The sequence below is a fragment of the Pristiophorus japonicus genome, chromosome 10, assembly GCF_044704955.1.
Source record: "Pristiophorus japonicus isolate sPriJap1 chromosome 10, sPriJap1.hap1, whole genome shotgun sequence".
NCBI classification, from domain to species: Eukaryota; Metazoa; Chordata; class Chondrichthyes; family Pristiophoridae; genus Pristiophorus; species Pristiophorus japonicus.
The window spans coordinates 186894033-186966121 of NC_091986.1; the positions used below are offsets into that span (position 1 = coordinate 186894033).

The 72089-nt window shown below is 45.2% G+C and overlaps 1 protein-coding gene across 1 annotated transcript; it reads right to left on the bottom strand.

Annotated features, from left to right (window-relative positions):
* Positions 1–20591: 20591 nt before the first annotated feature.
* On the bottom strand, positions 20592–34629 carry p2ry2.1 (purinergic receptor P2Y2, tandem duplicate 1). Its single transcript, XM_070891333.1, has 2 exons — positions 34518–34629; positions 20592–21689 (listed from the first exon to the last, which is right to left on the bottom strand). The coding sequence occupies exons 1-2, from the start codon at positions 34627–34629 to the stop codon at positions 20605–20607; spliced, it is 1197 nt and encodes a 398-aa protein (XP_070747434.1). The 3' UTR covers positions 20592–20604.
* Positions 34630–72089: the final 37460 nt, after the last annotated feature.

The window sequence follows — 72089 nt, forward strand, 5'->3', positions numbered from 1 at the left end:
AATGCCAGCATAGACCAGTTGGGCTGAATAGCCAGTTTATATGCTTTAGATTCTATGTAATGAATAGCCTTGTAGAATGTTTCTATCTATTTCTAGAAAGCACAAGACTATACGGACCTCTTTTACAGACAGAGGAAACCGTTGAGTTTAAGTGCAATATAACATTTCCTCTTCTTGAACAGCCTTGTTTCTAAACCTGTAGAGGAAGTGCTGCAACAAGAATCTTTGTTGTGAAAAATATCCCTCTGCTTTTCAGCTGAGCTGCTTCTTGGCAAAATTCATCAGTAACGGCGAGGAATAATCGATTGGTTAAAGACTATGAGGCCGATTTTCATCAAGGCCTCCGCCTGCCCAAGTGCCGTCCAAAGTGCCGCCGATGGCCGTCGAGGTACCGGACGGCACTTCGGGCGAGATATTCATGGCCGAGGTCCGTCGAAGGTCGGCGGGCAGCAAATGGACGACGTACACCGCCAATCTGGGTGGCAGCGGGCAGGAGGTCTCGTTCTCGGCGGCAGAGGCGCTTGCCGCCCCAAGTGCCGCCGAGGATGGAGTCGGGCCCATGGAGGGTCGAAGACATGAAAATAAAACAACAGCAAAAAAGAAAAAAAGTATTCGAAGACCTTTAGGGAACCACATGCAGGCAAGTCGCTGTTGAAAAAAAAGTATTAAAATGTTCACTTAGCTTTTTGTTCAGGTTCTTCAGACGTACCGTTGGGGACAGACCAGCCTCCAGCCAGTGGTCCACCCCCGTTCTGCCGCCGACTCCCGCTGACTCCCGCCCACAGGAATCTGGGAGCTCGGCGGGCGGGAGCTCAGTTGCGCCACTCGGCCGTCCGCTGACGTCAGTGGGCGGTACCCGGCGGCTCTCCCCTCCTGCCCGCTCCAGGCCACCCCGAATGTGACACTGGGCGGATCTTCAGGAGGAATGTCGGCGAGAGTGGGCGGTGAGTGATGAATTTCAGCCCCTATGATTATTGTCATTTCAAAGAAATTATTTATGTGTCCAGCCAAAGGTAATCCACACAATGAAACTTTAATTTGACTTGTCTATTAGTCTCAACTTCATGGTTTGAAGAAGGGGGTCAGATTTTGTGCAGCTTCTGGTGTCACTGTAGAGCCCTGTTTTTAGGGTGGGAGTGGGGAGGAACAGATCATAATACCTTCCCTTCTCTTGAAGTTTATATCTGTGGGTCAATAATGTATAAGCGTGAAAGATGAAGGAAATTAATGGTGTTAAGCGTAGTGTTTTCTGGTATAACTACGTGGTCAAAGCAGTCACATGCTCCTTCTCACTAATCCACTTGTGTCAGCGCTGACAGCAATTGAAAGCTATTTGTAGGGATCGGGGACTTATTCAGCCAGCAGTCGTTGAACTGCCGCTGACCTTTCATCTGTGTCATCAGACAAACCACAGTGAAGCCCAGAAAAGTGCTGATGACAACATCACACTGTGCTACAACTGTATATTATCATTGTGGACATGAATTATCGTATTGTAAATCGCAGTGGGTTTGTCATACTGTCTGATAATTAACCACGACCCAAGTTTGGTCTTTTTCCCCTTACGATGCACAGACACGATGAGCTGAAAGGCGTCTCACTGTGCCGTAAATATCTATGGACCCAAATTTGATCACCCTACCCCCGGCTGCCGCTGAGTTTTCTCGGCACTCTCTCCTCCGTGCGAGATTGGTGAGGCCCTCACGCCGGTGGTTTGAAAGGACCTCTGGTGTGCAATGCCGAAAAAACTCCTCCCACCTGTCATGTATACGACCAGCGTTGTAACCCATGTATAAATTCAATCGACACTTTCATGGGGACCAAGGTAGTGATTCACATAAACCCGGACGCCAAGCCAGTACACCACAAGGCCAGAGCGGTGCCGTACATGATGCGGGAAAAGATAGAATGCAAATTGGACCGCCTGCTGAGGGAAGGCATCATCTCGCCAGTCGAATTCAGTGACTGGGCGAGCCCAATCGTGCCGGTGCTCAAGACGGATGGTCAGGATATGTGGTGATGACAAGGCCACCATCAATCGGGTGTCACTCCAAGACCAGTACCCGCTACCGAGAGCGGAGGACCTCTTTGCAACGCTATCCGGTGGCAAACTTTTTTCACAATTGGACCTGACCTCAGCTTACATGACCCAGGAGCTGGCGAGTGAGTCGAAGAAGCTGACCACCATCACGACACACAAGGGGTTGTTTGAGTACAACAGATGTCTGTTCGGGATTCGCTCGGCCGCCGCGATCTTCCAACGAAATATGGAAAGCCTCCTCAAGTCGATTCCAGGGATGGTGGCTTTTCAGGACGACGTCCTCATCACGGGTTATGATACTGAAGAACACCTCCACAACCTGGAGGAGGTGCTACGCAGACTGGACTGGGTAGGGCTGCGACTGAAAAAGGCGAAGTGCATCTTCCTAGCTCCAGAGGTAGAATTCCTGGGGATGAGGGTAGCAGCAGACGGGATCAGCCCTACTGCATCCAAGACGGAAGCGATCCAGAGACCACCCAGGCCCTGTAACATGACGGAGCTGCGTTCATTCCTGGGGCTCCTGAATTATTTTGGTAACTTTCTTCCCAAATTGAGCATGCTGCTAGAGCCGCTACATGTGCTCCTATGCAAAGGTCGTGAATGGGTCTGGGGGGACAGCCAGGAAAGGGCTTTTAATAGAGCATGCAATTTGTTATGTTCCAATACTTTGTTAACACTATACGACCCATGTAAGAAACTTGTGTTAACGTGCGATGCGTCGTCCTATGGTGTCGGGTGTGTGTTGCAGCATGTCAATGTCAAGGGTCAGTTACAGCCGGTAGCTTATGCCTCCAGGAGTCTGTCCCAGGCAGAAAGGGGTTACGGGATGGTAGAAAAGGAGGTGCACGCATGTGTATATGCAGTAAAGAAAATGCACCAGTACCTGTTTGGCAGGAAATTTGAGCTGGAGACAGATCACAAACCCCTAACGTCCCTTTTGGCCGACAACAAGGCCATAAATGCAAACGCATCGGCCCGCATACAAAGGTGGGCACTCACGTTAACCGCCTATGACTATACAATTCGGCACAGACTGGGCACTGAAAACTGCGCCGATTCTCCCACTAGCCACCACTGAGGGGGCTACTGAGCATGCTGCTGAGATGGTCATGGCTGTTGAAGCTTTCAGAAGTGAGGGCTCACCCGTGACAGCCCGTCAGATTAAAGTCTGGACAAATAGAGACCCGCTATTGTCTCTAGTCAAGAAATGTGTCCTGAATGGGGACTGGGCAGCCACGTACAGGGCATGCACTGAGGAATTTAAAACATTTCACAGGCGCAGAGATGAACTCTCGATTCAGGCCGATTGCCTACTGTGGGGAAACCGCGTAGTCATGCCCCAGATGGGCAGAGAGGTGTTCATCAGAGAACTCCACAATGAGCACCCGGGCATTGTCATGATGAAGGCAATTGCCAGGTCACACGTTTGGTGGTCAGGGATAGACGCAGATCTGGAACTTTGTGTTCGCAGGTGCAACACGTGTGCCCAGCTGGGCAATGCGCCCAGGGAAGCCCCCCTTAGCCCCTGGCCATGACCCGCCAAGCCTTGGGCATGCATCCATGTGGACTACGCAGGTCCTTTCATGGGAAAAATGTTTTTGGTTGTATTAGACGCTTACTCCAAATGGATCGAGTGTGACATTTTAAATTCAAGCACATCCTCTGCCACGGTAGAAAGTCTACGGGCAATGTTCGCCGCCCACGGTCTACCGGACGTCTTGGTCAGCGACAATGGCCCATGCTTCACAAGCACTGAATTCCAGGACTTCATGGCAGGCAATGGAATTAACCATGTCAGAACGGCTCCTGAAGAGAGCCGACACAGGCTCGATGGGCTGAATGGCCTCCTTTTGTGCTGTAACCATTCTATGGTTCTTTTGCATCCTTGTGTGCTATTTCTTGTGGCGAACCCTTCAACTGACTACCCCGGCACTTTTCATGTTCACATTCTCACACCCACTGTGGGCTGCATTCTGCCACATAAATATCACCTGCTTGTGTTCCTGACAATGTCAAAGTCTCACCTGTTCTAATTTGTAAGTAAAGGCAAGGACCTCCACTCTCCAGCATCTGAATACTGCCCCCCTGCCCATCCCATAGAGGAAGTTGTTGCAGAGATCAAAGGCAGAGAGGCTAAAGAGGAAGCAGGATTTGGGAAAGTTAGAAGCTTGGCCTCAGCTTAGGATTTGTGCAGGTTGAACCTCTTATCCGGCACCCTCGGGACCTGGCCTGTGCCCGATAAGGGATTTTGACAGATGAGGAGAGGTCACGTTAAATTGGATGGTACAGGTAATGAACAAGGGGTTATCGGGGCTGGCTGGCTTGGGACTGGGAGTGCAGCAGATAGATCGTAACGGAGGCGGGGGTGGGGGGGGGGTGGCGATAGATCGCGGGGTCAGGCCAGCGATTGCGGGAGTCAGCAGCGAGGAAGGACTTCAATTTGTTCAATTTGTTCATGTCGGAGTGGCCGGGAATGGTCCCGGATGAGGCGTGGTGCCAGATAAGGGAGTCCCGGATAAGGGAGGTTCAACCTGTACACACCTTCAGCAGCTTTTCTCATCATATTCGGACATTCGCTCAGTGGCACCAGAACATGTGTTAAAGAGCAATTCCCTCACAACTCCACTCTTGTGCCTTTCTCATTCCTTGCACAATGAAAGTCTTGTCAATAAGAAACTGGGTCATATGTTCCTTTTCCCTTTCTCTTGATGATCCACAAAAAAGGCCATTAGGGGGCAGCGACCCAAAGAAACCTTGTACAGTACCTCACAGCACGTACACTGTTCCTCACTCTTGCCCTGCAAATCAATACTCCTGGCATATCCACCCTAGGGGATTTGGAGAGTGAGGTTCGAGAGAGGGTACTAGGTGATGCGCAGAGCACAAATAAGCAGAAGCAGGTAGTGGTGACAGGAGGGACAGGATCCTGTGTCCCTTCCTTAGCCGATGAGAACAGATATCTGGATCTCGGGAGACCTGCTTTTAAAAGAAGGGTGCCTTCTAAATATGAAGAATAACTGTAGCCATTGGAGACTTTGTCAGGCATCCTTCAGCAGATAATGGTTAATGTGGAAGAGTCCATTACTCACCACTATATTGTGATAATGCATGGCATCAAAAAACTATAATCCATTATAGTGCAAGTGGCAACTCCATGCACATATGCAGAAAAGACCTCCCTGGCCAACTGTTCATACGGTAACAGCAATGTAGGCAAAGCTATATTACATAGGATTACTTAGGATATGTGGCACAGAAACAGGCCATTTGGCCCAACCAGTCCATGCCGGCATTTATGCTCAACTTGAGCCTACTCCCGTCTTTCCTCATCTACATCTATCAGCATAACCCTCTATTCCCTTCTCCCTCATATGCTTGTCTAACCTCCTTTAAAATGCATCTATACTATTCATTTCAACCATTCCCTGTGGTAGCAAGTTCCACATTCTCACCACTCTTTGGGTAAATACATTTCTTCTGAATTCCCTGTTGGATTTCTTGGTGACTATCTTATATTGATGGGCCTCTAGTTATGCTCTTCCCCACAAAGGGAGACACTCTTTCTCTGTATCTACTCTATCAAAACCTTTCATACTTTTAAAGACAGCTATTAGGTCACCCCCTCAGCCTTCTATTTTCAAGAGAATAGAGACCCAGCCTGTTCATCCTTTCCTGATATGTATACCCTCACATTTCTAGTATTATCCGTGTAAATCTTCTCTGCACCTTGGAGGCATTTTGATGATGAAGGCAGGACTGTTAATGCACTGAGCGGAGGAGTAATTAGAAGAAGGTATCATCAATGAACCACTTGAGTGGCTGGGAAAGGTGATTCTGTAGCTGCAACTTCAGTCTCGTCAGCTTTGTCTCCTCAATGCTGTTCATTGTTTTTCTCCTTCAGATGCTTTACTGCACTGAAGAATTATGCAGTATGTGGCAGACAACGATTGCATAGGAGACATTGTCTACACTGTATTGTACTGATTAGTCTAGCCATCTGAATCTCAGTATGCCAAAGGTGTGCTTGATGATGACTCTGGTAAATGAATGGATCTCATTGGCAGGTGTGCATGGCTATTGTAGAGGTATCATGAGCCACACCTGCAAGGAGTAGCTTTGATCTCGGAGGAGCCAAGCATGTACTTTTTCCTTCTGGTTCAAATAATGGGTTGCTTAAAATGAAGGATGCCGTTCAACAAAGTAGGCGATCTGAAACTGGAGCAATTCTGTGTTAGCTCTGATATACATCTGAAATTCCAGAAATCAATGTGTGTCATGACACCACAATGTTTTGATAGGATATTGTGAAACTGCCTTCTGTACGACCTCACTGAGTCAATAAACTTGTGTCAGAAACATGATTGAAGCATATGTGGCCGGATGAAGTGGCCCCCCACATGCTGGCTGCACTGGTTTCCTCACAGTCATTGAAAATGTGCAGCCATTATTGGCCCATCACACACGCATTATTGTGTGTGCAAAATAGCAGTCAGAGTTTTGAAGGAAATTGCCATGCTACAGGGCAGAAGGATATCTGTATTACTAACTTAAATACCTACAGGTTTGGAAAGGAGAAAATCAAAATAGTGAGATACTTTTGTATGCAATGGACAAATGCGGTGGATATGAAGGTCTGGATTTTCCTTTTACAGGGTGGAGTAGCAGTAGGGCAGGATGACCACCATTGCAGTCAATGGAACTCAATATCAGGAGGTCCATCTGATAATGCCCACTTTACGCCAGTGCCCGTGACGAATTTCTCCTGAGTTTTGGGTACAGCTATCTATGGCCTAGAAATTTGATATCGGTATAAACCGATAACTGGTGTTGATGACCGCCGAAAATTGTGGCGCTTGCATGATCAGTAAATTTGCGCGAGTGGCTAATCACCAACAGCCCAGCACTAAACTTACTGTGCAATGCAATTCTGGTGGCGTTAGACCCGGCAGGAAGCCCAATGTAGTGTGAATGTAGCATCATTACAGCAAGAACAGCCTACTCTGAAAGCAAAACTGTCATTTCAGATCATTTTCCAATCCTCTCTGGCTTCAGGTGTGGTCAGAGGACTGGAGGACTGCTGTGGTACCTTTGTTTAAGAAGGGAGAAAGGGATAGACCAAGTAATTATAGGCCAGTCCGCCTAACCTCAGTAGTGGGAAAATTATTGGAAAAAATCCATTGGATTAATGAGGGACAGTCAACATGGATTTGTTAAGGGAAAGTTGTGTCTGACTAACTTGATTGAATTTTTCAAGGAGGTAACCAGGAGGGTTGATGACGGTAGTGCGTATGATGTAGTGTATATGGATTTTAGCAAAAACAAACTGGTCATGAAAGTAAAAGACCATGGGATCCAGGGCAAAGTGGCAAGTTGGATCCAAAATTGGCTCAGAGGCAGGAAGCAAAGGGTAATGGTTGATGATGTTTTTGTGACTGGAAGGATGTTTCCAGTGGAGTTTCGCAGGGCTTACTCCTAGGTCCCTTGCTTTTTGTGGTATACATCAATGATCTCGACTTGAATATTGGGGGTATGATTAAGAAGTTTGCAGATGACACTAAAATAGGCTGCGTGGTTGATAATGAAGAAGAAAGCTGCGGACTGCAGGAAGATATCAATCAATTGGTCAGGTGGGTAGAAAAATGGCAAATGGAATTCAATCCAGATAAGTGTGAGGTAATGCATTTCGGGAGGGCTAACAAGGAAAGGGAATGCACATTAAATGGTAGGACACTGAGAATTGTAGAGGAACAAGGCGACCTGGGAGTGCATGTTCACAGATCCCTGAAGGTAGCAGGCCAGGTAGATAAGGTAGTTAAGAAGGCATACGGAATGCTTGCCTTTATTAGCCGAGGCATAGAATGTAAGAGCAGGGGTTATGCTTGAACTGTATAAAACACTAGTTAGGCTACAACTGGAATACTGGGTGCAGTTCTGGTCACCACATTACAGGAAGGACGCGATGGCACTGGAGAGGGTACAGAGGAGATTTACGAGGATGTTGCCAGGAAGACTTGCTTCCGCTCCAAAAGTGAGTTCTCAGGTGATTGAACAGTCCAAATCGGGAATTACAGTCTCTGTCGCCGGTGGGACAGACAATCGTTGGAGGAAGGGGTGGGTGGGGAGTCTGATTTGCCGCCCGCTCCTTCCGCTGCCTGCGCTTGTTTTTTGCATGCTCTCGGCGATGAGACACGAGGTGCTCAGCGCCCTCCCGGATGCTCTTCCTCCACTTAGGGTGGTCTTTGGCCAGGGATGTTGCACTTTATCAAGGAGGTTTAAAGGGTGTCTTTGAAATGTTTCCTCTGTCCACCTGGGGCTCGCGTCCTTCCTGTAATGTGGTGACCAGAACTGCACCCAGTATTCCAGCTGTAGCCTAGCCAGTGTTTTATACAGTTCAAGCATAACCCCTGCTCTTACATTCTATGCCTTGGCTTAAAAAGAATTCCCAAGTGGGAGTCTTCAGCTCAAAGCTGCATTGCCTTCCTCGCCTAAAAAAAATGGGAAATGTGCTGCAGCACACTGCAAGAGAGGTCCTCCACCCACAGGGGCCAGGTGGGCCTCCAGAAAGGACAATGTGGGACCACATCACTGAGGCCATCACTGCCAGCAGTGCCACCCTCGCCACCTGGCTCCAGTGCCCAAAGAAACTTCACCACCTCAGACCAATGGTCAAGGCTAGTGAATGGATCTTTAAAAGCTGTCTCCTACCAACTGCATCACAATCCTCACACACTTCTCAATCCCTCCCTGTAATCACTCACCTATCAACAATATGTACCAATATGAGGCACATCTCCCATTCCCAGCTTCATCTCTCCCCCTTGGAGGAGACTATACTGGCCATTCTTGGCAGGAGCATGGCTGAACCCTTGGCCAGTGGCAGGGCTGAAAGGATACAAGATACTGGTATCTTCATACCTTTTACTCCTTCTCTCATGCCTCTCTTGCTTTCCTCCCCTTACAACTCCACCCTTGTGCCTTCCTCATTTCACATACCCAAGAAATGCAGCCTACCCAGCCAGTGGTTGACCAAGAAGAGGGAGAGGAGAGTGAAGAAGAAGAAAAAGAAACACCATCACTCGATTTCACACTCCCAGCCACCAGCTCCTCAAGGTCATTTGCAGTGTCCCCCATTGAAAGTCAGCAGCCTTCCACCAGTCATGCTGCAACCATTGGGATAGTATTGCATGACATCAGTAGGATAGACAGTCACTAAAGGAATGCATAATGGAGATGAGTTGCTTTATTGATGTCATACTGGATGGATAGATGTATAAAGTTGGATTGGAAAGTTTGCTTTGTGGTGGCTTTTAGCATTGTGGCCAAGAGGACGCTGTGATGGTCAGTACATAGAAACATAGAAAATAGGTGCAGGAGTAGGCCATTCGGCCCTTCGAGCCTGCACCGCCATTCAATAAGTTCATGGCTGAACATGCAACTTCAGTACCCCATTCCTGCTTTCTCGCCATACCCCTTGATCCCCCTAGTAGTAAGGACTATATCTAACTTCTTTTTGAATATATTTAGTGAATTGGCCTCAACAACTTTCTGTGGTAGAGAATTCCACAGGTTCACCACTCTCTGAGTGAAGAAGTTTCTCCTCATCTCGGTCCTAAATGGCTTACCCCTTATCCTTAGACTGTGACCTCTGATTCTGGACTTGCCCAACATTGGGAACATTCTTCCTGCATCTAACCTGTCTAAACCCATCAGAATTTTAAACGTTTCTATGAGATCCCCTCTCATTCTTCTGAACTCCAGTGAATACAAGCCCAGTTGATCCAGTCTTTCTTGATATGTCAGTCCCGCCATCCCGGGAATCAGTACTAGAGGGAAGGGAAGGTGTGGGACTAATGTTGAAAAGGGAATTGGGGTTGTGGTCACTGATACCGCAGACGGATGATTCCATCCCAGAATTCCCGGCCAGAAAGGGGCTGTCTGGGTTGCATCCTTCCTTCTGCATCTTCCTCTGCTGCGTCTTCCTCTACTGCGTCTTTCTCTTCCCTCTGCGAGCGGATGCTGGAAATCTTAAATAAAAGCAGAAAATGCTAGAAATACTCAGCAGGTTAGGCAGCATCTCTCTCCGCGAATGCTGCCTGGCCTGCTGAGTATTTACAGCAATTTCTGTCTTCTCAGAGGCCTTTTTTTTACCATCCGAGGCCTTGCAAGTGTGCAGCAGCACTCCCTGCACAATTAAAAAAACTTTTAACATGTATTGAACCAAGCCACTACTTCAATACAATAAAATAAAATAAAATCCAGTCCAAAAGCTTAAATGCAAAGTTAGCTGAGAGATGTGTGTACCTTTAAGAACTCTGTCAGTCTGCTGCACGTTCGCTTTTCAGAGTGCTAAGGTCGAAGTTCGCAGAACATTAAATCGCCGTTGCACACTGACTGATGTCACGCTCTCCCTATTTGCATCTCCAGGTTCGGTGCTGCTATCGGCAGCGCTAAGCCGTTCACTAAAATGGAGGCTATTGAGTCCCATGCCAGAGAAGAGCGCTAGATGGCGGCCGCCATTTTTCGCCGGAGTCCTGCGCTAACAGGTGGTGTTAAGCAGGGAATTTCTAGGCCTTATAAATTTTTTATTTGTCTGATTTCTATTCAAAAAGCACTAAAATAACAATGTTTTGGTTTAAATAAAATTACTACACATGCAAAACAATATCAATATGTTAAACAATAAGCAATATTTTCACCATTTGGAGCAATTGAAGGTGATATAACTCACAGCAAAATAACCTGCCTTTCTTTATGTTCTATGGTGCCTGATTATATGTAAACAATATCCAATTAGCCTGATCGTCCTGTATACAATAATGTTACTGCAGATTCACTGTGCTCGAGTAAATAACACTTCTGCTGATTCATCATAGGCAGCCCCTTGAAATCGAGGAAGACTTGCTTCCACTCTAAAAGTGTGTTCTCTGAACAGACCAATACAGGAATTACAGTCTTTGTCACAAGTGGGACAAACAGTCGTTGAAGGAAAGAGTGGGTGGGGAGTCTGGTTTGCCGCTCACTCCTTCCACTGCCTGTGCTTGCTTTCTGCAATCGGCGACGAGATTCGAGGTGCTCAGCGCCCTCCCGGATGCTCTTCCTCCACTTAGGGCGGTCTTTGGCCAGGGACTCCCAGATGTCAGTGGGGATGTTGCATTTTATCAAGGAGTCTTTGAGAGTGTCCTTGAAACATTTCCTCTGCCCATCTGGGTCTCGCTTGCCGTGTAGGAGTTCCGAGTTGGGAGTCTTGTGCTTTGGGCGTCTTGTGTCAGGCATACGAACAATGTGGCCCGCCCAACGAGCTGGTCGACTGTGGTCAGTGCTTCGATGCTGGGGATGTTGGCCTGATTGAGGACACTCCACTGGGAAGGTCATCGCTAAAATCCTCCTCAACCGTCTTCTCCCTGTGGCTGAGGAGCTCCTCCTGGAGTCACAGTGCGAATTCTGTCCACTTCGAGGTGCAACGGACATGATCTTCTGCTGATTACCACTATATGGGTAGCGTCTGCAAGAGTAAACCAAGCTCAAATGGAATATGACATATTGACCAAACTCCAATTAAGGCATTTATTGAAAGGGGATGCTACTAGAATAAGTCAGCCTTGTAGTTTGTCTATTTCATGTTACACGTAAGTCAAATTTGCATAGGATTTATTACCTCCTACTCTGTAAATATGTTTTGTGGCAAACATTCCACAATTCTTACTCTAAATTTGAACCTCGTGGAAACTATAAAGGTTACTGACAATCCGATATGTGATGCAGTTAAGATAGCTGTGTTTACGTTGCAGAACTGTTGTACGTAGGAGTGATTCTGTAATATGCCAGGGCTCACAGTGCGGTGAAACCGGCCCCATTTATGCCGTGGAGTGGATTTCACAACAGGAATGTCAACAGGCACACAATGTGGAGGCTGGCACATGCGCAAGTTGTTTGATATAGTCACCATGTTCTATTTATGCCAGTTGGACCTTCATCAATAGCTGTGTTAATTGTGGTCCACAAGGTCCATACAGCCACCAGTTAGAAGACCACATCACTGGCCTACATTGGTGGGATGAGTACTCAGGCCATCTGTGGTCGGGATGAATGGCGGCCACTGTCAAAAGCAGCACCCATTAACATGCTTGTTCTGACATTGCTGCTTCCTAGCAAATCATTTCTTCGAGTAGTTTTTCATGCTTCTGGAGGCAGCAGCTCCTCCTCATTTGTCAATGTTAGGATTGTGAGGGTAGATGTCGTGTAAAAATACAAACTATAATTACAACTGATTTGAAGTGACATCCAAAATTTAGCAAAGTTTTAAGAATATTATTCAACATTTCAAGACCAATAACTTGACACAGGGAAGGCACAGGAAATGGCCTTCTTCTGTGTCGTAAATTTCTGTTTCTATAAAGGCCACTTTCTATATGCATGCATTCAGTAATTCATGAGCCAGAGGATAAAAGAGCACTCCATTAACTCCATATGCTGGATACTAGGTAACCCTGCATGTTTTTCCTTCAAATGATGGAACAATAACTGGCTGCCATTAATGAAAAAGAGAGTTGAATCCGAAATGATTACAAAATGTTTTATTCAACACGTCTTTATAAAATATTTTACAGTCATTTTAACATTGGAACGGAAAAATAATATTAGTGGCTAAACTGCCCTGATATTTTGTACTGGGATGCTTGGTGTCCCCTGCACAGGATCACAAGATGGGTTACATTAATAACAGTTAAGGATCAAAGCTAATATTACTGCAATGCACTGCCTCAGGGCAAGCTAAAATGCACAGTTCTCCAACATGTTTTATCTCAGAATGGTAGGAAGGGTTCTAAATGACCAATTTCTCATTCAGTGATTCCCAGTCTGAAACAAGCACCAAAGAGCAAGTGTCTCCGCACAAAGACTCCTCAAGGCATTTTCATGCTCACTCCAGCAATCACATCAAGAACAGAATTGTAATAAACTTGGGAAAAGGGAAAGAAAACGTGAATATTTGGGTTCTTATCTTTTGCTGTGCACCCAAAACCAAATTTTCCAGAGGGGCCCACCTCCAAATAGCTGTATAAAAGCTCTACTGCTGCAATGCTATTACATTTGGATACATTAAGTATGTTGACTCATACTGGAGAAGGGCTGATACAGTTTGTTGCCTCCAGTATTAACACAATCGCCATTAGTTTCAATGTGGATAATGCCTGCAACATACTACAATTTTTTTAAATTTTCTACAATTTTTTTTTTAATTCTCAAGTGTTTTAAATTAATTTCCGTCCTTCATTTTTAAACAATAAGGCAGGGAGGCTTTTGGGGGGTAATTCTCGACTTCACCATCTGGGCAGTAATGTGGCAGAGCACATCACCCGTCTGTTACAGAACTTAGAATCATAGAATGGTTACAACACAGGAGACCATTCGGCCCATTGAGCCCGTGCCGGTGCTCTGCAAGAGCACTTCAGCTCGTCCCACTCCCCACCCTTTCCCCATAGCACTGCAATTTGTTTCCTTCAGGTACTTATCCAACTCCCTTTTGAAAAGCACAATTGAATCTGCCTCCACCACCCTTTCAGGCAGTGAATTCCAAATCCTAACCACTCGCTGTGTAAAAATGTATTTCCTCACGTCGCCTTTGGTTCTTCTGCCAATCACCTTAAATCTGTGTCCTCTGGTTCTCATCCCTTCTGCCAATGGGAACAGTTTCTCTCTATCTACTCTGTCTAGACCACTCATGATTTTGAACACCTCCATCAAATCTCCTCTCAACCTTCTCTGCTCCAAGGAGAACAACCCAAGCTTCTCCAGTCTATCCATGTAACTGAAGTCCCTCATTCCTGGAACCATTCTTGTAAATGTTTTCTGCGCCATCTCTAAGGCCTTCAAATTGTGGTGCCCAGAATTGGACACAATATTCCAGATGAGGCCGAACCAGTGTTTTATAAAGGTTCATCATAACCTCCTTGCTTTTGTATTCTATGCCTCTATTAATGAAGCCCAGGATCCCGTAGGCCTTTTTAACCACTTTCTCAACCTGCGTTGCCACCATCAACGATTTGTGTACATATGCCCCCAGTTCTCTCTGTTCCTGCACCCCCTTTAGAATTGTATCCTTTAGTTTATATTGCCTCATTCTTCCCACCACATTTTCTGCATTAAATTTCATTTGCCACGTGTCCGCCCATTCCACCAGCCTGTCTATGTCTTCTTGAAGTCAATCACGATCCTCCTCACTGTTCACTATACTTCCAAGTTTTGTGTCATCTGCAAATTTTGAAACTATGCTCTGCACTCCCAAGTCTAAGTCATTAATATATTTCAAGAAAAGCAGTGACCCCTGGGAAAAACCACTGTATATCTTCCTCCAGTCCGAAAAACAACCATTCACCACTACTCTCTGTTTCCTGTCGCTAAGCCAATTTCGCATCCATGCTGCCACAGTCCTTTTTATTCCATGGGGTTCAACTTTGCTGGCAAGCCTATTATGTGGCACTTTATCAAATGTCTTTTGGAAGTCCATGTACACCACATCAACCACATTGCCTTCATCAACCCTCCCTGTTACATCATCAAAAAACTCAATCAAGTTAGTTAAACACGATTTGCCTTTAACAAATCAATGTTGGCTTTCCTTAATGAATCCATACGTCTAAGTGACTGTTAATTTTATCCAGAAGTATCTTTTCTAAAAGCTTCCCCACAACCGATGCTAACCTGACTGGCTTGTAGTAGCTGAGTTTCGCCTTACACACTTTTTTGAACAAAGGTGTAACATTTGCAATTCTCCAGTTCTCCGGCACCAGTCCCATATCCAAGGAGCATTGGAAAAATATGGCCAGTACCTCCGCAATTTCCACCTATTCTTCCCTCAGCATCCTAGGGTGCATCCCATCCGTTCCTGGTGACTTATCTACTTTATGTACAACCAGCCTTTCTAGTACCTTCTACTTATCAATTTTTATCCCATCCAGTATCTCAATTACCTCCTCTTTCACTTTGACTTTGGCAGCATCTTCTTCCTTGGTAAAGAGAGATGCAAAGTACTCATTTAATACCTCAGCCATGCCATCTGCTTCCATGTGTCTGTCTCCATTTAGGTCCCTAATTGGCCCCACCCCTCATTTACTATTTATATGCCTATAGAAGACTTTTGGATTCTCTTTTATGTTAGCTGCCAATCTATTCTCATTCTCTCTCTTTGCTCCCCTTATTTCATTTTTCACTTTCTCTTTGAACTTTCTATATTCAGCCTGGTTCTCACTCGTATTTTCAACCTGACATCTGTCATACGGCCCCTTTTCCTGCTTCATCTTACTCTCTTTCGTCATCCAAGGATCTCTGGTTTTGGTTGCCCTACTTTTCCCCCTCGTGGGAATGTACCTCAACTGTACCTAAACCATCTCCTCTTTAAAGGCAGCCCATTGTTCCACTACAGCTTTGTCTGCAAATCTTTGATTCCAATTTCCCCGAGCCAGATCCATTATCAACCCACTGAAAATGGCCTTCCTCCAATTAAGTATTTTTACTCTAGATTGCTCCCTATCTTTTTCCATAGCTCGTCTAAACCTTATGATACTGTGAGCGCTGTTCCCGAAATGTTCCCTTACTGACACTTGCTCTACTTGACCCACCTCATTCCCCAGAACCAGATCCTGCAATGCCTCCTTCCTCATTGGGCCAGAAACATGCTGAGCAAGAAGGTTCTCCTGAACATGCTTCAGAAATTCTTCTCCCTCTCTGCTCTTTACACTATTACTACCCCAGTCTATATTAGGATAGTTGAAGTCCCCCATGAGCATTACTCTATAGTTCCTGCACCTTTCTGTAATTTCCCAGCAAATTTGCTCCTCTATATCTTTCCTACTAGTTGGTGGCCTATAGAATACACCTAGTAGTGTAATGGCATCTCTATCTTCTCAACTCTAACCAAATAGATTCTGTCCTTGACCCCTCCAGGACATCCTCTCTCTCCAGCACTGTAATTTTCTCCTTAATCGATATTGCCACCCACCTCCTTTCTTTCCTTCCCTATCTTTCCTGAACACCTATCCAGGCATATTTAGTACCCAATCCTGCCCTTTTTTGAGCCGATGATACCTGGAGAAGGACCATGTCACATGACATAGAGCTGTGCCCCTGAATGATAGGATGTGGATCATGGAGTTACTCCAATTGTGGTGGCCGATTGTTTACAATGCTACTGGACAGAATTCTGGTATCAGTGCACAATGGTATCATTTTAAGATGGTATTTAGTATTGTACTAATAACACTTGTCATTTATGAAAACATGACCCTTTTTTGTCCGATTTCGATGGGATGAAAAGTGGACAAGTTCTATAATGGGCAGGTGAAGCACTCCATCACATTACGGCCCAGGCAGTAAGATTGAAAATTACCCCCTGGTTTTGGCTCGCTTCCAATAGCACTTGGTCACCATTTGTTGGGTGAAGACTGCAGACTGTTTTACTACCTCCTCTCCGAGAAGTGCCTCCATCTGATGAAATGGCCAAGACTGAAACCTCACTACGTGGGACATTGAGTTACAAATCCACATCCTATCATTCAGGGCACAGCTCTATGTCATGTGACTTAGACCACATCTTCTAAGTTATCTGTCTTTAGATCAATAATAGCACCAATAATTTGCTGGGTGGTACAATAGGCAAACAAATAATTGATTTTTGCTTGAAAAAAAAATGACCATCAATGGATACTTGTTCCAATAGGACAAGAGTACTGGACATTGAACAATCTTTTCTGTTTCGTAGATGATACCTGGAGAATGAGCATGGAGTTACTCTGATTGTGGCGGCCGGTCCTTTACAGTGCTACTGGTCAGAATTCTGGTATCAGCGCACAATGGTATCATTTTAAGATGGTATTTAACATTGGTACTAACATCACATCATTTATGAAAACATGCCTCTTTATTATTCCAGTGTTAGTTCCACATCAAATTACAGCAATGTTACTGAAATACAGAGAAATCACATTTTCACTTAAAATCTTTCAGTAATCACTTGCCACCATTTTCACATATGAAACGCCAATCCTATGTTTAAGTAATTGAAGGGTGGAAGATGCTTGTGCATGAGTTCTTTTAACGTGGGGTGGCCATTGCACACTGGCTAACACACGTTTCAAGGACACCCTCAAAGTCTCCTTGATAAAATGCAACATCCCCACTGACACCTGGGAGTCCCTGGCCAAAGAGTGCCCTAAGTGGAGGAAGAGCATCCGGGAAGGTGCTGAGCACCTCGAGTCTTGTCGCCAAGAGCATGCAGAAAACAAGCGCAGACAGCGGAAGGAGCGTGCGGCAAACCAGTCCCACCCACCCGTTCCTTCAATGACTGTCTGTCCCACCTGTGACAGGGACTGTAATTCCCGTATTGGACTGTTCAGTCACCGAAGAACTCACTTTTAGAGTGTAAGCAAGTCTTCCTCGATTTTGAGGGACTGCCTATGATGATGATGTTTAAGTAATGGAGGTCAATGGTCTCCGCTACACTGGGGATTGAAGGTTAGGCAGGTCAATCTGAAGGGTGAAGCTTCAAATGACCTAATGTCCTCCATTCCCATTTCAGGACAAAATCCATTATTACTATTCAAGCCCAGATTGAAGCATTGCCTTGATTTTCTTGTTCTTTTCAGTTTTTTAAAATCACTGCCTGGGGTCAAATACACTAGCCACTGCTGCTGACTCACTGATTGGCTGATCCCTGCCACATGATACTGTATTACCGAAGAATATCCCTACAGGCCTGACTATCCTGCTGAATTTTCCATAGCTGACTAACACTGCAAAAGGAGTGTGTATAAAGAACTTAAGCACCAACACTAAATACAATTGGGATTAATTTACATCTCTGGTCTTGAAACACTCAGAAATCCTCAAGACAGACATAAAACCAGATATTAAATATTTTGACATCCTGATACAATATACTGGTAAATTCTGTGTTAAAATGTATATTTGTAAAAAAAAATGTTTGACCTACTGTTCACTATTTTCTACTTAACATTGCAATATGTGATGATTCACAAATATTGCCTGTATGACTATTTATTAGACCGATGAGAAAGTAGTCACAACATAGGTCCCCTCCTTCAGTGGAATCTATTCATTTTATAATGTAGAAACATAGATAACGAGCCACAGCCTGTATTGTTGGACAAAGGCTGGAAGGAGAAATGAAGTTGAAGTAACTCAAAGGTAGTGATGAGGTTGAGTTTTAATGGCCTGTCGATTGTAGAAGGAACAGAGGAGATAACGAACTCTTCAGTTTTAAGCAAAAACAGAAAATGCTGGAAATTCTCAGCAGGTTAGGCAGCATCTGTGGAGAGAGAAACAGAATTAATGTTTCAGGCGAGTTCTGACGAACAGTCATCGACCTGAAATGTTAACTTTGTTTCTCTCTCCACAGATGCTGACTGACCTGTTGAGTATTTCCAGCATTTTCTGTTTTTATTTCAGATTCCAGCATTTGCGGTATTTTGCTTTTGTCTCCAGTTTTAAGGTTCTGTGCAAGAAGGAGTTAGTGTAAAAACTGCAATGTGTCTTTGGTTTAGAAAGGGGAAGCTAGATAAGCACACGAGGGAGAAAGGAATAGAAGGACATACTTAAATTAAAGTCAAAATTAAGCTTAGATAATTAAAAACATAGGAATGTATGAGGAAAATCAGAGAATGAGGAAAAGTATCGAGAGGGTCAGCAGAAATAACATTATTTTAAAATTATTTTTAAGCAAAATTGATAGGAGCATAGTTAATATTACAGAAACAAAGCTATTCATAACATTACATATTACTGTAATATTAGTGTCTGTTCAGCATCACAGTGTTTGAGCTGGTTTTATTTTTAAATGGCCATTCCAAGGAGATAGGAATTCTCCAGTTACCAGCTGCTTTTAAAGCTCTCGGATTAAAATTATGCCATGAGATACAAATATACTTGTATGAAATTCTCTCCTCAACTATTGTAACAGAGGTGTTAACCCATTTAAAATATAATTGAATAGAATAGAAAGAAGTGTCATACGAATGCTTTAATATATCTCTCACTAAATGGGAATAGTATGCTAAATAATGCAAATTCTGATCTCAATACCAGAATGAAATGATTTCACAAATTCTGTACGTCAATCAATTGTGTGCAGATTGATTCAAGAAAGACAAGTGAGACCCAGGGACAGTGCAGTAAAGTCTGTTCAATATGAAGTTGTTTTTGTTTTTTCAACCAAAATTTGAATTAAATTAGATTTCTTGAAGGTGTAATCAGTCTCGGAAGTACCTTTATGTGCTATTTGTTGCATCACCCTCGCCAGACACAGGTGTTACTCTGCATTACCATAAGTAGCTTTCAAGCGAAGTCAAGCACTACATTTAAGAGGCAGTTGAATAAACACTTGAAGGAAAGGATTAAAGGGTAAGAGGAAAGAGCAAGGAGATGAGATTGACGTAGCAAGCTCTGGTAGGGACCTAGCACTGACACAGGCATGGTGGACCAAATGGCCACCTACTCTGTTGAAACTTTAATGCTACTTGGTGGGTGATTTTCAAGTTGCGCCAAAATGTGCACGAAGTCGGTGCCATTTTGAGGCCCCAGCCTCATTAACACACTGCCAGTAAGGGTGGTCGTCTTGCTGCGGCTTGCCAGTTCTGGAAAGGAAGGTAATCAACAGGCTCCCATGCTGAGCCGGCCAGAAGGCCAGGATTGGAAGGAGGGAGAGGCAATCCCGGGGAAGGTCCTTAACGGGCCAGCAGTGGACCAGAGTACTTTTTGGGGGCCCAGGAGTAGCACCGCTCCTCCTCCTGATCCCACCACCAAAAAAAATTTAAGGTGTCCCATGTCGAATTCTGAGCATTGCACACACTGCCCATTTGTACCTGAAAATTGCAATTGGGGTCCTACAACCATTGTAGGATACCAATTTGCATTTTTAAGCAGCCTCCAGCTTTTTTTTCAGATGGGCAGTCAGCTTGCCCATTCACAGGCCCACCTGAAAATTGCATGTCAGGCCTTGGATATCAATGGGACGACTAAGGGCTCCCCTCCCCGATTTTCAATTGCTGGCTGCCTATTTTTCAACAACAACAACTTGCATTTATACAGCACCTTTAACGTCGTGAAATGTCCCAAGGCACTTCACAGGAGTATTATGAGATGACAAATTTTGACACTGAGCCACATAAATAGAAATTAGCGCAGGAGACCAAAAGCTTGGGCAAAGATGTATGTTTTAAGGAGCGTCTTGAAGGAGAAAAGAGATGTAGAGAGGCGGAGAGGTTGAGGGAGGGAATTTCAGAGCTTGGGGGCTAGGCAACAGAAGGCATGGCCACCAATGGTTGAGCGATTATAATCAGGGATGCTCAAGAGGGCAGAATTAGAGGAGCACAAACATCTCGGGGGGTTGTGGGGCTGGAGGAGACTCCAGAGATAGGGAGGGGCGAGGCCATGGAGGGATTTGAAAATAAGGATGAGAATTGTGAAATCAAGGCATTGCTTAGCCAAAAAATACACAGCCAGCAGTTGAAAATCGGCGCTTTAACGTCCAAGCTGGGCAATATTAAATAATTTTAGATCTCATCACTACTTCCAGCAGTAGCTTGCTTTATTTCCTCAAGCCTGATTTCAGTGGTATAAACAGAATGCGAAATATCTGTTCCACTGGTTGTTTTTTTGGCTAATGGAAGATTGTTCTTTTTTTCAACACCTTTCCGTGCCAGCTTACTTCGATACGTTTCCCCAGTTAGAACATAAAGAATTGGATCTAGACAACTATTTGCACTTGCGAGGGGCCTGGTCAGCTTGTAGGCCAGGTTGACTGCATCTAGCGTACTACAGCTCACATGAAGACTTCTTGCGGAATAGTAAATGGAGCGTGTGATGTGGAAAGGTAAGAAACACAAGACAAAAACAGTGAGTACAGTAATAATCATCTTGATCGATTTTTTCCTGGATCTGGCATATTCGGGGCGTATGTCATTGGGTCGAAGGAGTTTCTTAGCCGTAATTCCATAGCAGATCATGACCACTGTGAAGGGAACACAAAAAAGCAACACCAACTGTACAGCGCTGTAAATCACAAACTTATTGAAATGTATTTGGTTTGCAGTGTCATAACAAAGGGTGGTGTTCCCAGTATCCTCTATGTTGACAAATACAAATATGGGTGCCTGGAAGGCTATCACAACACCCCAAACAACAATGCACACTATCCGGGTATATCGCAAATTGAACCACCTCAGTGAATGCATTGGAAAGCAGATGCCCAGGAATCTATAGATGCTCATACAGGTAAGAAAAAGGATACTGCAGTACAGGTTGGTATAAAATAGGAATCGGACAATTTTACACAAAGCTGCCCCAAAAGGCCAATCATTGTGTCTTGCGTAGTAATAGATTAGCAGAGGCAATGATATAACATACATGGTGTCTGAGAGAGCTAGGTTGAACATGTAGGTGGTTGTTATGTTCCATGGTCTCATTCGAAACACAAAGACCCATATTGCAAGAGCATTGAGAACAAGTCCCACCACAAACACTATCGCATAAGACACTGGAAGTAGAATATATTTAAAGTCCTCATTAAAAGTACAATTGTATGGATTCTCCTCAAAAATTTCAGTCATGTTCAAGTCACCAAACCAGGATTGGAGAACTTAATCTGAATTTATTGTTTTGAGCAGCTCTGGTCCGACTTCATTTCCGATCCTTTCCAGAGTCCCTGAACAACAAAGAAAGGTTTAGTTTAAAATGAGAATTTCATCAATTTTTTTATTTGCATTTAATCTTTTATGATGTCACGATGTCATGGATTGACAATAAGGACACCTCAGCACAATGGAGCTTCTACCCAGAGGTAGGACAAGGATCCATACACGTGTAGTCCATTCCCAAATGGTGGCTTCCCCTTCTGAGTTATGCCATTAGAGAAAGCTGGGTACTTCTCTATCGGCGGGGTGAGTCAGCTCTTGCCACCGTATCGCACCAACTAGCCAGTACTGATGGCTATGAACAGATCATCTGCCTGCCTTCTTGAGCAGGGTGTGACGCAAAAGGCAGGAGGAAACTGACAGGGGGTGATGAGGAGAAAATATAAAGTAATTTTGAAAGTAGATCAGTAATATTGATACAAATGTGTCTTCAATTTTAGACTGCATAACAGATCTTGTGGAGAAGGGCAAATCTGATGTAAAGGTTTTTCCTCTGTCAACAATTCTCATAACGAAAGAGCACAGAGAATGTGGCATTGGTGCTTCAGAGCTTTGAGGAAATAATTTTTAACAGAACCAAATCTGATTGTACTTGCTATCAGTATGTTCATTTGTATATCTGACACTTGGCGAAAACGTATCTTTTTGTTGATGTTTCCATACTAACAGAGTGTAGTTCCAATGAAACAACTGCAGTAAGGGAGGGAGAGAGGAAAGGAAGGAAGGGAAGAAAGGAAGGCAGGATAGGAAAGGAAGATAAAGAAAGAGAAAGGAAGGGAGGGTGGCAAGAAGGAAGACTTGCATTTATATAGCACCTTTCATGACCTCAGGATTCCCAAAGCACTTTACAGCCAATATAGTATTTTTGAAGTATAGTCACTGTCATAATGTAGGAAATGTGGCAGCCAATTTGCGCGCAGCAAGCTCCCACAAACAGCAATGTGATGATGACCAGATAATCTGTTTTAGTGATGTTGGTTGAGGGATAAATATTGGCCAAGACACCAGGGAGAACTCCCCTGCTCTTCTTCGAAATACTGTCATGGGATCTTTTACGTCCAGCTCAGAGGGCAAACGGGATCTCGGTTTATTGCTTCATCAGAATTTTTGCTGCACCTCTGACAGTGAAGCACTCCATCAGTACTGCACTGGAGTGTCAACCTAGATTTTATGCTTAGGTCTCTGGTGGCACTTGGTAATCGGTAATTAAATGATACTATCATTACCTCTAACAGGATTACATATGTAACGATAGTGCAGCTGTCTATGGCAGAGATTTGATTAAGCACCAGCCAAACATTTTAATATTTAATCTGCTTGCTGTTCTTTAATAATTTTGCAAAATTTGCAAAGGCAGATAAAACTCAATGGTCACCAAACATGTCTCTAGGCTGCAGCTTGTCTCTCGGATGAGAGTTTTCCACAACAATGATTTCAATTGTTGCTCAACTGGAACAGAGGGTAACCCTGATATGCAGGACATTACATACTAAATACTTCAAATCCAAATCTATGTAAACAGAACACCTGCCGAGCAAGCCCTTCAGATGGTCATGAAGAAAATGGACAGAACAATAAAAATGGTGAGGAAGACAACTTCTTAAATATCCAACTATGATAGGACAGAGAAATCTATCTTTAACAGTTACATAAGACAACAATTAATTTGTATTAACGCTGGGAGTAATTTTTTTTTTATAATTAAAATTTCAGAACTGACTGGTACAGGCTGGATAGGCACCCATGTCCAGGTACAATTGGTACGAGTATTGTACTGTTTCCAGAGATGTCGTCAGTACGGATCCAATTTAATATTTGAAATAAGATGTAAGATTTAACAGAACTTGAGTACCACTCTGACATATATGGTCTATTGATTTGGAAAACTGTTCTGTTTATGCTATGTAGGAGAGGTGGTAGTCCGAGGAAAACATGGGCCCTATGCCTCTTAAATGCATTCACCCTCCCAAAGCCAGCTTGCACACAATGCACAATGATTTTTCCTTAACATGGTTACTCCAATGAAATTGCCTCAAGAAATTTACTGTTAACAAAACTTTCAAAAATTGTAAGTAAATAGATATGTTTGAACACACAATGGGGCAAAAGTGCATGCATTTTTCTAGGTGCATGGAATTTGAAGTCATTGTGTATTTAGTGGTCAGGATATAATTTAGATCAGGTCTTAGATCTTCTGTGTGATATGTCTCAACCAATTGGGCATCCCAGGAGATTTCACAAATTCACTGATGTGAGAAAAAAAAACTTGCATTTATATAGCGCATTTCACATCCTTAGGACATCCCAAAGCATTTTAGAGCCAATGACTGAATTTTGAAGTGTAGTCACTGTTGTTATATAGGCACACACAGCAACCAATTTGCACACAGCAAGGTCCCAAAACCAGCAAATGAGACAAATGACTAATGAGGCCCAAACTTCCTATGGGCCATTTGTGTAATAGAATGAGGTAAGTATTGCGTATGCAATAACTCAATAGGCTTAGTACCGTGAACTCAATCAGGTGCGACCTGACTCTACTTTATTAGCTCTCAAAGTGAGGATTAAACATGGAGACGTTCTTTATATACAAGGGCTGCACATGTGTGTCTGTGGCCCAATGAGCTCCAACGGTCGCTCCCCCTGGTGGCAGGTAAACCCAGACATACATACATTACATCATTCCCCCCCAAGATTTTGGTATTAGTCCCATTTACAAATTGAGACAGTCTGGGGCTTCCCTTCCCTAGTTGATCGTCTCAGTTCAATTCCAGATCTGGGTGAGCTCTCCGAGTCATTCATGACTTGAGGCTGGTTGCCGATCTAATGGGAGTGGCAGTGTCCATGTCAGGGATTGAAGGTCCAAATTCATTGCCAACAGCAGGGTCTTCTGATGGCTGAGTATGAATCAGTTGGTCATTGATGGTGTCTTCTTCAAGCTGTTCCGGTTCGTCTGTGTGCCACAATTTTGTTTGATCAATGTGCCTCCTGCATGTTTGCCCATTAATGAGCCTGACAATAAGCACCCTGTTACCCTCCTTGGCCGTAACAGTGCCAGTGACCCACTTGGGGCCTTGACCATAATTCAGCACATACACAGGATCATTAATAGAGATGCCGCGTGACACGGCAGTGCGATCATGATACCACTGCTGATGTTGACGTCTGTTTTCGACGTGATCATTAAGATCAGGATGGACAAGCGAGAGCCTGGTCTTGAGACCTCTCTTCATAAACAATTCAGCAGGGGGGACCCCGGGAAGCGTGCGGGATCTCATCCTGTAACTAAGCAGTATGCGTGACAAGCGAGTCTGCAAAGAACCATGAGTTACACGTTTCAGGCTCTGCTTGATTGTTTGGACAGCCCGCTCTGCTTGACCATTGGACGTGGGTTTGAATGGTGTTGACTTTACATGCTTTATACCATTGAGTCTTATAAATTCTTGAAACTCCAAACTCGTGAAGCACGATCCGTTGTCACTCACAACGATGTCGGGCAGACCATGAGTAGAGAACATGGCACGAAGGCTCTCAATGGTGGCTGTGGATATGCTGGATGACATGATTACACATTCTATCCATTTGGAATATGCATCCACAACCACCAAAAACATTTTGCCAGGAAAACATAGAAACATAGAAACATAGAAAATAGGTGCAGGAGTAGGCCATTCAGCCCTTCGAGCCTTCACCGCCATTCAATGAGTTCATGGCTGAACATGCAACTTCAGTACCCCATTTCTGCTTTCTCGCCATACCCCTTGATCCCCCTAGTAGTAAGGACTACATCTAACTCCTTTTTGAATATATTTAGTGAACTGGCCTCAACAACTTTCTGTGGTAGAGAATTCCACAGGTTCACCACTCTCTGGGTGAAGAAGGGACCTGCATAGTCGATGTGGATCCTCAACCATGGTTTGGATGGCCATGACGACAGATTTAGCAGAGATTCCACTGCAGTATTGCTTAACTGCATGCAAGTGCTGCACTGATGCACACATGACTCCAAATCAGAGTCAATGCCAGGCCAGCAAACGTGAGACCTGGCAATGGCCTTCATCATCACAATACTGGGATGGGTACTGTGTAAATCCCGTACAAATCTCTCTCTGTCTTTCTTGGGCATAACAACACGATTACCCCATAGCAAACAATCAGATTGAATGGATAGTTCATCTTTGCGATGGTTGTAAGGTTTGGTCTCTTCACACACTTCCCTGGGATTGGCTGACCAATCATCACTTAGGACACAACGTTTTGCAACTGATAAGATTGGATCCTGGCTGGTCCAGGTCCTAACTTGTTAAGCAGTGACAGGCGACTCTTCACTCTCAAAGGATTCCATGACCAACAGTAGGTCTGCGGGCTGTGGCGTTTCCACCTCCGGCGTGGGCAACGGTAAACGACTCAATGCATCGGCACAAGTCTCAGTGCCCGGTCTATGGCGAATGACATAACCATAGGCAGATAATGTCAGCGCCCACCTCTGGATGCGGGACGACGCGTTGATATTGATGCCTCTATGCTCTGAAAACAAAGATATGAGCGGCTTGTAATCGGTTTCCAGCTCGAAACGAAGCCCAAACAGATACTGGTGCATCTTTTTAACCCCATATACGCAGGCTAAAGCTTCTTTCTCTACCATGCCGTAGGCTCTTTCCACTTTAGACATGCTTCTCGACGCGTACGCAACGGGTTGTAGTTTTCCCGACTCATTGGATTGTTGGAGCACGCAACCAACCCCATGTGATGAAGCATCACAGGTCAATACTAAACGCTTACACAGGTCATAATGTACCAGCAATTTTTTGGAACAAAGCAGATTTCTAGCCTTCTCGAAGGCCCTGTCTTGAGATACACCCCAAACCCAGTTATCACCTTTTCTGAGCAGCATGTGCAATGGCTCTAATAATGTGCTCAATTTAGGTAAGAAATTACCGAAGTAGTTGAGAAGACCAAGGAACGAACGCAACTCCATCACATTCTGAGGTCTGGGTACATTTTTGATGGCCTCTGTTTGAGACCGTGGGCCTGATGCCATCTGCAACAATCTTCCTTTCCATAAAGTGCCATAAAGACTCACTTTGAACGTTTCAGCCTGAACCCCACTTTGTCCCGACGACGTAGAACCTCTTCCAGGTTGTGCAGGTGTTCAGCAATGTCACGACCTGTGACCAGAATGTTGTCTTGGAACACCATGATTCTAGGGACGGACTTCAGTACACTCTCCATGTTTCTCTGAAATATGGCTGCAGCCGAGCGAATTCCGAAAGGACACCTGTTGCAAATGAACAGCCCTTTATGCGTATTGATGCACGTAAGTTTCTTTGACGATTCGACAAGCTCCTGTGTCACATAGGCCGACGTCAGATCCAATTTGGTGAATGACTTTCCCCCGGCTAGCGTTGCAAACAGGTCATCAGCCTTTGGTAATGGGTACCGATCCTGTTTCAAAACTCGGTTGATTGTAACCTTGTAGTCTCCACAAATCCTGACAGTGCCATCACTCTTCAGCACAGGAACAATGGGACTAGCCCATTCGGTAAATTCAACTGGTGAAATGACCCCTTCACGATGGAGTCTGTCCAATTCCATTTCGACCTTCTCCATCATCATGTATGGGACCGCCCGGGCTTTGTGATGGACGGGTCTTGCATCCGAGTCCAGGTGGATCTGCACCTTGGCTCCCGTGAAGTTACCGATGCCTGGTTCGAACAACGAGGAAAATTTGCTCAGCACTTGAGCACACAAAGCGTCATCCACCGATGACAAAGCTTTAATATAATTCCAGGTCCACATTATTTTTTAAAGCCAACTGCTGCCGAATAGCGTTGGACCATTGCCTGGAACGATCCACAGCGATAGATCATGAACCGCCCCATCGTACGACACCTTGACTGCTGCACTGCCAATCACTGGTATGAGCTCTTTTGCATTTACTGGACTCAGCTTGGGTTTCACGGCCTTGGCGTCCCACAGCTTTTCGAAAGTCCGCTGGCTCATAATTGACTGACTCGCACCCGTGTCTAATTCCATAGATACCGGCACGCCGTTCAATTTTACTTCAATCATTATCGGTTGGCTCTTTGTCAGGAACGAATGTACACTATACACTTCCTCCTTGGGAATCTCGGGCTGCATTGCCGGATCCGCTCCGGATCGGTCATCATCATCCATGTGGTGTGTCGCAGCACGTTTGCTGAGCTGCGGACACATCTCAAACCTAAAGAAGGCATCATTATCTCGAGATATCGCTTTTACAAGCATGTTTGTTCTGAGGGCCAGGACGTGGCGGAATTTATTGCCGACCCGAGACGTCTCGCTGGGCCGCATGAGTTTGGAACTGCGTTGGAAGACATACTGTGCGATGTCTTTGTAATAGGCATAAACCACAAGGTGATCCTGCGGAAGCTGCTGGCTGCGGAAACGCTGGATCTGAGCTGAAGGTGCCCCATTTTCGCACAGCCTCTACAAATATACTGCCTGAAACCACACTGATGAGGCCGATGATTGCCCCCACAACACCAACAGGGTGAAATCGGATTCGTGCCCAGTGGCGGACATCGAGCAGCTACAGGTTTCGCAAACATAGTCGGGTAGGCCCTGCCAGGCGCAGCTCTGCCAACCGACGACATAGACTGGTGCACAGTACTTGCCGTGGAGTTCTGACTCTGCAAGGACATCTGCTTTATACAATCGACCGTGGTCAGGCAAACCTGGGCGATCATGATGGCCCTGCTCAGATCCAGCATTTCTGCAGCCAGCAGCTTCCGCAGGATCACCTTGTGGTTTATGCCTATTACAAAGACATCGCACAGTATGTCTTCCAACGCAGTTCCAAACTTACACGGCCCAGCGAGACGTCTCGGGTCGGCAACAAATTCCGCCACGTCCTGGCCCTCAGAACGAACATGCTTGTAAAAGGGATATCGCGAGATAATGCTGCCTTCTTTAGGTTTGAGATGGTCCCGAATCAGAGCACACAATTCCTCATAGGTCTTTTCCGTTGGACGTGCAGGTGAGAGCATATTCTTTATGAGGCCATAGATTTTTGGACCACAAACCATGAGGAAAACCGCCCTGCGCCTAACTGAGTCAGCGTCTTCATCTTATTGGCCACGAAGTACTGGTTGAGGCGATCTATAAAATCCTCCCAATTTTCTCCCAACACGAATTGCTCCAGGATTCTAATGATGCTCATTTTTTTTGGCGTGAAAGTTTGTATTGTGCCTCATCGGCAAATGTTGCGTCTGCAATAACTCAATAGGCTTAGTACCGTGAACTCAATCAGGTGCAACCTGACTCTACTTTATTAGCTCTCAAATTGAGGATTAAGCATGGAGGCTTTCTTTATATACAAGGACTGCATGTGTGTGTCTGTGGCCCAAAGACCTCCGACAGTCGCTCCCCCTGGTGGCAGGTAAACCCAGACATACATACATTACAGTAAGTCAGTCACAAGAGACCCGGCAGGGGTGGAACATCAGGTGGGACCCAGAGGTCTCCACTCAGAAGAGGAGCTACTGCAAGTATCTGCCAGGAGGTTTAACAATTTAGTAAAATATTAATGCTGATGGAATAAAACCAGATGAAGCCAATTATTGGTGGTCATGGGAGGTAAATCCAATTAATCTTCTCCAGGTTGTAATTCTCCACGGGCAATGTACAGCTATTGTTGTTTCATTCTGAACTCCATTTTGTGGCATAACCACTGGCAGTGTTTGATAGAAACATAGAAATTTACAGCGCAAAAGGAGGCCATTTCAGCCCATTGTGTCCACGCCGGCTGACAAAGAGCCACACGGCCCTCTGTCAGCAGCCCTGAAGATTACATACAAATCTATGAACAATGAACAATGGCGGACAGGTAAAGAGCATTCGGCCCAACCAATCCGCTCCACACAACCACGATACCCCATGTATTGCAACATTTTACACTCCACTCCACCTGAGCCATGTGATCTCCTGGGAGAGGCAAAAAAACAGATAAAAACCCAGGCCAATTGGGGGGAAAAATCTGCAAGAATTCCTCTCCAACCCATCCAGGCGATTGAAACTAGTCCAGGAGATCACTCTGGCTGTATTAGATTCCCTGAAGTACTTACCATCGTGTCTGCGCCAACCATCAAGAGTAATCCAGTCTAATTCCACTTACCAGCTCTAGGTTCGTAACCCTGCAGGTTACGGCACTTCAAGTACACATCCAAGCACCTTTTAAATGTGGTCAGTGTTTCTTCATCCACCACCCTTCCAGACAGCGAGTTCCAGACCCCTACAACCCTCTGCATAAAGAAGCTTTCCCTCAAATCTCCTCTAAACCTTCCATCAAACACCCTAAACCTATCCCAATCGTAATTGACCCCCCCATCAAGGGAAATAGGCCCTTGCTATCCACTATATCCAGGCCCCTCAAAATTTTATACAGCTCAATGAGGTCTCCCATCAACCTCCTTTATTCCAAGGAGAACAAACCCAGCCTATCCAATCTGTCCTCAAAGCTAAGATTCTTCATTCCAGGCAGCATCCTCGTAAATCTCCTCTGCACCCTCTCCAGTGCAATCACGTCCTTCCTATAATATGGCGACCAAAACTGCACGCAGTATTCCAGCTGTAGCCTAACCAGTGTATTATACAATTTAAGTATAACCTCCCTGTTCTTGTATTCTATGCCTCAACCAATAAAGGCAAGCATTCCGTATATCTTCTTAACCACTTTATCCACCTGGCCTGCTACTTTCAGGGATTTGCGGACAAGCACTCCAAGTTCCCTTTGTTCATCTACACTTCTAAGTGGCCTATTGCTTAATGTGTATACCCTTTCCTTATTAGCCCTCCCAAAGTGCATTACCTCATACTTCTCCGAATTAAATTCAATTTGCCACTGTTCTTCCCACCTGATCAGTTGATTGATATCCTCCTACAATCCATGACTTTTCTTTTCATTATTACAGCCAATTTTAGTGTCATCTACAAACTTCTTAATCATACCCCCTATATTCAAATCCAAATCATTGATGTATACCACAAAAAGCAAGGGACCTAGTACTGAGCCCTGCGGAACCCCACTCACAAAAACATCCATCAACCATTATCCTTTGCTTCCTGCCTCTGAGGCAATTTTGGATCCAACTTGCCACTTTGCCCTGGATTCCATGGTGACCAGTCTGCCATGTGTGACCTTATCAAAAGCTTTGCTATAAAATCCATGTAAACAACATCGTACGCATTACCCTCATCAACCCTCATGGTTACCTCCTCTACAAATTCAATCAGGTTAGTCAAACACGATCTTCCCTAAACAAATCCGTGCTGACTGTCCCAGATTTATCCAGTCCTTTAGGATTTTTTCCAATAATTTTCCCACCATTGCGGTTAGGCTGACAGGCCTGTAATTACTCGGCCTATCCCTTTCTCCCTTCTTAAACAAGGGTAATACATTAGCAGTCCTCCAGTCCTCCGGCACCGTACCTGAATCCAAAGAAGACTGGAAAATGAAAGTCAAAGCCTCTGCTATTTCCTCTTTTGCTTTGCCCAACAGCCTGAGGTGCATTTCATCCGGGCCTGGGGACTTATCCATTTTCAAAGCGGCTTAATACTTCCTCTCTCGTTATGATTATTTAATCCAGAGTTTCACACTCTTCCTCGATAACAGTATCTACACTGTCCCTTTCCTTTGTGAAAACAGACGCAAAGTTTTCATTAAGAAGTATACTCACATCTTCCACCTTCACACACAGATTACCCTCATGGTCTCCAATAGGCCCTACCCTTTCTTTAGTTATCCTCTTGCTCTTAATATATTTGTAGAAAATCTTTGGGTTTTACTTGCCAAGAATTTTTCATGCTCTCTCTTACCATGTAGCAGCCAAGTTCATAGCACCATGGGTGCTCTGCTGCACAGGAGGGCAGCAAAAAGAGCGGGAGAGCTATAGTGGTAGGGGATTCTATTGTAATGGGAATAGATAGGTGTTTCTGAGGTCGCAATCGAGACTCCAGGATGGTAAGTTGCCTCCTTGGTGCAAGGGTCAAGGATGTCTCATAGTGGCTGCAGGGCATTCTGGAGGGGGAGGGTGAACAGCCAGTTGTCATGGTGCATATAGGTACGAACGATATAGGTAAAAGATGGGTTGAGATCCTACAGGCTGAATTTAGGGAGCTAGGAGTTAAATTAAAAAGTAGGACCTCAAAGGTGGTAATCTCAGAATTGCTACCAGTGCCACGTGCTAGTCAGAGTAGAAATAGCTGGATAGTTAAGAAGAATACATGGCTTGTGGAATGGTGCAAGAGGGAGGGATACAAATTCCTGGAACATTGGAACCGATTCTGGGGGAGGTGGGACCAGTACAAACCGGACGGTCTACACCTGGGCAGGACCGGAACCGATGTCCTGGGGACATGTTTGCGAGTGCTGTTGGGGAGAGTTTAAACTAAAATGGCAGTGGGATGGGAATCTATGCAAGGAGACAGAGGGAAGTAAAATGGGGGCAGAAGCAAAAGGTAGAAAGGAGATAAGTAAAAGTGGAGGGCAGAGAAACCCAAGGCAAAATCAAAAAGGGCCACATTACAACATAATTCTAATTTAGAATTCAGCAGAGGAGGTCAAAGGGTTTAATTAGGAGGGGGAAAATAGAGTATGAGAGGAAGCTTGCAGGGAACATAAAAACTGACTGCAAAAGCTTCTATAGATAAGTGAAGAGAAAAAGATTAGTGAAGACAAATGTAGGACCCTTGCACTCAGAATCGGGTGAATTTATAATGGGGAACAAAGAAATAGCAGACCAATTGAACAAATACTTTGGTTCTGTCTTCACTAAGGAAGACATAAATAACCTTCTGGAAATACTAGGGGACCGAGGGTCTAGTGAGAAGGAGGAACTGAAAGAAATCATTATTAGTCAGGAAATTGTGTTAGGGAAATTGATGGGATTGACTGCCGATAAATCACCAGGGCCTGATAGTCTGCATCCCAGAGTACTTAAGGAAGTGACCCTAGAAATAGTGGATACATTGGTGATAATTTTCCAGCATGCTATAGACTCTGGATCAGTTTCTATGGATTGGAGGGTAGCTAATGTATCCCCACTTTTTAAAAAAGGAGCGAGAAAACAGGGAATTCTAGACTGGTTAGCCTGACATTGGTAGTGGGGAAAATGTTGGAATCAATTATTAAAGTTGTAATAGCAGCGCATTTGGAAAGTAGTGACAGGATCGGTCCAAGTCAGCATGGATTTATGAAAGGGAAATCATGATTGACAAATCTTCTAGAATTTTTTGAGGATGTAACTAGTAGAGTGGACAAGGGAGAACCAATGGATGTGGTGTATTTGGACTTTCAAAAGGCTTTTGACAAGGTCCCACACAAGAGATTAGTGTGCAAAATTAAAGCACATGGTATTGGGGGTAATGTATTGACATGGATAGAGAACTGGTTGGCAGACAGGAAGCAAAGAATAGGAATAAACAGGTCCTTTTCAGAATGGCAGGCAGTGACTAGTGGGGTACCGCAAGGTTCAATGCTGTGACCCTAGCTATTTACAATATACATTAATGATTTAGACAAAGGAATTGAATGTAATATCTCCAAGTTTGCAGATGACCCTAAGCTGGGTGGCAGTGTGAGCTGTGAGGAGGATGCTAAGAGGCTGCAGGGTGACTTGGACAGGTTAGGTGAGTGGGCAAATGCATGGCAGATGCAGTATAATGTAGATAAATGTGAGGTTATCCACTTTGATGGCAAAAACAGGAAGGCAGATTATTATCTGAATGGTGACAGATTAGGAAAAGTGGAGGTGCAACGAGACCTGGGAGCCATGGTACATCAGTCATTGAAAGTTGGCATGCAGGTACAACAGGCAGCGAAGAAGGGAAATGGCATGTTGGCCTTCATAGCGAGAGGAATTGAGTATAGGAGCAGGGAGGTCTTACTGTAGTTGTACAGGGCCTTGGTGAGGCCACACCTTGAATATTGTGTACAGTTTTGATCTCCTAATCTGAGGAAGGACATTATTGCTATTGAGGGAGTGCAGTGAAGATTCACCAGACTGATTCTCGGGATGGCAGGACTGACATCTGAAGAAAGACTGGATCGACTAGGCTTATATTCACTGAAATTTAGAAGAATGAGAGGGGATCTCATAGAAACATATAACATTCTGAAGGGATTGAACAGGTTAGATGCAGGATGAATGTTCCCGATGTTGGGGAAATCCAAAACCAGGGGTCACAGTCTAAGGATAAGGGGTAAGCCATTTAGGACCGAGATGAGGAGAAACTTTCTCAGTCAGAGAATTGTGAACCTGTGGAATTCTCTACCACAGAAAGTTGTTGAGACCAGTTTGTTAGATATAGTCAAAAGGGAGTTAAATGTGGCCTTGATGGCTAAAGGGATCAAGGGATATGAAGAGAAAGCAGGAATGGGGTACTGAATTTGCATGGTCAGCCATGATCATATTGAATGGTGGTGCAGGCTCGAAGGGCCAAATGGCCTACTCCTGCAACTATTTTCTATGTTTCTATTTTTCTATGTTTCTATAATATCCTTTATAATTTCACCTCTGAATTTTCTATATTCCTCCAGAGAATCCACAGTATTTAGCCGTCGGTATAGAACATAAGCTTTCATTTTATTTTCTTTATCTTCCCCTGTAGGTCCCTAGACATCCAGGAGGCTCTAGAATTGTTAATACCACCCTTTTTCTTTAAGGGCACATGTTTGGCCTGAACCCTCCGGATCTCCTCCTTGAATGCCTCCCACTGTTCAGACACTGACTTACCTTCAAGTAGCTGTTTCCAGTCCATTTTGGCCAAACCACTTCTCAACTGAACAAAGTTAGCTTTTTCCCAATTTGGAACTTTTATTCCTGGTCTATCCTTCTCCTTATCCATAACTACCTTGAATCTGTCACAATAATTTCCATTTTTTAAGCATATATTATATATTAAAGGGCCAGTAGATGTAAAACATGGCAACAAGCTTTTGGTGGGAGTCTTGTGTGGTAAATTAAGACATAGATTTGTGTAAATTGCTAATTTTATACTTGAACAGTAAACTATGACTACCCTCAACCCCCTCCCACCCCCACCACCCCGGCCCCCCCACCTCCTCCAACACCTTCCCCCACCACTGAACAATATCTAAAAGGCTTTAACACCCGCATGTCAGATTATAACCCTTAGAAAGATTTAACATAAGCTTTACATTCACATATTTACATCAGCTTTTGTTACCCAATGCCTACTGAGCAATTTGAAAGATTGCTTATTGATACTAATCAGGGCGACAGTGAATCTGAATAGAAGTAAATCATGGTATTTTTGCCTCAATTTTGGGGCTACCTGTGCACCGATATTGGGAATGGGGGAAATCGGGTCTATGAAACTTTTCAATTAATGATGCAATCATATTTAACGTTTTACGGGTAAAATATTGAGGATGTTGAGAAAGGGGCAGTGAATGTAAAAAAAGGCAACAAGCTTTTGGTGGGAGCCTTATATGGTAAATTAAGATATAGATTTGTGGAAATTGTTCATTTTATATTATATTATATTTTATAACTATTGTTATTTTGCTTTCTTTAAAATACCAGAATCCCAGTCAACTAACAATTACAGACAATTGCTAATATCTTCAATCCCTGAACTGACTTCTTAATCACGGCCATCAGAAATGGGAACTTAAAAACATGAATACAATGCCAAGAGTCCCAGACCTCTGATTCATATAAAACTAAACGATTCTCCGGTTCTTAGCTGAAAGATGTGGGCCAACATATACAAACAGTGCTGGGCAATGCATTGCGTAACTTCCCACCAGGATGCATTCATCTGTGACCAGTGAAGTACATTTCTGAGCGATGGCCAAGATATTGCTCAAAATCAACTGCCTGTAACTTGTTGGAAAGAATATTAGGAATTAGCAGTGATTACATAGAATTAGAATTACATAGGCTGGAATTTTCCGGGGGTTCATCAGACATTATCGATGGTGGGTCGGGAGGGAAAGTACATTCTTTTTGACATCGGGTCGGGACCCCGCTGTGAACCCACCACCACGCACCTTTCACAATGTTGGGTCCGTCAGCGCTGAGCAGTCCAACAAGCAGCAGTGGGGGAACCCAATTGAACTCATTATTGCCTTGTTGACAGATCAGTAACAGACTTTTTTAACTTACCTTAACCTCGTGGCCACGGGAACCACGCTGTTCGGGAAGTTCAGTGGTCATTGCTCCAGCTGATTGCTTGACAGCTTCAAATGTACAGTAAAAGCTCTAACCTGACAGATCATCACTTTCCTCAGCCACAAGCTGTTTCTCAGTCCATTTCCAGCACAGATTCTGCAGGCTTTCTACTTTAAACTCTCCAATCAGTATCACCTCATTGGAAGAACTTTCTCACCATTGACAGAATGCTTCTCTCAGCTGTACTTCACCTGCCATCTATTCCACCAATATGAGTGCCCTTTATCTCACCTTGGTCCTCAGAATCCCACAACGCAGCCCCAACACCACCAGCACCAGGCACACCAATGACAACACCAACCTTCTCCGCAATCACCCGATGCTGCACAGGACACAGGGCATCAGCACTCGAGTACACTGCTGCCCAGGAGGCCAGGGATGGCCTCACCATGGCCAGATTTACTTCACTTGATGCTGTACACCCTGGCCGCCACATGATGCTCCAGGTTGGCACCACCCCACATCAACACCATAAAGCATCCCTGCGATGCCCAAGCCATTCCTTTCACACTCATCACCATTGTGAGGGATACCATTAAGTCTGACCATTCACTGCAACTCACTAAGCCACTTCCAAAGGTGCACACAAATCTTTCCAAGAATGCAAAGTGTTGAAGATAAAGGTTTCAATGTTTCAAACACATTACATTAACAGAAACTTTATGTGAACAATGGATAAAGTGGCGACCTTTGTGTGTTGTTAGTTGGTATGATTGCACTAGGATGAAGATGAGTGTGAGGGGTGGCTAGTGAGATGGGGAAGTGATAATATAGGTGTGGGTAAGGATGTGCAGGAATAGGATAGGGAAGGCAGAGTGATGGGGATCTGATGAGAGACACAGCAGGATGAAGGTGAGTGTTGTTTTGTACTAATGTTTCGGCATCCAATGAGATCATTGACCGTTTTGCGGCACTGCACCCAGGTCCTCCTGATGACATCCCTGCTTGTGCCCTCCTCTGTAATGTACAACCAGGCTGTGTTGCTCTCCTGGGGAGGTCTCTTCTGCCTATAGGAAGGGAACAGGGCCTCCCTGCATGCTGAGACTCCTTCCATAAGCATTTGGAGGGAGCCATGGGAGAACTTCGGTGCAACCCTGCACCTCTGTGCAGTGTTTGTCAGTGTTTGCAGCACCACAATGCTGCAGAGCACTGACAGCACAAATGTCAAAATAAAGTTGGCTATGGTCCCTTTAAGGAAACCTATTGATGACACGTCATGAAATGACATCACCAGACCAGCTTCCTCTAATTGGCCAGGAAGAGCACTGGACGAGCTTAACAAGCGCCATCAACGGAAAGACATTTCACAAAGCGGGATGGAGCCAGCAGCAGGGTCGGGACCCGCCACCGACATCACCCACCCCAGACCCGTCGAGGTGAGCAAAATCCCAGCCTGCAGCACAGAAACAGGCCATTTGGCCCAACTGATCTATGCCAGTGTTAATATGCCACACAAGCCTCCTTTGACTCTAATTACCTCTTCCAACGCTGCCCCCATATCCTTCAACTCCCTTCTCCCTCATGAATGCATCAAGTGTCCCCATATATGTGTCAATGCTATCGTCATTACTCCATGTAGCAGCAAGTTCCACATTTTCATCACCACTGTGTGAAGTAAATCTTCATTTGATGTATTAGTGGTTATCTTATATTTATGTCTCCTTGTTCTAGGCTCACCCACATGTGGAAACAGTTTCTCCACATCCAGTTTATCGAACCCAGTCATAATTTTAATTTACCCGATACCCTACCTTGAGGAAAGAACCCCAGCCTGCTCAATCTTTCGTGTTAGTTGCATCCTCTCAATTCTGGTAACACCCTTGTAAATCTTTTCTGGTTTTATATAAATTTAACATGACCTCCCTACTTATGTATTCTATTCCTCTATAGACCTTGGAGAAAAAATAAATCTGTCTGGCAGAACAATGCCGCATTATGTATCTGCAGAATAATACATATATCATCATCCGTCTACCCAAATGGCTTACTGTTCAGCTGCAACTATTACAAAAGTTAGTCATATATCTGAGCAACAACTCTCAAGAGATTGTGTGCAGCATATTTCAGACTTCATTCAAAATGTATGTTTCTTTATCTGAGGCCATACTATTTACATGCCCTCCCTTCTCTGATTACAAGATGATCAATACTTTGACCTAACGTTACCATCAAGAATAGTCACATATCCCATCAGTAGTTAAAGGAACCATTCCCTAACACCACCCCGCCCCCCCACCCCCATCAAAAAAAATTGTTAAAAGAAGCAAAAGTATTTTCATCATATAAGAAACATTTCAGTTCTGTGCTGGGAGAACTGTAGGGTTTATTGAATAGAAGAGCTCGAATACCCATATGACCTTCTGTGTCCATACCTATTGTAATTTGTGCACCTGTGGGTATGTATGCTCACAGGTTTGCAGAACTGTTGCATTGTGAGTGGCTTAGCCAGTCATGTGATGTTCACAAGACTCAATAAAACCCCAGTCAGTTGAGTCTAGGTCATCCACGATGAGGTATGCAGTTGTGAGCCTAGTGGTTGAACTGGTAATTTATAGTGTGATTATTAAACCTTTGTTAATAAACCAATTTTTTCTTAACAGCAAGGTGTTGCTATGAATTCTTAAGCAAAGACCCTATGAAGCAAATACATTACACCTATCGTGTGAACAGCATTTGGGAATTGCATTATCAGTTATTGTTGTACGTTAACACACAGTTGGAACTGATGTTGTAAGATCTCTGTCATAGCACCAAGACGTCTCAATTGCATCTCTCTACATGGAGGCATGCAATGACCAAAAACGTAAAAAATTATTGAACTTCTACCTTTAAAAAAAAAATCGCCCAAGCACTCTGTTTTTGCAAGCAGCATTTTCTCCCACATGGTACTTTTTAAACATAGAACGGTGGATCTGCAGAAAAGAGTTACAAGGCACGATTGTAACACAAAAAGTAAGTTCATCTGATACTAAAGTTGCCAGAGCAAAGCTTGAACACTTCAGCTGAAACGTATCCTTTTATCTATCTCCTCACTGAATATCAGTTTTTTTTGTGGAACTAGAGATCCTCTGGTATTCACTCGATACCATGATAGTAATTCATCGCCGAGAGCATGCAGAAATCAAGTGTAGGCAACGGAAAGAGCATGTGGCAAACCAGTCCCACCCACCCTTTCCCTCAACTATCTGTTCCACCTGTGAAAGGGACTGTGGTTCTCGTATTGGACTGTTCAGCCACCTAAGGACTCATTTTTAGAGTGGAAGCAAGTCTTCCTCGATTCCGAGAGACTGCCTATGATGATGATGGTATTCACAGTTTCCTCAAATCCTAGTAGAATAATGACAGTGAAGGAAAAAAAAATCAAGAACTTGCATTTATATAGCACCTAACATGTCCTCAGCAAGCCCCAAAGACCCGGCAGAACAAGTATCCACTTCTCATTCCTCAGCCTAATGCACAAAATAATTGCACAGAGCATTAAGCTGAGGAAAATCAAGGCCACTCTCTTCGGTCCCATAAAATCAGGTTCAATTCTGACTTAAAGTGCGGGTGTCATAAAGCCTTTAAAATATCAGAAAAGGCTTACTAATTAAAGTTAGTACAAGTTGCCACCTAATAACTGCTAAGTTACCGGAGGCAATCATTTACTGCCGTGTCAAGCCTGTATTGAAACATGCAACATGCAGTAAAACTGCTCAAAGTAGTCTTACTGCCAGAAATGTAATTTCCTGCTTCATGGTAATTGTGCTGTTAATTCTCCAACACTCTGAATACAGATTCAGTCTCTTTGATGATTGACAATAAAGACATACAGACCAGTAATTCTGGGTTTAATTATTTCGTATCATGTCATTAGTTACCAACGACTAGCCCTCATAAGAGGTGTTTAAGCTCAGCTAACTCAAATACCACGCTTTATAGCCAATGAAGTGCTTTTGAAGTGTAGTCACAGTTGTAATTTAGATTATATATATAGGCACCATATAAAGAGGCGAAGATGGGCTCTTTTGAAGGTTCATATCTCATTGCACAAAACTGCAAGGTGTCCTTATAAGACGTTTGGCTGCATCCATCACGACCTCGGGATTTGCACTTGGACGTGGCAGAGGAATGCTGTCTTCCTCTGCTTCACAAGACAGGCTATCACAGAGTTGTGCCATTTGCTAATGATTTACATAGCACAGTAGGATCAGCGACAGTCCTGTATTAACCACAGCATTATGTTTTCATGTCACTAAATCCTTCCAAGCCACGTCAAGACATCTGCCACATCAATCAGTCTGCAATGCACATATCAATCAGTGGTGTGACAACTATGTTTGCAGGGGGTGACACCGTCATCACTTTCCCTGTGGAAATGAGCCATCCACAAGACAGGATAGACAACTCTCACCAGTTGGCAGCGTTTCATCAAGTCCAAACAGTCACACATGGGCATCTGGGCATTCAGGCTCTTCAGATCAAACCTGCAGCCTTTGTGAAGAGAAACGATTTGCACTTAATAGTCAGGTTGCATCTGACCACAGAAATATCATCATGCACGTCAGTAGCTTTTATCCAGCGATCGGCAATGGTGACTTTATTGCTTGTTTTATAAGAAAAAGAAAAAGCTGTTGGGTGCATGCCGAGCTGAATGTGCCAGCCGGCCGCCCATTCCGGTCGTCGAGAGATCCAAGCTATTTAGGGAGCAGGGGTTCATTCCCATCGGACCAATGAGCTGCATGTCCCAAGCCAGGTGTCCCGCTACATCTCACTGATTTGGAGCTGAGGGATACCGGCCAGCTTCTGTGGGGGTGGGCGGAGGAGAATGGAGAGTGGGTGAAGCTGGGAAACAGTGTCTCACAGTATTTCTGTGGAGTCGGAAGGAGCACAAATATAAGACTTACATTTATATAGCGCCTTTCATGACCACCGGATGTCTCAAAGCACTTTACAGCCAACAAAGTACTTGTGAAGTGTAGTCACTGTTGTAATGTGGGAAACACGGCAGCCAATTTGCGCACAGCAAACTCCCACCAACAGCAATATGATAATGAGCAGATAATCTGTCTTTGTTACGTTGACTGAGGGACACTGGAGATAACTCTTCTTCGAAACAGTGCCACGGGATGTTTTACGTCCACCTGAGAGGGCAAACCGGGCCTCAGTTTAACGGCAACTCCAACGGTATAGCACTCCCGCAGCACTGCACTGGAGTGTCAGCCTAGATTTATGTGCTCAAGTTCCTGGAGTGGGACTTGAACCCACAAACCTTCTGACTCAGAGGCAAGTGTGCTACCCGCTGAGCCACAGCAACTTGGAAAAAGCAGAGCAGCACCTTGGTCTGGATGGCTGAAGATTCTCAGCTGCCACCTCCACCTTCTCAGAAAGGTGCGCTGTGCGGTTACACACAGTGGAAAAGTTTGTGTGAAAGTGCAAGAGTACAATGTCTGAGAAATAGTAGTTCCCAGAAATAACTTACATGCTATTGTTGATGGGTCCATCAAGAATTGTGAGATAAATTAAATACAGTTACATTCAACTTCCTCCTGAGATTTTCAAACAGGCAAGAGGCATCTGGGTAACTACATTGACTCGTTGGAGGACGTCCCTTTATGTATCCGCCGGCAGTGTTTTTCGGTCACAATTAGGGCCATCCTCTTTTGTGCATCTCCTGCAGCAGTATCTTCAGTGTCAACTCTTCAGTGTCAAATGGAGCAGTCTTTGCCATAGACAATACGGCAACTTTTCAGTCACTGCTGCAACAAGGCTGCTCCATTTCTAGCATTTAGAATCCACAGACATGTGCGCTATGCTCTCTAAAATGAGCCTTTGTCAAAATGTTTGACATGTCGAGCTACAGGCAGTATAGTGCCCGTGCCACAGGCATGTACACACTCAAAGTTTTCAAAATTGTGGCTTAAATACCAGCAGGGTTATTGTCTTTCAGTGAGGCAACACTGCCTTTTTTAAATGGCTACTTTTTTGCAAGGTATGTGGATTGCTGATATAGGAATTCATGCAAGAAGGTGAAGGTCAGAGGAAGTGTGCCAAGCTGCTCGGGTGGCGTGAATGCTGGAACGCCCGCACCTGCCATTATCTCACCAACCAGTTTTGCAGGCCCAGGCACAACTCGCTGGCAATGACCCAGAGAAACTGCCTCCACAGTCTCAGCAGAGAGGCAGCCGTGCAATGTGTTGCAGGTGGGCAGCCACCCTCGCAGAGGGAGGCTACTTTCAGTGTGGTTAAGGTTATCACCTTTGATGACTGCTCCTCCTCCCAGGCTACCACAGAGGACATCGCGACAGCACGGGCTTGACCGGACAAATGGCCTCCTTCTGTGCTGTACCCATTGTATGTTTCAGCCAACTGCATCCACCGAGTTTTCAGACAAGTGGCTGTTCAGCAGTTTCATCTGCCTCATTACAACAGTGACTTCACTCCACTGGCTTTAAAGCGCTTTGAGATGTCTGGTGGTCCACTGACAGCAATAAGAGCAAGACACAGCTGCCTGATTTCACCAAAGTGTTGGATTTCATAAAATATAGGACATCAATGATGGCATAAAAATGGCCATCCAGGCAGCAGGCTCCTGCACTCAGCAGGCACCACAGCTTGATCCTCCTTGTCCTTGCACAGTTAACAGTCCGGGGCTACCTTCTAAATTTTACAATCTGCATCCTCCAGGCTGTGTGTAGTTACACTGATGCTCACGAACATCGGTGGGAGTGACAGAGAACGTGTGAGGCGCTGGCTTGGTTTTGGCCCCTGTCGTTGCTTGACAAGGTCTACAATAACAGAAGGCAGATTCCAAGAGACAACTTCAAAGGCTTGCACTGCAAGATATTGCGCTTGATGTGTTTGTGGTTGTGCATGCCGATGTGTCAGTGAGCGAGAAGGCAGGCAAGATAATAATAGAGCAGGTTGGTACTCAGTCTGATCCTGGGAGAGGCCCTGCTCCCTCGATGCTCCATGGACAAAAATGCCAAAGGTGAATTCTTAAAAGGAATCAACAGCTTGCAATTTCTGGAGCCTGCTTCAGTTCATTCACTCTTGGGCTATGGGTGTCGCTGACAAGGCCAGCATTTATTGCCCATCCATATTTTCCCCAGAACCTTCTTCTTGAACCACTGCAGTCCATGTGTGAAGGTTCTCCCACATTGCTGTCAGCATACGTGTGGAATCTGACGATGTGTTTTCAGATGATGTCGCCAAGGGGCAGCATGTAGATGAGAAGTAGGAGGGGCCATGGATAGGTCCTTGCGGGGCTCCAGAGGTAACTCTGCAGGAAGGGGAAGAGTAGCCATTGCAGGTGATTCTCTGGGTATGACTGGATCGATACGAATGGAATCAGGTGAGTCCATTCCCACCCAGGGGGACGACAGTGGAGCGGCGTTGGGGTCAAGGAAAGAGGCGCGGGGGAGTCCAGAGGTAACAGTGTGGGAAGAGAAGCTACTCCAGGTGATCCTCTGGCTACGACTGGATAGATAGATAGAAAGAGAATCTTTTATTCACCACCCCCACCCCTTCCCCCTCCCGCCTAAGTTGTTCCCATTCATTCAAATTTCATTTAAGCACAATTTCTGCTCCCAGTTCAAGTATACTATTTTACTCTTGGCTTGGTCTGTACCTGGATCTGTGAATAAAGATGCAAAATAGCTGACCCAGGCAATTTGAGTACTATTAGCAGATCATCATTCAGGCAGCATTCACACCAATTCTTGACCTTTTAGACATGACTTGTACCAGTAGAGAAAAACTGTCCCAGAATGTTTGTGTAATTGGGATCAAATGATTAGTGCAAATCATAATGTGCATCAACAATCTATCCATCTAAAGTATGGAAGTATATCCTTACTCTGTTCAGCTTAAAGTATTGCCTTTCACAGCACCTTTAATGTGCCTCTCAATCCTTTACATCAAATAACCATCTACACAGAGTAAAGCTGATTCATGTTTTCACAAATCCACATAGCTGCTCGTCTCTCGAGTCTAACTTGATAGCTGCAGTGGTCATGCACAAAAGAGCAATGTACAGTGAGCATTTATATATCGGCAAAACTCATATTAACTGTTTGAAAAAAGCAGGGAAGTCAAATAACAAAATTCAATCATTTATCACCAAAGGGAACAAAATCAGCATCCAATATTTTCACATAGATTAATTCAGCTTCCAGTTTTTGAAATGTGCTACAATTAGTGAAGCAAATGTCTGAAGGTGTATTTATTCATTTTTTTAAATAATTTTCTCCCACAATACCCCTATTAGTGTAAGATCCTTATTTAGATATTAGAATGAGCTTCCTGATTCCTTCTGGCGCCCGCCCTGGACACCTACAGAGGAGCCCAATCCAATACAGCGGGTGGCATACTTCCGCTGCGGGACAGACGAGGTTTATTGGGTGCTTGAACACCCATTTTAGATTTGTAAAATAGGCGCTGCACTAACGAATTTCTGGGCCACTGTGTCCAGTTTCTGTTGCTTCACAGTGGGTGGTATTGAAGCCCTGGGAAAGGATTAGAGAAGGGTCACTTGATTGCTATCTAGATTAGAAGACCTTAGTTACTACAAAGGCTTAGAGAATTTTGGGGCCAAAATTGCCCCTTTGTGCAAGGCTAGTTAGCACTGCTGGCTGGCACTAACGGAGCGCTAATGAGTTAGTGCGCAGGCATGGCGGCTATGTCGACCCACGTGGAATTATCCCCGGGGCTCCGTGCAGCGAAAAGTGATTTGCGCCACGACCCGAGATTAGCACAAAGGCGCGGCGCACACACGGCAGTGATGTCATCGGCGTGCGCGCCGACCCCTTATTGCCCCGCGCCGATCCCTTTGTGCCCCTCGGAGAAAATTGCCCCATGGGACGTTAGGTCGGCGAGGGGGCGATGCCAGCGGCAGTTTCTCAGTGCGAGGCGAGATGCTGTGGTGGCTGTGACACCCAGGTGGTAGTGCAGCGGCTGCCATCTTTTTTCTGTTGGCCGACTTTTCGGTCGGCCCAACAATGGCGGCCGCTGGTGTGTCCGGGCTGCCAACAAGCAAACCAGCACCCCCTCTTGGGTACCAGCATGTTGGCCCGGCTGACACCCTCCCTGGTGGCCCAGTGGGCGCCACTAAAGAGGCTGCAGAATTCGCAGCGGCCCTCCCCCCGAACACCGGGGAACGCACCGTTACCGCATGTAACATTATTTTTCATCAAAGAGCCTAAATCCATGCTGGGGCCGGCACTTACCTCGCCGCGCAAAAAAACACTTCGCAGAATGACCGCCCCAAACCCAGCGTGAAGCAATTTCAGCCCCTTAATCTTTTTACTCTAGCAAAGCAGAGACTTCAGGGAGATTTGACTGAGGTCTTTAAAATAATGAAGCAACTAGATTGTGTCCATGTGGATAGATTATTTGAATTAGATAAGTTAGGGAAAATCAGGGGACATGTGCATAAATTACATAAGCATGGAACTATGTCGGTTGTCAGAGGTCTTCCTTTTAATATTGTCATTGGCCTTTGGAATAACTTACAAGTTCATACAGTGAGTACCTATTGTAAGAAATCGTGGATTATAAGAAATAATAGTCTGCTACAGGTTCCCAAGCTCAGCAGTTTGCTTAAATTGAGGACACAGAAGGATTCCAGTCATGTCAGGAAAAGAGTTGTACAGAGAGCGGAGTTGCAAGGTCAAAGAGAGAAAAACAGGCCTTCAAGGCCTAGCTATGGTGATAAGGGATGACCTCATAGGTACCCTTTCCCCTGTGATTGGACAATTGAATGGGTAAAAAATTATTGATGCAGGGTATCCGCCGGCCCATCGAAATAAGGTATAAAAACGAGCAACTGAGAGAGAGAAACAGGCAGACTGAGGAGTTTCCTCAATGTGGGCTTCGGCCTAACACCTTGGTCAAACTCAAACCTCTTAAGATAGATCCCCATGCTCAACCTAACACCTCCACCAGCTCGGAATCTGTTCTGCCTCAATGTCCTTCCGTTCCATTCCGAGGCCATAGATCGTTCTCATCTGTCACGGGTTGTATGTCTACTATATCTATCTTAATCACGTGTTGTATCCGATTAAGCTTATAACTGCCTCTTTAATACAATGCCTTACAACTCCTAAGATCCTTTGGGTAATCTATGTGTGACCTGTGATCCAAATCTTACACTATTTGCTGCAAGCATTGAGCTGGACAAGTTTGTGACTGCAGGTGATCTCCTAACGTACAAAAGCTAGTGGGGTATTGTGCGATGATGTCCCTTGATCACTGTTGAAACTCCTGGAACTCGTTTTGTTCGCCTTCGGTGGTCAGAAAGAAATTTCCCAAATTTTCTTTCCCTGAATTGTCCTGATCATGATGCTCAATGGCACCACAACTGTATGGAACCGGTGGATCAGCTGGTCTTTCCTGTTCGGGATTTTATAACCAATTCAGTGGCCATTCATTTTGAGAAACTTGAGAATTAAATGGTTCTTTTTGCCTTGGGCCAGAATTCAATGCGGTAGAAATAGGTATGTGTTTCACACTTTTTCAGGTGTAAAATGAGTGCAAAGCAGACCAATTTAGCAGTGGGCCGGTCTGAGCCCAATCTGCACCATTTACAACAGGTGATTGGCCTCTTTCGGGTGAGCCAGTAAAACGTAAAAGATCCCATGGCACTATTTCGAAGAAGAGCAGGGGAGTTATCCCTGGTGTCCTGACCAATATTTATCCCTCATTCAGCATCACAAAACAGATTATTTGGTCATTATCACGTTGCTGTTTGTGGGAGCTTGCTGTGCGCAAATCGGCTGCTGCGTTTCCCACATTACATCTGTAACGACACTTCAAAAAGTACTTCATTGGCTGTAAAGCTTTGAGATATCCTGGGGTTGTGAAAGGTGCAATGTAAATGCAAGTCTTTCTTTCTTCTTGTCTTGAATAAATTAATCAGGAGCCTAAAGCCTGTTGAAGGACCCCTTTACAAAATGAGTTACCGATGAGCAGGATTCTTCAGTGGTCCCTGCGGTCACCAACTAAAGGTAAATGAACTGCCTGACCTGCTGAGTATTTGCGGCATTTTCTGTTTTTATTTCAGTATTTTTCTTTTGTTTTTGTGCAAGTTATTTTTCTATCCTTTTTTATAAAAGACCTTTCAGTGGAGGCATGAGGAGCAGGAGTGCTACCCCCAAATCCACAGTCCGAGCAATTGCCCCCCGCACCAGCCTGCTGTCCACTCCAAACCCCTCCCAGAACTTACCTGAGATCCTGAGGACAATTTCTAGTGATCCCCGAGCTTCTTGGTTCGGGCATGTGTTGCTCATGATATTTTTACCAATGTCTCCCTGTTGGTCTGGTAATATTCCACCACAGATTGGTTCCAAAATTGGACATAACCTGCCCTCCAGAGTGCATTAACCCACCTGAATCACAGTTTAGGAATAAAGCAACAGCGCCTGAAGGCTGGTTTCACTCCAGCATTGATCCAAATACATACTGAATGCACCCAGTATAATCGGCGAAGCTCCAGTAATCCAGCTGTAACATTACTATACACTGAGCCCAGATTACAACATCGGATGTCAATGTAACAGACAGCTCCACTAATCCCTCAGCATCCCCCATACACTGAACAGATATTATCACACCAAGTCCCAGCATAATGTCATTTTTGAGGACAGTAGTCAGAGTGAATAAATTGAGTGAGTATTCTCTATGGTTTTTACACTGGAATTAGAATAAGTAATTTAAGTTTAAGCTGTAATGTTAATTATGTGGTAACACATTTTCTGTACATTTCACTCCTGTAAAAAATAGCTTACCCATTCAGAATTTATTTAATTAAAACTATTAATTAAATAATTTATTCTTTTCTTTTATTTAATGATTCCTGTCCTCTCCCAAGGCACTGACTCGGATTGGTGTACACTTCCACAGGCACTGGCATTCTTCTGGCACCTTGTCCAAGTAGCCATTCTTGATGTGTGAAGCTTGGCAGTAAGTGGCAGCAAACTGTTCAACCACATAAGGCATCACAGCGGCGCCCAATTCGGTCATCAATATTTACACATCACATGTCCTTTCCAGCTGTACTGACTAGATAGCAATCAGAAGCAATAATGCTGGTTGATTTTCTCTCTTCTTCGCTCAGGGGTACTGAGGCTCATTATACCCACTCTGCCATCAAGCAAGCCCTAACAAAAGTTTCAAATGACTATTCCAAATATGCTTGAAAAACTGAAAGTTTCTAAATGTTGTAGAAAAATAATTTAACTATGAATCATGAATCCAAAAGCAATAAAGGTAGGAGTGAAAGACTTCACGGATACCTGTAACACATTGGGGGCTGGATTTTCGGCTTTGATGAATTCGGGGCGGTAATGGCGGTGGGGCGGTAAAGTATGCGCCCGGGAACAGTTAGCGCCTCAGTAAGTAAAATTGGGCAGCTGGGCACTGAGTGTGGGGCAGAGCGCTAAGGGAGGCTTTGTACACCTCTTTTGGGCGCTAGGATGGGTAACTCCCAAGCTAAAGAGCCCCGGGCCGGGAGCGCTCCAAGGGACGTCTGGGGGGGGGGCCGCAACCTTAAAAAAAACACAAAAACATTCCCAAAACATTGCCCAAGCCACCACAAGACAAATCGCAAAAAAAATTCAAAGAAAAAACAATGGCCCCTATTTTCCACTTTCTCGATTTTTGGTGCCTGCGTACAATAACATACGATATTTTTTGCCCAATTGCAAAAAAAAAAAATCGCAACTTTCCCCAAAGTAAAATTTAATTTTGTACCCAAAGTTAATTCTGCGGGCGGAGCTTCAAGTGTACGCTAAAACCTCTGTGGGCATGCGCGAAAAGCTGAGGTTTCCAGGGCAACCAGAGACACACAGACAGCTGAAGCCCACTCCCCCACTGTAACCCCGGCCAGAAAGGACTGCTCTCCCACTGTACCCACTGCAATCCTGAGCCGAATGGCCCCCACCCTCTCCCCGCGCTCCCCCTGTGTATTGAAGTTCCACAACCCGGGGTTGCAGCAAGACCGGGAGCGGGGGAGCCATTCGGAAGTTCAGAATTGGCTGTGAAAAAATAATCATGTATTTGTATTTTAATTTCTCTTCTTTTGCCTCGCTCCAATGCCATCTTGTGCGCCTTAAGTTAACAGAAGGGGTTTTTTTGCGGTGCGTTTGGCCACTGTGTGCCACGTTCAAAAAAATCACACACTGGGAAAATCATTTAACTGTGAAAAAACGGTCAAATTCGGCGCCCGATCCAGTTATGACGTCATCGGGCGCCAAAAACAGTGAAACTGGCACTGACAGGGGGTGCCGGCACACAAACTTTAGCCAAAGTTGCAAAAGGAAGATATTACGCCAAAAAACAGCGCACGTCAAAAAAACACCACCCAATCGTGGCGAAAATAGGGCCCTAAAACACTTAACTTAAGAGTCCATTACTCACCTCTCTGCAGTCGGGATCATTGCACCGCCTGATTTCCTAGGCGTTCACTGCGGTGTGCTCTTTGAGGCGCGTGGGTCGGGCAAGAGCGGTGTCGCAACCAGGGGTGTTGCACACCGGTACAGCTTTTCCGGGCGGTGCTGCTCAGCGCCGCCGCTAAACTGGACCCAAGGATCACTGCGGGGCACTGGAGTCTGACCGCCCGCCCAGAACACCTCACCACCGCCATTGCCGCCGCTCCGGGACGAAAAACAGAGCGGACAGGAGCCAAAACGCCCTCACTGGGAGTTTTTATTTAGCCTAGATAGCGATTTTGGTTTAATTTACACTGGCCTGGAATTTGTGGTCAGTAGCGAATCGATGGCGCTCACCACTGACCTCGAAGAAAGCTGCCCACAAAGATCTGGCGATCTGTGTGGTATCGATTTCAGCTCTCCTGAATCATGCGCCAAATCAAGCAAATCTCCAGCAACAGTAATCTCATCAAGCTGGCTAAGCAGCCAATCACATTGAAGAATTCTCACAGACTTCAAAAACAAGAAGTAAAATGCACAGATTCTAATTTACTTTTAATTTTACAGCGAATGAAACAAAGTTTGGGACATACACATATAGGATTAAGGTAAAAGCTAAAATATCAAACAAACCTTAAAACGTATTATTTTTTTTAAAGCATGTAATTTGTAATCATATTAATGGAAACATTTGGCATTCTACAAATACAAAATTTGTTTTACAGGGCCAGAACAGTTGTTCAGCAGTCAATAAGCTGTTAAAAACCCATTAACATTTCTTTGAACAAGGCTTAACATTTTCGGGGGTTTAACAGCAATAATCCAGCATAATGGGATAGGTTTTCATCCTTCAGTGTGATCTGAATTGATTGCCGGCTCTGGGGCGTTCCACAGCACAACCTGTGGCGGAGCAGGGAATGACTGAGCACAACTTCAGGATTGCTGCGTTTATCTGTGCATGCGCTAAATTCTGAAATAGCTGTCAGTTTCAGAATGGTAATGTCGGCGAATGCTGACAGTTTCGCCGCCATTACCACCACAAAACACTAGCCATTATTTTGCTGATATAAGGCTGTATTCACTTTACAAAATGCTAACTTTGAGAGTTACACAACATTTTTTTTTTAATTCGTTCCTGGGATGTGGGCGTCGCTGGCAAGTCCAGCATTTATTGCCCATCCCTAATTACCCTTGAAAAGATGGTGGTGAGCCGCCATCTTGAACCTGCTGCAGTCCTTGTGGTGTTAGGGAGGGAGTTCCAGGATTTTGACCCAGCGACGCTGAAGGAACGGCGATATATTTCCAAGTCAGGATGGTGTGTGACTTGGAGGGGAACATGAAGGTGGTGGCGTTCCCTTGCACCTGCTGCCCTTGTCCTTCTAGGTGGTAGAGGTCGTGGGTTTGGGAGGTGCTGCCGAAGAAGCCTTGGTGAATTGCTGCAGTGCATCTTGTAGGTGGTACACACTGCAGCCACAATATGTCAGTGGAGAGAGTGAATGTTTAAGGTGCCAATCAAGCGGGCCGCGATAGTATCGAGCTTCTTGAGTGTTGTTGGAGCTGCACTAAATCAGGCAAGTGGAAAGTATTCCATCACACTTCTGACTTGTGCCTTATAGATGGTGGAAAGGCTTTGGGGAGTCAGGTGGTGAGTGACTCGCTGCAGAATACCCAGCTTCTGGCCTGCTCTTGTTGTTACAGTATTTATGTGGCTGGTCCAGTTAAGTTTCTGGTTAATGCTGACCCCCAGGATGTTGATGGTGCGAGATTCAGCGATGGTAATGCCGTTGAATGTCATGGGGCGGTGGTTAGACTCTCGATTGTTGGAGATAGTCATTGCCTGGCACTTGTGTGGCATGAATGTTACTTGTCACTTATCAGCCCAAGCCTGAATGTCGTCCAGGTCTTGCTGCATGCAGGAATGGACTGTTCCTTTATCTGAGGAATTGCAAATGGCACTGAACACTGTGCAGTCATCAGCAAACATCCCCACTTATGATGGAGGTAAGATCATTGATGAAGCAGCTGAAGATGGTTGTGCCTAGGACATTGCACTGAGGAACTCCTGCAGTGATGTCCTGGGCTGTGATGATTTACCTCCAACATCCCAACCATCTTACTTGTGCTAGATATGGCTCCAGCCAGTGGAGAGTTTTCCCCCTGATTCCCATTGACTCCAGTTTTACTAGGGCTCCTTGATGTCACACTCAGTCAAATGCTGCCTTGATGTCAAGGGCACTCACTCTCACCTCACCTCTGAAATTCAGCTCTTTTGTCCATGTTTGGACCAAGGCTGTAATGAGGTCTGGAGCCGAGTGGTCCTGACGGAACCCAAACTGGACATTGGTGAGCAGGTTATTGGTGAGTTTCACTGCCCTCGTGGGACTTGCTTACCTTGACGGAGCTCGGAGTAGAGCGCTTGTTTTGGGAGTCTAGTATCAGACATGCAGATAATGTGGCCCGTTCATTAGAGCTGGTTGAGTGTGGTCAATGCTTTGATGCTACGGATGTTGGCCTGAGAGAGAACATTGACGTTGGTCCGCTTATCCTGCCAATAGATTTGCAGGATTTTGCGGAAGCAGCATTGGTGGTACTTCTCCAGTGCATGGAGGTGCCTACTGTACATTGTCCATGTCTCTGAAACATATAGGAGGGCGGGTATCACTCCTGCTCAAAGGTTCCTTGAAAAAATGTTAAATCCCCACCGAACTTGGGAATCGCTGGCCCAAGACCGCCCAAAGTGGAGGAGAAGCATTCGTGAAGGCACCGAACACTTCGAGTCTCTTCATTGGGAGCACGCGGAAGCCAATTACAAACAGCGGAAGGAGCATAGGACAAACTAAGCACCTCACCCACCTGTCCTTTTAACCACCACCTGTAGATCTCGCATTGGACTAATTTGTCATCTTAAAATTCATATTAGTGTGGAAGCAAGTCTTCCTCGACTCCGGGGGACTGCCTAAGAAGAAAAGAAGATTGGTAAGTGCCGCTTAATAGCACTGTTGATGACACCTTCCATCATTTTGCTGTTGATTGAGAGTAGACTGATGGGACAGTAATTGGCTGGATTGGATTTGTCCTGCTTTTTGTGGACAGCACATACCTGGGATGTTTTCCACGTTGTCGGATAGATGCCAGTGTTGTAGCTGTTCGGAAACAGCTTGGCTAGAGGCGAGACTAGTTCTGGAGCACAACAGCCGGGATGTTGTCGAGGCCCATAGCCTTTGCTGTATTCAGTGCACTCAGCCGTTTCTTGATATCACGTAGAGTGAATCGAATTGGCTGAAGACTGGCTTCTGTGATGGTGGGAACCTTAGGAAGAGGCTGATATAGATCATCCACTCGGCACTTCCGACTGAAGATGGTTGCAAACGCTTCTGCCTTGTCTTTTGCACTCAAATGCTGGGCTCCGTCATCATTGAGGATGGAAATATTCATGGAGCCTCATCCTCCCATTAGTTGTTTAATGGTCCACCATATTCACGACTGGATGTAGTAGGACTACAGAGCTTTAATCTGATCTATTGATTGTGGAATCGCTTAACCTTGTCTATAGCATGCTGCTTCCACTTTTTTGCTTGCATGTAGTCCTTTGCTGCAGCTTACCCAGGTTGGCACCTCATTTTTAGGTATGCCTGGTGCTTCTCCAGGCATGCTCTTCTACACTCTTCATTGAACCTGGGTTGGTCCCCTGTCTTGATGGTATTAGTAGAGTGAGGGATATGCCGGGCCATGAGGTTACAGATTGTGGTGGAATAAAATTCTGCTGCCGCTGATGGCCCACAGCGCCTCATGGATGCCCAGTTTTGAACTGCTAGATCTGTTCTGAATCTATCCCATTTAGTACGGTGGTCGTGCCACACAACAGTCCTCAGTGTGAAGCTGGGATTATGTTATGTAACATGTTGATTAGCACAATTAGGTGGCATATCAGAGCTGAGGTCAAGGCTGGGTGGTCCATCCAGTTTTATTCTTATTATTGCTTTTCGTAGCGGTTGTATACAACTGAGTGGCTTGCTAGGCCACTTAAGAGTCAACCACATTGCTGTGGATCTGGAGTCACATATAGGTCAGACCGGGTAAGGGCGGCAGATTTCCTTCCCTAAAGGACATTAGTGAACCAGATGATTTTTTTTTTACGACAATCCGGAAGTTTCATGGTCACCATTACTGATACTAGCTTTTTATTTAATTAACTGAATTTAAATTCCCCAGCTGCCGTGGTGGGATTTGAACTCATGTCTCTGGATCATTTGTCCAGGCCTCTGGATTACTGGTCCAGTGACATTACCACTATGCTACCATTCCCTGAAATTATGTAACATGTTGATTAGCACAATTAGGTGGCATATCAGAGCAACAGCTATCAAAATGTTTTATTCTCACATATCACATTAGCTTTGAGGCAGTGGGGAGGGATTGTTGAGCACGTCCCATTAGAATTCACACCCTTAACGTAAGAATGCTTTTCATTCAGTGGACCCAGCAAAGAGCTTAGCTGAACAGGCAATGTGGATGCTGTGAGCTCTTTTTCAAATGGTAACTTTGATTGCCAGCTCTGAGGGCCAAAGCGCAATACATGGGGCTGGAGAAGGCATCAAAGATCAGTCTCTCTCTCTCTCTCTCTCTCTCTCTCTCTTTCTGGAGAAATGAGTCTAGGATTGTTGAGTTAGAGAAACAGAGAAGACTTTTTAGTCAGTCAGGGGCACCTGAGGGACTCCAGGCTGACATATAGCACATGTAAAAGAAAGGTTAGTTCTGGGTCTGCTCATTTGTGAGTGAGCTTAGCCCATAACAGAGGCAGAATCACATATTTTATTGTTTTATATTACATGGGCAGTAGAGAATTGATCGAATCTTGTTGGAAACTGTATTGGATTATTCATATATTTCATGTAAAATAAACTCATTTTTTTGTTCATAATCAGCACCACCATACTAGAATGCTTTTCGGTCACTTTCCGAGAAAACACGAGAATGCACATATATGATCATAGAACACAATACACACAAGGAGTCTATGTTTAGATCAACAAATCATGCTATCATTTAGGTAGCTCTTGGGCCAAGATGGTGCACTCCACATCATAGGGAATGTGAGCTCTGCTTAGAAGAGTGATCAGCGAAACTCAGCCCGAGTGTAGGTCCGCAAAATGCAGAAATGCCTTTACAGAGCGCTTCCAGATTAGGCTCAGTGTCCATGACAGGGCCTTGACTAATTTTCAGAGATATTTTCACTTACAGGAATTATGCCATTGCACCACAGATTATGTTATTCTGCAGGGCAGTAGTGATACCCGCCCTCCTATATGGCTCAGAGACATGGACCATATACAGCAGACATCTCAAAATGCTGGAGACATACCATTAGTGCTGCCACCGCATAATCCTGCAAATCCATTGGGAGGACAGATGCACCAACGTCCGCATGCCCAACACGAGACTCCCAAAGCAAGCGCTCTACTCGGAGCTTCGTCACGGCAAACAAGCCCCAGGTGGGCAGAGGAAACGTTTCAAGGACACCCTCAAGGCTTCCTTGATAAAGTGCAACATCCCCACAGCACCTGGGAGTCCCTGGCCCAAGACCGCCCAAAGTGGAGGAAGTGCATCCGAGAGAGTGCTGAGCACCTCGCGTCTCATTGCCGAGAGCATGTAGAAACCGAGCGCAGACAGCGGAAGGAGCGTACTGCAAATCAGACTCCCCACACACCTTTTCCTTCAACCACTGTCTGTCCCACCTGTGACAGAGATTATAGGTTCCGCATTGCACTTTTCAGTCACCTGAGAACTCACTTTTAGAGTGGAAGCAAGTCATCCTCGACTCCGAAGGGCTGCCTATGATAATGATGTTATTAGCATCATTGGTAAGATTTCCCGCCCATCGAAAAGATTCAGCAGATGACAGTGTCCCTTTAATTGCTATGCAGCATTATAAAATGTGAAATATTGGCCCAGAATTTGGTGTCGGAGGTGTACCAGAAGAATACGTCTCCGAACTCCCCAAAAATCCGAATGTACCTGGTATCTCCGGAGCTTCAGACTCTTGCAGTCCTGGGCTGATAGACATCCTCCTGTGTAAAGGCCCACAGATCCCAGGGGCGCAGGTGATTCGCAAGCGTCCCTGGGATCACGTGGGCCCAGTCAACCAATCAAGAAGGAGGATTCCTATGATGCTTATGGGGATTCCATTTACGTCGGGAATCCGCATAAGCATATTCGAAATCCCCAAATAAATAAGATTCACAAAACTTAAATAAAAATAAATGTTCCCATGTTCCAAATTAATTAGAAGACCCTTTAATTAAGCATTTCAAATAAAAATTTAGTTTTTGGAAAAATAAATTTAAACATTTTAAAACGGGCCAAATTTTACCTAAACAATTTTAAATGTTTGTGTTATTTTAACATTTATTTTAACCCTTACGCTGGTAAAAGGCCTTACGCCTGTTTTTACCAGGCATCATAGTTTCGTGGGCATCCGCTGTGCCCAACTCTCCGCCAGTGAAAGTGTTTGTGCAGCGGATGCGGACGATCTTCAATGCGAAACTTGACGGATCACAGGTTCCGGGTTTTCGCGCTTGCACAGAGCATGCAGAAACCCGGAACTTGCAGTGCAATTCTGAGGACTCACAAGGGCGGAGGCTGTGCGTACGTTGTCATCGGCTGCACAAAGTCCCGGCCAATTTCTATGTGCCCACCGTTATCAGCGTGGGGAGTTCTGTTCAAATGAAACGCTCTCACATTCTTCTAACCCTTCCAGTTCAGTAATCCTGTCACTCCAGTAGTTTTCCTACAGCTCAGTTTTCAGGGATACCTTTACTGTATTATTGAACATCCCACCCCTTTAATTGGGCCATTGAACGGAAACTTTCTGAGACTCATTATATTGTAAATCCTGCAAAGCAAACTCCAATTTACTAGGAGGCTAAAAATTTCTTGGTTTTAAGTTTAAAAAAAAAACATTACTGTATCTGCACAGATAACCTCTCACCAACTCCCCGCCCTCCCCACATTACAACAGTGACTACATTCCAAAAGTACTTCATTGGCTGTAAAGTGCAGAAGGCTTGCATTTCTAATGCGCCTTGGTCGTGAACGGCGCGATAGAAATGCAAGTCTTCTGTAAGCAGAGCAGTCCCCTGCTTTCTGGTATCAGCCCCTCCTGTTACACCTGCTCATTCCAACACATCATCTAGCCATATTCTTTTTTTGTTTGCCTCTGTGTCAACTTTCCACCCCGCCAAAATAATAACCGAACCACTTTGTGACTGCTAATGTCCACAGTAAATTTATCTCTTTGGGTCCAGTCCAAATATTTATCACAGATGGTCTGGAGCAATGCAAAGAATCAATCTTTTAGAACCCTGTCGCCCGGGTGCTGCACTTGTAAAGATTATATTTCACAAAGCTTTTGTTCTTTTATATAGATATATATAATTGCAAAATCACAAAGCATACAAATACACCAGGAAAGCATGCGGCATCAGTTTCAGTACTTACTCGGGCAGGATGTAATGGATTAGCTACTGTGCATCCCGCTCTGGGACCTTTGGTTAGTTCAATGATTTCAGTCGATTCATGATCTTCGGCATTTCTTTCGAAATTGTGCTTTCTCAGGTTGGAGGGTTCAGTGGGTGGGACGTGTGATCCCGTCCTGTCTCCCGCAGTAATGTCTAAATGTGTAACTGTATTTGTAGTGGGAGGGACTCCAGAAATCCGTGACATCAAACTAAACATTCAGACTTTTTTTTCTCTCGCCACTGAATGCTGGTTTTGGGGGGGTGGGGGGGGGGGGGTGGCGGTCATTGACCGCTCTTACACCAGCAAAGTTACAAAGGTTGATGTGTCACGGTGGATTTGTATGTGACTCTCGGCAACCTGCTGCAAATTTGAACAATTGCTTGGACAGCAGAGGCAGAGCTGGGTGCATTTTGGGTTGTTTGAATTTTTTTTTAAACGGAATGCGCCGATCCCGGACTCCCAGATGCCTATTTCCATCATTTTATTTCAGAAGAACTGCATTCTTAATGTTTCTTTTTCCTTTAGCAATCATTAACATAATTTCAAAACGGTTTGCAAAAGTTTGGAATGCAGCACTTGCTGGATCCAGAACTTTTCATGTTGTCGGCATGCTATCATTGTGGCAGAACTATAAACTATAGAACCAATGGATAGCCTGTTCAACCTTCGTCGCCTCCAGGCTAGATCCAAGGTCGTCCCATCCTCTGTCGTCGAACTGCAGTACGCGGACGACGCTTGCGTCTTCGCACATTCAAAGGCCGAACTCCAAGCCATCGTCAACATCTTCACCGAGGCATACGAAAGCATGGGCCTTACACTAAACATTCGTAAGACAAAGGTCCTCCACCAAACCTGACCCCGTCTCACAGCACTGCCTCCCCGGTCATCAAAATCCACTGCGCAGCCTTGGACAATGTGGACCTTTTGAAGGTTGGCATGCAGGTACAGCAGGCGGTTAAGAAAGCAAATGGCATGTCGGCCTTCATAGCGAGGGGATTTGAGTACCGGGGCAGGGAGGTGTTGCTACAGTTGTACAGGGCCTTGGTGAGGCCACACCTGGAGTATTGTGTACAGTTTTGGTCTCCTAACTTGAGGAAGGACATTCTTGCTATTGAGGGAATGCAGCGAAGGTTCACCAGACTGATTCCCGGGATGGTGGGACTGACCTATCAAGAAAGACTGGATCAACTGGGCTTGTATTCACTGGAGTTCAGAAGAATGAGAGGGGACCTCATAGAAACGTTTAAAATTCTGACGGGTTTAGACAGGTTAGATGCAGGAAGAATGTTCCCAATGTTGGGGAAGTCCAGAACCAGGGGTCACAGTCTAAGGATAAGGGGTAAGCCATTTAGGACCGAGATGAGGAGAAACCTCTTCACCCAGAGAGTGGTGAACCTGTGGAATTCTCTACCACAGAAAGTTGTTGAGGCCAATTCACGAAATATATTCAAAAGGGAGTTAGATGAAGTCCTTACTACTAGGGGGATCAAGGGGTATGGCGAGAAAGCAGGGAGGGAGTACTGAAGTTGCATGTTCAGCCATGAACTCATTGAATGGCGGTGCAGGCTAGAAGGGCCGAATGGCCTACTCCTGCATCTATTTTTCTATGTTTCTATGTTTCTATGTTTCTATATCTCGGGAGCCTATTATCAGCAAGGGCAGACATCGATGACGAGGTCCAACGCTGCCTTTAGTGTGTCAGCGCAGCCTTCGGTTGCCTGAGGAAGAGAGTGTTTGAAGACCAGGACCTCAAATCTGGCACCAAGCTTATGGTTAACAAGGCAGTAGTGATACCCGCCTTCCTATATGGCTCACAGACATGGACCATAGACAGTAGACACCTCAAAGAGCTGGAGAGGTACCATCAGCGCTGCCTCCGCAAGATCCCACTGGGAGGATAGATGCACCAACGTCATTGTTCTCGCTCAGGCCAATATCCCCAGCATCAAAGCATTAACCACACTCGACCAGCTCCGTTGGGCGGGCCACATTGTCCGCATGCCCGATGCTAGACTCCCAAAGAATTCATAGAATGCATACGGGATTGTTTCTTAGAACAGTATGTAACAGAACCTACAAGGGAGCAAGCCATCTTAGATCTGGTCCTGTGTAATGGGACAGGAAAAATAAACGATCTCCTCGTAAAAGATCCTCTCGGAATGAGTGATCACAATATGGTTGAATTTGTAATACAGATTGAGGATGAGGAAGTTGTGTCAGAAACGAGCGTACTATGCTTAAACAAAGGGGACTACAGTGGGATGAGGGCAGAGTTGGCTAAAGTAGACTGGAAACAAGGACTAAACGGTGGCACAATTGAGGAGCAGTGGAGGACTTTTAAGGAGCTCTTTCATAGTGTGCAACAAAAATATATTCCAGTAAAAAAGAAGGGCGGCAAGAGAAGGGATAACCAGCCGTGGATAACCAAGGAAATAAAGGAAAGTATCAAATCAAAGACCAATACGTATAAGGTGGCCAAGGTTAGTGAGAAACTAGAGGATTGGGAAAATTTTAAGCAACAGCAAAGAATGACTAAAAAAGCAATAAAGAAAGGGAAGATAGATTACGAAGGTAAACTTGCGCAAAACATAAAAACAGATAGTAAAAGCTTTTACAGATATATAAAACGGAAAAGAGTGACTAAAGTAAATGTTGGTCCCTTAGAAGATGAGAAGGGGGATTTAATAATGGGAAATGTGGAAATGGCTGAGACCTTAAACAATTATTTTGCTTCGGTCTTCACAAAAACCATGCCAAAATTTGCAGGCCACAGGAATATGGGAAGGGAGGACCTGGAGACAATCACTATCACTAGGGGGGTAGTGCTGGACAGGCTAATGGGACTGAAGGTAGACAAGTCCCCTGGTCCTGATGAAATGCATCCCAGGGTATTAAAAGAGATGGCGGAAGTTATAGCAGATGCATTCGTTATAATCTACCAAAATTCTCTGGACTCTGGGGAGGTACCAGCGGATTGGAAAGCAGCTAATATAACGCCTCTGTTTAAAAAAGGGGGCAGGCAAAAGGCAGGTAACTATAGGCCGGTTAGTTTAACATCTGTAGTGGGGAAAATGTTTGAAACTATCATTAAGGAAGAAATAGCGGGACATCTAGATAGGAATAGTGCAATAAAGCAGATGCAGCATGGATTCATGAAAGGGAAATCATGTTTAACTAACTTACTGGAATTCTTTGAGGATATAACGAGCATGGTGGATAGAGGTATACCGATGGATGTGGAGTATTTTGATTTCAAAAAGGCATTCGATAAGGTGCCACACAAAAGGTTACTGCAGAAGATAAAGGTACGCGGAGTCAGAGGAAATGTATTAGCATGGATAGAGAATTGGCTGGCTCACAGAAAGCAGAGAGTCAGGATAAATGGGTCCTTTTCCGGTTGGAAATCAGTGGTTAGTGGTGTGCCACAGGGATCAGTGTTGGGACCACAACTGTTTACAATATACATAGATGACCTAGAAGAGGGGACAGGGTGTAGTGCAACAAAATTTGCAGATGACACTAAAATTAGTGGGAAAGCGGGTTGTGTAGAGGACTCAGAGAGGCTGCAAGGAGATTTGGATAGGTTAAGCGAATGGGCTAAGGTTTGGCAGATGGAATACAATGTCGGAAAGTGTGAGGTCATCCACCTTGGGAAAAAAAACAGTAAAAGGGAATATTATTTGAATGGGGAGAAATTACAACATGCTGTGGTGCAGAGGGACCTGGGGGTCCTTGTGCATGAATCCCAAAAGGTTAGTTTGCAGGTGCAGCAGGTAATCAGGAAGGCAAATGGAATGTTGGCCTTCATTGCGAGAGGGATGGAGTACAAAAGCAGGGAGGTCTTGCTGCAACTGTATAAGGTATTGGTAAGGCCGCACCTGGAGTACTGCGTGCAGTTTTGGTCACCTTACTTAAGGAAGGATATACTAGCTTTGGAAGGGGTACAGAGACGATTCACTCGGCTGATTCCAGAAATGAGGGGGTTACCTTATGATGATAGATTGAGTAGACTGGGTCTTTACTCCTTGGAGTTCAGAAGGATGAGGGGTGATCTTATAGAAACATTTAAAATCATGAAAGGGATAGACAAGATAGAGGCAGAGAGGTTGTTTCCATTGGTAGGGGAGGCTAGAACTAGGGGGCACAGCCTCAAAATATGGGGGAGCCACTTTAAAACCGAGTTGAGAAAGAATTTCTTCTCCCAGAGGGTTGTGAATCTGTGGAATTCTCTGCCCAAGGAAGCAGTTGAGGCTAGCTCATTGAATGTTTTCAAGTCAAAGACAGATAGATTTTTAACCAATAAGGGAATTAAGGGTTACGGGGAGAGGGTGGGTAAGTGGAGCTGAGTCCACGACCAGATCAGCCATGATCTTGTTGAATGGCGGAGCGGGCTCGAGGGGCTAGATGGCCTACTCCTGTTCCTAATTCTTATGTTATGTTCTTAAAGCAAGCGCTCTACTCGGAACTCCTACACGGCAAGGTGGGTCAAGGAATTGTTTCAAGGACACCTTCAAAGCCTCCTTGATAAAGTGCAACATCCCCACCGGCACCTGGGAATCCCTGGCCCAAGACCGCCCAAAGTGGAGGAAGAGCATCCGGGAGGGCGCTGAGCACCTCGAGTCTCGTCGCTGAGAGCATGCAGAAAACAAGTGCAGGCAGCGGAAGGAGTGTGCGGCAAACCAGACTCCCCAGCCACCCTTTCCTTCAACCACTGTCTGTCCCACCTGTTCAGAGACTGTAATTCCGTATTGGACAGTTCAGTCAGCTGAGAACTCACTTTTAGAGTGGAAGCAAGTCTTCCTCGATTTCGAGGGACTGCCTATGATGATGATCGTGGCAGACTTCGAGGTCAGGTTATTGCTGCCTTTCTTACGCTTTAATGAAAACTTAATATGGAGGTAATGCTTTGACGTCCATTTAAATAAGTGCACTTGTTGTGAAGGCATCCCATAGCAGTGCTTTCAAAAAAGATGCACTTATTCACTGCAGAAATGTTCGAATGAATTAATGTTCTGAGGTTGGGTAATTAAAGCATTGTTATGGTCATTCTTTACTCAGAGAGTGGTGAGAATGTGGAATTCGTCACCACATGGAGTGGTTGAGGCAAATAGCATAAATGTGTTTAAGGGGGAGCTAGATAAGTGTATGAGGGAGAAAGGAATAGAAGTATATGGTTCTGGTCACCACATTAAAGGTGATTGCACTACAGAGGATACAGAGGAGGTTTAGGAGGATGTTGCCTGGACTAGAGAATTTTAGCTACGAGGAAAGATTGGATAGGCTGGGTTTGTTTTCTTTGGAACAGATGAAGCTGAGGGGAGACCTTATTGAGATGTATAAAATTATGAGGGGCCTAGATAGAGTGGATAGGAAGGACCTATTTCCCTTAGCAGAGGGGTCAATAACCAGGGGGCATAGATTTAAAGCAATTGGTAGGTGGTTTAGAGGGGATTTGATGGGAAATTTCTTAACGCAGAGGGTGGTGGGGGTCTGGAACTCAGTGCCTGAAAGGGTGGTAGAGGCAGAAACCCTCACCACATTTAAAAAATACTTGGATGTGCACTTGAAGTGCTGTAACCTACAGGGCTACGGACCAAGAGCTGGAAAGTGGGTTTAGGCTGGATAGCTTTTGTCGGCCGGCATGGACACAGGGGGCCAAAATGGCCTATAATTAATCGGTCTATCCCTTTCTCCCTTTTTAAACAGAGGTACCACATTAGCTGTCCTCCGGCACCACACCTGTAGCCAGAGAGGATTGGAAAATGATGGTCAGAGCCTCTGCTATTTCCTCTTTTATTTCTCTTAACCTGGGATGCATTTCATCTGGGCCTGGGGATTTATCCATTTTCAATGCTGCTAAACCTCTTAATACTTCCTCTCACTATGTTTATTTCATCTAATATTTCACACTGCTCCTCCCTGATTTAATGTCTGCATCGCTCCTCTCCTTTGTGAAAACAGACGCAAAGTATTCATTAAGAACCATACATGGAGAGGCGGGTCAGTGATTTTAATATGTTAATATGGCTACGTTCCTCTGATTTTGGCAGCCATTTGAATTTAAAGGCTGCAGACTGCGATCTCTCCCCCCTGTGATCTCTACCTCTTCCCCCATCCCCCTGCATTCAGCCACCCCCCGCCACCGTCTCCCCCCATCAATGATCTCTGCCACTTCGCGATCTTCCCCCTTTCATGTTCAACCACCCTGTCTTAGGGTACTTCCTGGGAGATTAGGGAGATAACAACAGACACAAACTGAGCATCAGTCTAATGAGACATTATAGAGCAGACCGCTGGCATGTCAAAGGTGCAGTTGAGGTTGCTGGATTAATCTGGCAGGGGAGTGGGGGAAGTGCCCTGCAGTATAGTCCAACTACGTCTCTCGAATTGTGTTTATGTGCTGTCTGATGCATAACTTTGCCTTATAAAGAGGCTATACGATGGAGGCCCTAGAGGAGAAAAGCATTCAATCATACTAACGTAAGGAAATGGCAGACAGGAAAAGACCTGCCCCACACACATGATGCCTTGGGTGTTATGACTAGACACTTCCAACCCCCTCCCCGCCCAACCCCAACCCCCACCCCTCACAGCAATGTAATCTCCTGGGAGAAGCAAAAAGAAAAACCCCAAATAAATCCAGGGCCAAGAAGGAAAAAAAAACTCCAAATAATTTTTTTTAGACCTCCTGAAAACTACTCCAGGCGATCACATTGACCATGCATGTGTTAACTGTTAATCCACTTGCCTTCTATATGATGCAATTTCTGCCCCAGTCAAGAACCAGTCCAGCTCTATCTTGAAGGCATTCAGAGAGTCAGCACATACCACACAAGCAAGGCCAGAGACTCACTACTCTCTGGGAACAGAAGAACTCCTAACATCTCGCCTATCCCTACTTTTGCATAGTTTAAATGCTTGTGCCGTAATCCTCTCTGTTATGTATACATGTTAATGTTGTACTGTAACACTAGACCTGAATGTACCTTCACCCTGTATACACCATATCTGTACACCAGAGGGTGCTGCTGCTGGAAATCTAAGGATCATCTGTACACTGCAGGTAACCAAGTATAAAAGGGAGCTCACCTCTTGGTGTCCTCACTCTAGGAGCTGCAATAAAGGACTAAGGTCAATACAGTTCAAGTGCCATACCCCTGCCTCGTGGAGTCATTAAGAGAGTGCTTGCATACACAATAACTGGCGACAAGGTTACAACATGTCTAACCTAAGCAATTCGCAGATGGGGAAGATTGGGATGCCTTTGTGGAAAGGCTAGAACACTTTTTCATTGCGAACGACCTGGCTGGGAACTCACCGATCTCGCTGGCGAACAAGCGCAGAGCCATCCTGCTCAGTAGTTGTGGGCCCACTATCCATGGTGTCATCAGAGACTTGCTAGCCCCAGCGACGACAACAACCAAGACCTATGCGGAGCACGTAACTTTAATACAACAACAACTCAAATCCAAAGAGAGCATCCTCACAGCTAGGCACTGGTTCTACACCCACCGGCGGCCCGAAGGCCAAGAAATTGCTAAATATGCTGCAGATCTAAGAAGATTGGCTGCACCATGTGATTATGGCAACCACCTCACCGAAGCACTAAGGGACATCTTTGTTATTGGAATCGGCCACGAGGGCCTCCTCGATAAATTGCTCCCTGCGGACACTACGATCACCCTGCAGAAGGCAATCAACGTGAGCCAGGCTTTCATGATTTCAGTCTGTGACTCCAAACAGATGATGACCCACACCCAGGACTCTAACCCGACGAGTACAGTGAACAGAATGGTGATTTTCAGAGGCAAGAATGTTGCCCCGAGTCCCGCAAACCTGAGTCCGCCACATGGGACCAACCGGCTAGCCCCGTGCTGGCACTGTGGAGGAAACCACAGGGCCCACCAATGCCGATGCAAAGACTATACCTGCAAAGGCTGCAATACTAAAGGTCACCTTCAGCGAATGTGTAGAAAAAGTTTTACTCACCGAGTCGCTGAAGAGTTGGCCGATCACCCGGGCTCCGACACTGATGAAGACGAAGCTTCCTGGAAGAGGAGTTCAGAATATATACCTGCTCCAGCGAGAGTTCCCCGTGAAAAATGAAAGTAGAAATCAGCGGGGTTCCAGTCTCGATGGAGATCGACACAGGGGCGAGCCAGTCGTTGATGAATCAGAAGGCCTTTGAGAAACTCTGAAACAATCCCGCCGAAAGACCAAAACTGTCCCCAATCCAGGCGAAGCTGCTCACCTACACAAAAGGCACCATCCCAGTCGTTGGCAGCCCGGATGTCCAGGTGCACCATGGCGGCGTGATGCACAAGCTCCCCTTGTGGATCGTTACCGGTGATGGTCCAACGCTGCTGGGAAGAAGATGGATGAATCAAGCCCAAATCTGTCAGAGCGACGACGGCCTCCGGGCCCCGGCGATCAACATCCCATGCGGCCCCAAACTAGGATCCATCGCGGCACCTGAAAATCCTACCATCCGACTCGACTGCGTGGCAACAACACAGACTGCACAACGCAGCGGTAAGATGATCCAACCTGAATGACCAGTAGCAGGACTGTGAGGGGAGAAGATTGGGGCAGAAGGTAGATTCTTGGCGTCCGTGGCAGAACCTGGGGAGAAAGGAATCACCGCAGCCTACCTCGCGGAGAGAGAGAAACTGGCGCCCGCACCACAAGGCGAAGCACTTGGAATCAAGATGGCCACGACCAGACCACGAGGGGCAGCGTGGAGGGAGCAACATGTGTTACCGAGCGGCGAATCGGATTGGGGTAAAGATTGCAAGGCCCTCTTCAAGAAGACCGGCAACCCAAAACAATTAAAGGGACAGTTCCACTCTAAGCACAGCGATGCCAGTGATATTAATGATAAAAGTGTAGTAAATGAATGCAGGTATACAAATGTAATGTTAAAATGGTGATGCCGGCAATGCTAATGGGAGAAATGTAATGAATGCTTCAAAAAGTGATGTAAGTAACAAGTTTGTACTGTTGAACAGTGATGCTAGTAATGCTAACGTGATAAATGTAACCTTGTACAGAGATACCGATACACAAGAAAGCGTTGTAAGTGACAAATGTGAAAGTGTAAAGAGATATAACAATGTCGAGTCGACTAGTCGCGATCAGAGCCAATATATGCTAATGATAGAATGATAAATGATACCGGGTTCTACATGTGTATTATCAATACCAAAGGAAACCCCCCGTGGGAAACACCCAGGTCCAGCGGGCTACCTGATCATGTCGGCTGCGCTTCCGAGACCAACTGTCGTCGGAATCCTCCAACAGTGACACACATGTGGTCTATATATGGGGTGGGGGGGGGGGCGGGTGGAATGAATGAGTGCAGCCACGAGCTCATGGATCACACCTGACACCCACACTCACCACAACCTCCCACAGCCCACTACTGATCACCTCCCCATGTCATGGCAATAAGGACTTGGGAAAGACTTGGGGAGGAGTGTTGTTGTGTATGCATGTTAATGTTGTATTGTAACACTAGACCTGAATGTACCTTCACCCTGTATACACGATACTTGTACACCAGAGGATGCTGCTGCTGGAGACCTAAGGGTCATCTGTACACTGCAGGTAACCAAGTATAAAAGGGAGCTCACCTCTTGGTGTCCTCACTCTAGGCGCTGCAATAAAGGACTAAGGTCACTACAGTTCAAGTGCCATACCCTTACCTCGTGGAGTCATTAAGAGAGTGCTTGCATACACAATACTCTCCAATGTGTCAAACTGAAATAATGTATCAATAGGCTCTCAGTACAGTCCTTTTATTATTTTATAGATCTCGATCAGGTTGCCTCTAAGTCTACGCTGCTCTAAAGTAAATATACCCAGCTCTTTAAGCCTACCTGAGTAAAGGTGGTTGCCCTTGTGATATTGCTTGTGTCCTTTGAGAAAGTGTGAAAAGAACTAGAGGCATAAAACATCAGTCATCTTCTGGTAATCTTCTCAGTCAGAGGAAAGGCTCATCCCGTTGTCAATGTTATCTACAAGCCAGATTGCAACAGATGACTCATCTCTATCACTGCCTTTCTGATGAAGTAGGGCCTAGAAAGGTAGTTGTCCACAGATAGTCCGAGGCAGGTGTTTCTGATTTGTGCACATAACTTCAAGGGTAAGGTGGGTAAGGGCAGTCCACTTCCAGTGCAACTGAACCTATTGTGCATCCATCTTTTCATCCTCTTCTTCTCGGTTCTGGGGAGGTCCCAGCAGATTGGAAAACTGCAAATGTAACGCCCCTATTTAAAAAAGGAGACAGACAAAAAGCAGAAAACTATAAACCAGTTAGCCTAACATCTGTGGTTGGGAAAATGTTGGAGTCCATTATTAAAGAAGCAGTAGCAGGACATTTGGAAAAGCAAAATTCAATCAGGCAGAGTCAGCATGGATTTATGAAGGGGAAATCATGTTTGATAAATTTGCTGGAGTTCTTTGAGGATGTAACAAACAGGGTGGATAAAGGGGAACCAGTGGATGTGAAGTATTTGGACATCCAGAAGGTATTTGACAAGGTGCCACATAAAAGGTTACTGCACAAGATAAAAGTTTACGGGGTCGGGGGTAATATATTAGCATGGATAGGGAATTAATGGTTCATTCTCTGGTTGGCAACAGTAACTAGTGGGGTGCCACAGGGATCAGTGCTGGGACCCCAACTATTTACAATCTATATTAACGATTTGGAAGAAGGGGCTGAGCGTAACATAGCCAAGTTTGCTGACGATACAAAGATGGGAGGAAAAGCAATGTGTGAGGAGGACACAAAAAATCTGCAAAAGGACATAGACAGGCTAAGTGAGTGGGCAAAAATTTGGCAGATGGAGTATAATGTTGGAAAGTGTGAGGTCATGCACTTTGGCAGAAAAAAAATCAAAGAGCAAGTTATTATTTAAATGGAGAAAGATTGCAAAAATAGAAACATAGAAAATTGGTGCAGGAGTACGCCATTCGGCCCTTCGAGCCTGCACCACCATTCAATAAGATCATGGCTGATCATTCCCTCAGTACCCCTTTCCTGCTTTCTCTCCATACCCCTTGATCTCTTTAGTCATAAGGGTCATATCTAACTCCCTCTTGAATATATCCAATGAACTGGCATCAACAACTCTCTGCGACAGGGAATTCCACAGGTGAACAACTCTCTGAGTGAAAAAGTTTCTCCTCATCTCAGTCCTAAATGGCCAACTCCTTATCCTCAGGCTATGTCCCCTGGTTCTGGACTTCCACAACATCGGGAACATTCTTCGCGCATCTAACCTGTCCACTCCCATCAGAATCTTATACGTTTCTATGAGATCCCCTCTCATCTTTCTAAACCCCAGTGAATAAAGGCCCAATTGATCCAGTCTCTCCTCATATGTCAGTCCAGCCATCCCGGTAATCAGTCTGGTGAACCTTCGCTGCACTCCCTCAGTGCCGCAGTACAGCGGGACCTGGGGGTACTTGTGCATGAAACACAACAGGATAGTATGCAGGTACAACAAGTGATCAGGAAGGCCAATGGTATCTTGGCCTTTATTGCAAAGGGGATGGAGTATAAAAGCAGGGAAGTCTTGCTACAGCTATATAAGGTATTGATGAGGCCAAACCTGGAATAATGCATGCAGTTTTGATTTCCATATTTATGAAAGGATATACTTGCTTTGGAGGCAGTTCAGAGAAGGTTCACTAGGTTGATTCCGGGAAGAGGGGGTTGACTTATGAGGAAAGGTTGAGTAGAGTTAGGGTTAGGGTTACTCATTGGAATTCAGAGAATGAGAGGTGATCTTATTGAAACGTATAAGATTATGAGGGGGCTTGACAAGGTGGATGCAGAGAGGATGTTTCCACTGATGGGGGCGTCTAGAGCTAGAGGGCATGATCTTAGAATAAGGGGCCGCCCATTTAAAACAGTGATGAGGAGAAATTTCTTCTCTCAGAGGGTTGTAAATCTGTGGAATTCGCTGCCTCAGAGAGCTGTAAATGCTGGGACATTGAATAAATTTAAGACAGAAATAGAGAGTTTCTTAAACGACAAGGGCATAAGGGGTTATGGGGAGCGGGCAGGGAAGTGGAGCTGAGTCCATGATCAGATCAGCCATGATCTTATTGAATGGCGGAGCAGGCTCGAGGGGCCATATGGCCTACTCCTGTTCCTATTTCTTATGTTCTTATGTTCTTATGTTCTGCTTCCAAAAAGCTCAAATCGAGAGAAGCCCTCAATCCAATACCCATTTTAAGAAGATGGGTTTCAGCAATGAAAAATACAGGAATATATCCTTAAGTATTCATTTCCTTGAAGGCCAGAACTTACTTTCCCTGTATTGTCCATTTTATATGGCCATCCATATCTTAACGTTGGTTGGTATGTTGAGGGCAAAATATTTAAGTAGGCCAACAATAAAGGTGATTATTCATGACAGTGATAATATAATTACATCAAAAATAAACTGCATAACTTGTAATGAACTCTGTGGTAATAAAATTCGGCAGCATCCCTAGCATCGAAATGTTGACCACACTCAACCAGCTCCGCTGGATGGGCCACATCGTCCGCATGCCGGATACAAGACTCCCAAAACAAATGCTCTACTCGGAGCTTCAACACGGCAAGCGAGCCCCAGGTGGGCAGAGGAAATGCTTCAAGGACACCCTCAAAGCCTCCTTGAAAAAATGTAACATCCCCACCGACACCTGGCCCAAGACCGCCCAAAGTGGAGGAAAAGCATCCGGGAAGGCGCTGAACACCTCGAGTCTCTTCGCCGGGAGCAAACTGAAGCCAAGCCTCGACAGCGGAAGGAGCGCGCGGCAACCCAACCACCCCACCCACTCGTTCCTTCAACCACCTACTGCCCCACCCGTGACAAGAGACTGTAGGTCCCGCATTGGACTCATCAGTCACCTGAGAACTCATTTTTAGTGTGGAAGCAAGTCATCTTCGACTCCGAGGGACTGCCTAAGAAGAAGAATAAAACTCACCTGATCAAAATGTTCAAATGTCACAATACAGTTATAAATCAGCAGGCCTCAGATTTAAGAAATTTGGATTTCACAAATGTTACTTTTCATGGAGAATTCCTACAATAACTTTGGTGAAGTTACTTTGGAAAAAGGCTGAACTTTTTCAAATCTTCTGATCTAAATTTTATCTTATCTCTCCCACCCTCTCAACTTCCAGTTTCCCCTACAGAATCATAGAATTTTACAGCATAGAAGGAGATTGTCCAGCGCATTGTGTCCATGCCAGCTTTTAACGAGAGCAATCCAATACTGTTGTGTAGGCATGCCTGTTCACTGTGTGATGTCTGTAACACTGTCATGCAACATTGAATGTACCCTTGTACTGTACACACCTTACCGGTACACTGGAGGGTGCTGTTGCTGGAGATCCAGGGGTTGCCTGCACACAGCAGGTAACCCAGTATAAAAAGGAACACACAGCTTGTTGTCTGCACTCAGGAGCTGCTAATAAAGGACTGCAGGTCAAGCACAGTTTAAGTACCATACCCTGCCTCATGGAGTAATTACTAAAGGTGTCTACATACACCACAAATACTAATCCCACTGCTCCCTCTGAATAGCCCTGTAGCTTCCTCTGATACAAATATTTATCCACTCTTTAAAAGATGTAAAGTTCTATGCTTCAACTGTTCCCTGTAGCAAGGTATTCCATGCCCCAACAATTCTCCGCAAGAAGAAATTACTCCTAAACTCTCTCATAGAACCATAGGAGTTGAAATTCAGGTGCACCAGAAAGCTGGCGCACCTATGAGTTTTGGAGTGGTACTCACCACTGGAACTCCTGGTACAGCAAATAGATCCATTTTCAGGACTTTGAAATGCTTTCAAAGTCCTACAGGAAATGGATCTTAATGGGGCGGGCCTTAGATTCAAAGCCAGGCTGACTGGCAAAAAATGGATCAGTCGGATTTCCGCCGCTGTCAATCAGCGGCGGAGTCGTGGTGACGTCACGGCGCATGTGCGTCACCACACTCGCTCCCCTCCATTAAAGGGGAGAGATTCAATCATTTTTTAACTTTGGCCACTGGGCCACCGGGGAGGGTTTCAGCCGGGCCAGCGGCCTGACACCCAAACGGGGGTGCCAGGCTGCCCGTTGGCGGCCCGGCCGAACCCGGGGGGGGGGGGGGCAGTATTTTGCATTGCAGCCGCAGCAGTGGGCCCTCCCCTTTAAGGGTGGCCACGTTGCCAGGCCACATTCAGTGCGGAGATGGTGCACTGGCAGAGAAATCTGACGGGGGCACCGCGCAGCGGGGGATCGAGGGACTCAACTGAAAATGGCTGGTAAGTATGATTTTATTCCTTTAAATTGGTGGTACAACTACTTGGTCGGAATGGGGTCCAGGCCGAAAAATCCCCAACCTGAATTTAGGCTGGGTCGGCCTGTTGACCCCAAAGCGGCAGCCATTTGATTTTTAGGAATGTCCGCCACAAATGAGCATTAACGGGTCTCTTTGAGGCCCTGGTCCGGCCCCATAGAATGATACAGCACAGAAGGAGACCATTTGGCCTATCATGCCTGGGCCATCTCTTTGGTAGAGCTGTCCAATTAGTCCCACTCCACTGTTCTTTCCCCATAGCCCTGTAAATCTTTTCCCTTCGAGCATTTATCTAATTCTCTTTTGAAAGTTACTGTTGAATCTGCTTCCACCACCGTTTCAGGAAGTGCATTCCAGATCCTAACAACTCACTGTGTTAAAAGATGTTACCTCCTGTCGCCTATGGTTTTTTGCCAATCACCTTAATTCTGTGTCCTCTGGTTAGCTGCCCTTCTGGAAACGGTTTCTCCTTATTCACTTTATCAAAGCCGTTCATGATTTTGACTACATCTATCAAACCTCCTTTTAACCGTCTCTGCTCGAAGGAGAACAATCCCAGCTTCTCCACTCTCTCCACCTAACTGAAATCCCTCATCCCTGGTTCCATTCTAGTAAATCCCTTCTGCACCCTCTCCAAAGCCTTGACATTCTAAAGTGTCATGCCCAGAATTGAACACAGAACTACAGCTGAGGCCTAATCAGTGTTTTATAAAGATTTAGCATAACTTCCTTGCTTTCATACACTATGGCCGGAATTTTGCCCACCTTGGCGGGCTTGGTGTGGCCGGTGTCTGTGGCTGGTTGTGACCCCGCTGCTGGCTCCATCCCGCTGTTGAAAA

Excerpts from the sequence above, each read along its gene's own strand:
- p2ry2.1 (XM_070891333.1), bottom strand. The coding sequence starts at position 34,629 with ATGGATAAGGAGAAGGATAGACCAGGAATAAAAGTTCCAAATTGGGAA. Across the intron at positions 21,690-34,517 it reads CTGGAAACAGCTACTTGAAG|TTCTCCAATCCTGGTTTGGT; the intron begins GTAAGTCAGTGT and ends ATTCAGATTAAG.